The sequence below is a fragment of the Bubalus kerabau genome, chromosome X (genome assembly GCF_029407905.1).
Source record: "Bubalus kerabau isolate K-KA32 ecotype Philippines breed swamp buffalo chromosome X, PCC_UOA_SB_1v2, whole genome shotgun sequence".
In the NCBI taxonomy this organism is placed as follows: domain Eukaryota; kingdom Metazoa; phylum Chordata; class Mammalia; order Artiodactyla; family Bovidae; genus Bubalus; species Bubalus kerabau.
In genome coordinates this window covers 86089393-86161481 of record NC_073647.1, presented here as the reverse complement: position 1 = coordinate 86161481, position 72089 = coordinate 86089393, and positions in this window count along the sequence as shown.

Genomic DNA, 72089 nt, shown 5'->3' with positions numbered 1-72089 from the left:
TTTTTTTAATTGAAGTATAGCTGATTTAAATGCTATGTTAATTTCAGGTGTGAAAGCTCAGAGTCCTAACCACTGGACTGCCAGGGAATTCCTTCCAAAATATATTAATTTATACTCCCACTAATTGTAATATTCCTTTCAGCAGTTCATGAAATTTCCTGTATTACTAAACTTAATTTTCTAATTTGTTAGTTACCGAAATTCTTTGGTTTAGTGAAATTAAACATTTATTATGTATTTATTAGCCTTTTATGTTTCATCCTCTATGGATTGTCTGAACCACCTATATCCTTCATTCATTTATCTACTGGATCTTTGGTATTTTTCTTATTACTTTGTATGAACCACTTGTATATTAAAAATATGACCACCTTTCTGTCATGTTTTTTGCAAGTTTTTTCCCCCAAGTTTTGTTCTTTTTTTGTAATCATTTTCTTTTTTTAAACATATAACCATTTTTTTTCTAACTGGAATTTATTTTGTGTGATGTTTAAGGATTGTTTACAAATAGCTAACCAGTGTTCTATTATTATTTATTGACTAGCTTTACTTTCAAAATTGTATCATATTGCCTTTATCATCTATTAAAACATTATAATAAAGTTTATTTATTTGCTATTTATTCTATTCCATTTATCTGTCTTGTCATTCTTGTGCCAGTATCAAGTTGATTTAATTTTTACATTATACTAAATTTTAGCATCTGACACAACTAGCCTTCACACACTATTTTTTTTTTTCTGTTTTCCATTTTTAAGCTGTCTCTTATTTAATTTCCCAGAGGAACTTCAGGAAAAAAAATTGTCACATTTTCCCTTTTTACTCCCAAATTTTAAGTTGGGATATTGACTGGAATTTTGCTATGTATACCATTTTTATTGATTCAATTATATATACATATTTCTTAAGTAAATTTTCTTTAAGACTCTATATATTGTTTCCTTAATTTCTCTTTCTGTTTTCTCATTATTAGTGTATAGGAATGCAAGTGATTTCTGTGTGTTGATTTTATATCCTGCAACTTTACTATAGTCATTGATTAGTTCTAGTAATTTTCTGGTGGAGTCTTTAGGGTTTTCTATGTAGAGGATAATGTCATCTGCAAACAGTGAGCTTTACTTCTTCTTTTCCAATTTGGATTCCTTTTATTTCTTTTTCTGCTCTGATTGCTGTGGCCAAAACTTCCAAAACTATGTTGAATAGTAATGGTGAAAGTGGGCACCCTTGTCTTGTTCCTGACTTTAGAGGAAATGCTTTCAATTTTTCACCATTGAGGATAATCTTTGCTGTGGGTTTGTCATATATAGCTTTTATTATGTTGAGGTATGTTCCTTCTCTTCCTGCTTTCTGGAGAGTTTTTATCATAAATGGATGTTGAATTTTGTCAAAGGCTTTCTCTGCATCTATTGAGATAATCATATGGTTTTTATTTTTCAATGTGTTAATGTGGTGTATTACATTGATTGATTTGTGGATATTGAAGAATCCTTGCATCCCTGGGATAAAGCCCACTTGGTCATGGTGTATGATCTTTTTAATGTGTTGTTGGATTCTGATTGCTAGAATTTTGTTAAGGATTTTTGCATCTATGTTCATCAGTGATATTGGCTTGTAGTTTTCTTTTTTTGTGGGATCTTTGTCAGGTTTTGGTATTAGGGTGATGGTGGCCTCATAGAATGAGTTTGGAAGTTTACCATCCTCTGCAATTTTCTGGAAGAGTTTGAGCAGGATAGGTGTTAGCTCTTCTCTAAATTTTTGGTAGAATTCAGCTGTGAAACCGTCTGGACCTGGGCTTTTGTTTGCTGGAAGATTTTTGATTACAGTTTCAATTTCCGTGCTTGTGATGGGTCTGTTAAGATTTTCTATTTCTTCCTGGTCGAGTTTTGGAAAGTTGTACTTTTCTAAGAATTTGTCTATTTCTTCCATGTTGTCCATTTTATTGGCATATAATTGTTGATAGTAGTCTCTTATGATCCTTTGTATTTCTGTGTTGTCTGTTGTGATCTCTCCATTTTCATTTCTAATTTTATTGATTTGATTTTTCTCCCTTTGCTTCTTGATGAGTCTGGCTAATGGTTAAGGAAAAAATTCCATTCACCATTGCAACAGAAAGAATAACATACTTAGGAATATATCTACCTAAAGAAACTAAAGACCTATATATAGAAAACTATAAAACACTGGTGAAAGAAATCAAAGAGGACACTAACAGATGGAGAAATATACCATGTTCATGGATTGGAAGAATCAATATAGTGAAAATGAGTATACTACCCAAAGCAATCTATAGATTCAATGCAATCCCTATCAAGCTACCAACAGTATTCTTCACAGAGCTAGAACAAATAATTTCACAATTTGTATGGAAAAACAAAAAACCTCGAATAGCCAAAGCAATCTTGAGAAAGAAGAATGGAACTGGAGGAATCAACCTACCTGACTTCAGGCTCTACTACAAAGCCACAGTTATCAAGACAGTATGGTACTGGCACAAAGACAGAAATATAGATCAATGGAACAAAATAGAAAGCCCAGAGATAAATCCACGCACATATGGACACCTTATCTTTGACAAAGGAGGCAAGAATATACAATGGATTAAAGACAATCTCTTTAACAAGTGGTGCTGGGAAATCTGGTCAACCACTTGTAAAAGAATGAAACTAGAACACTTTCTAACACCATACACAAAAATAAATTCAAAATGGATTAAAGATCTAAACAGAAGACCAGAAACTATAAAACTCCTAGAGGAGAACATAGGCAAAGCACTCTCTGACATACATCACAGCAGGATCCTCTATGACCCACCTCCCAGAATATTGGAAATAAAAGCAAAAATAAACAAATGGGACCTAATTAACCTTAAAACCTTCTGCACATCAAAGGAAACTATTAGCAAGGTGAAAAGACAGCCCTCAGAATGGGAGAAGATAATAGCAAATGAAGCAACTGACAAACAACTAATCTCGAGAATATACAAGCAACTACTACAGCTCCACTCCAGAAAAATAAATGACCCAATCAAAAAATGGGCCAAAGAACTAAATAGACATTTCTCCAAAGAAGACATACAGATGGCTAACAAACACATGAAAAGATGCTCAACATCACTCATTGTCAGAGAAATGCAAATCAAAACCACTATGAGGTACCATTTCACACCAGTCAGAATGGCTGCGATCCAAAAATCTACAAGTCATAAATGCTGGAGAGGGTGTGGAGAAAAGGGAACCCTCTTACACTGTTGGTGGGAATGCAAACTAGTACAGCCACTATGGAGAACATTGTGGAGATTCCTTAAAAAACTGGAAATAGAACTGCCTTATGATCCAGCAATCCCACTGCTGGGCATACACACTGAGGAAACCAGAAGGGAAAGAGACACATGTACCCCAATGTTCATCGCAGCACTGTTTATAATAGCCAGGACATGGAAACAACCTAGATGTCCATCAGCAGATGAATGGATAAGCAAGCTGTGGTACATATACACAATGGAGTATTACTCAGCCATTAAAAAGAATACATTTGAATCAGTTCTAATGAGGTGGATGAAACTTGAGCCTATTATACAGAGTGAAGTAAGCCAGAAAGAAAAACACCAATACAGTACACTAACGCATATATATGGAATTTAGAAAGATGGTAACAATAACCCTGTGTACGAGACAGCAAAAGAGACACTGATGTATAGAACAGTCTTATGGACTCTGAGAGAGAGGGAGAGGGTGGGAAGATTTGGGAGAATGGCATTGAAACATGTAAAATATCATGTATGAAAGGAGTTGCCAGTCCAGGTTCGATGCACGATGCTGGATGCTTGGGGCTGGTGCACTGGGACGACCCAGAAGGATGGAATGGGGAGGGAGGAGGGAGGAGGGTTCGGGATGGGAAACACATGTATACCTGTGGCGGATTCATTTTGATATTTGGCAAAACTAATACAATTATGTAAAGTTTAAAAATAAAATAAAATTAAAAAAAAAAGACTATATAATCCCTGTTAAAATTATTCAGTCTAAAACCTTTTTAAAAAATATATTTATTTTTAATTGGAGGATAACTGCTTTATAATATTGTGCCGGTTTCTGCCATACATAAACGTAAATCGGCTGTAAGTATACATGTGTCCTCTTTCTTTTGAACCTCTCTCCCACCCCATTCCACCTCTCTAGGTTGTCACAGAGCACTGGATTTGAATTCCGTGCATCATACAGCAAACTCCCACTGGCTATCTGTTTTACATATGGTAATGTATATGTTCAGTGTTTCTCTCTCAATTCGTTTCACTTTAGTTCCTCTGGAATCCAGATAAATCCAGGTTAAATTTTTTGTATTGTTCCTATTATGTGCTAATAAGCACTGGGCTAGATCTTCATATGTATTATGGGTAGTCCTCACAAGAACCATGCATAATAGGGATTTATCATCCCCATTTAATTAATTAATCAATTTTAATTTATTTTTGGTTGTGTTGTGTGGCATGAAGGATCCTAGTTCCCCAACTAGGGATCAAACCTGCTCCCCTGCAATGGAAGCATGGAGTCTTAACCACTGGACCACCAGTGAAGTCCCTTATCATCTCCAATTTAGAGATAAGGAAATGAGGACTCTAAGAGACTAAGTGGCTTGCCAAGTACATAAAATTACTAAGTGTCAGGACTCTCTTGATTAAGTATTTAATTTTCTTGTCATTGTGAATGAGGTCTTTCCACACAAGCTTTGTACTGTTTTAATTGGTTATTACTTGAAGTTAGGAATGCTATTTTAAAAATTCTTCATCCAGCCTATCTATCTATCTATCTATATATCTATCCATGTGCATGCTAAGTTATTTCAGTTGTGTCTGACTCTTTACAACCCCATGGACTGTAGCCCACGAGGGTCATTGTCCCATGGGATTCTCCAGGCAAGAACACTGGAATGGGTTACCGTTTCCTTTTCCAGGGGATCTTCCCAACTCAAGGATTCAGCCTGTGTCTCCTGTGGCCCCTGTATTGTAGAAGGATTCTTTACTGCTAAGCCACCTGGGAAGCCCACCTAGCATATGCAAGTACTGACAAATTGTTTTTTATTATTATTGTCATGTATGGATATGAGAGTTGGACTGTGAAGAAAGCTGAGCACCGAAGAATTGATGCTTTTGAACTGTGGTGTTGGAGAAGACTCTTGAGAGTCCCTTGGACTGCAAGGAGATCCAATCAGTCCATCCTGAAGGAGATCAGCCCTGGGATTTCTTTGGAAGGACTGATGCTAAAGCTGAAACTCCAGTGCTTTGGCCACCTCATGCGAAGAGTTGACTCATTGGAAAAGACTCTGATGCTAGGAGGGATTGGGGGCAGGAGAAGAAGGGGACGACAGAGGAAGAGATGGATGGATGGTATCACTGACTCGATGGACATGAGTCTGGGTGAACTCCGGGAGTTGGCGATGGACAGGGAGGCCTGTCGTGCTGTGATTCATGGGGTCACAAAGAGTCAGACATGACCGAGTGACTGAACTGAATAATTTTACAATTGATGGGCTTTCTAGGTAGTTTAGTTATTTATTAATCATGACTTAATCTCCTTTTCTATCTTTATAACTTTATTTTTTTGGCCACACCATGCAGTCTGAGGGATATTAATTCCCAGACCAAGGATTAAACCTGGCCAAGACAGTGAACGTCCCAAATCCTAACCATTGGACCACGAGGGAACTATCCATCAGTCAGTTCACTTCAGTTCAGTCACTCAGTCGTGTCCGACTCTTTATGACCCCATGAATGGCAGCACGACAAGCTTCCCTGTCCATCACCATCTCCCGGAGTTCACTCAAACTCACGTCCATTGAGTCAGTGATGCCATCCAGCCATTTCATCCTCTGTCATCCCCTTTTCCTTCTACCCCCAATCCATCCCAGCATCAGAGTCTTTTCCAATGAGTCAACTCTTCGCATGAGGTGGCCAAAGTACTGCAGTTTCAGTTTTAGCATCATTCCTTCCAAAGAACACCCAGGGCTGATCTCCTTTAGAATGGACTGGTTGGATCTCCTTGCAGTCCAAGGGACTCTCAAGAGTCTTCTCCAACACCACAGTTCAAAAGCATCAATTCTTCGGTGCTCAGCCTTCTTCACAGTCCAACTCTCACATCCATACATGACCACTGAAAAAACCATAGCCTTGACTAGGTGGACCTTTGTTGGCAAAGTAATGTCTCTGCTTTTTAATATGCTATCTAGGTTGGTCATAACGTTTCTTCCAAGGAGGAAGCGTCTTTTAATTTCATGGCTGCAGTCACCATCTGCAGTGATTTTGGAGCCCCCAAAAATAAAGTCTGACACTGTTTCCACTGTTTCCCCATCTATTTCCCATGAAGTGATGGGACCAGATGCCATGATCTTCGTTTTCTGAATGTTGAGCTTTAAGCCAACTTTTTCACTCTGCTCTTTCACTTTCATCAAGAGGCAGGCATAGGAGGGCCTAGAGGAGCTACTCCACATTCAAGGTCACGAGGGGCAGCAGTGAGGAGATACCCCTCATCCAAGGTAAGGAGCAGCGACTGCACTTTGCCAGAGCAGCTGTGAAGAGATACCCCACGTCCAAGGTAAGAGAAACCTAAGTAAGATGGTAGGTGTTGCAAGAGGGCTTCAGAGGGCAGACACACTGAAACCATAATCACAGAAAACTAGTCAATCTAATCACACTAGGACCACAGCTTTGTCTATCTCAATGAAACTAAGCCAAGCCCTGTGGGGCCACCCAAGATGGGCGGGTCATGTTGGAGAGGTCTGACAGAATGTAGTCCATTGGAGAAGGGAATGGCAAACCACTTCAGTATTCTTGCCTTGAGAACCCCATGAATAATATGAAAAGGCAAAATGATAGGATACTGAAAGAGGACCTCCTCAGGTCTGTAGGTCCCCAATATGCTACTAGAGATCAGTGGAGAAATAACTCCAGAAAGAATGAAGGGGTGCTCCTGCTGCTGCTAAAGCAAAAACAACACCCAGTTGCGGATGTGACTAGTGATAGAAGCAAGGTCCGATGCTGTAAGGAGTAATATTGTATAGGAGCCTGGAATGTTAGGTCCCTGAATCAAGGCAAATTGGAAGTGGTCAAACAGGAGATGGCAAGAGTGAACGTCGACATTCTAGGAATCTGCAAACTAAAATGGACTGGAACGGGTGAATTTAACTCAGATGACCATTGTATCTACTACTGCGACAGGAATCCCTCAGAAGAAATGGAGTAGCCATCATGGTCAACAAGAGTCTGAAATGCAATACTTGGATGCAATCTCAGAAAAGACAGAATGATCTTTGTTTGTTTCCAAGGCAAACCATTCATATCCCAGTAATCCAGATCTATGCCCCAACCAGTAACGCTGAAGAAGCTGAAGTTGAACGGTTCTATGAAGACCTACAAGACCTTTTAGAACTAACACCCAAAAAAGATGTCCTTTTCATTAGAGGGGACTGGAATGTAAAAGTAGAAAGTCAAGAAACACCTGGAGTAACAGGCAAATTTGTCCTTGGAATATGGAATGAAGCAGGGCAAAGGCTAATAGAGTTTTGCCAAGAGAACGCACTGGTCATAGCAAACACCCTCTTCCAACAACACAAGAGAAGATTCTACACATGGACATCAATAGATGGTCAATATCAAAATCAGATTGATTATATTCTTTGCAGCCAAAGATGGAGAAGCTCTATACAGTCAGCAAAAACAAGACCGGGAGCTGACTGTAGCTCAGATCATGAACTCCTTATTGACAAATTCAGACTTAAATTGAAGAAAGTAGGGAAAACCTCTAGACCATTCAGGTATGACCTAAATCAAATCCCTTCTGATTATACAGTGGAAGTGAGAAATAGATTTAAGGGCCTAGATCTGATAGATAGAGTGCCTGATGAACTATGGACTGAGGTTCGTGACATTGTACAGGAGACAGGGATCAAGACCATCCTCATGGAAAAGAAATGCAAAAAAGAAATGGCTGTCTGGGGAGGCCTTACAAATAGCTGTGAAAAGAAGAGAAGTGAAAAGCAAAGGAGAAAAGGAAAGATATAAACATCTGAATGCAGAGTTCCAAAGAATAGCAAGAAGAGATAAGGAAGCCTTCCTCAGCTATCAGTGCAAAGAAATAGAGGAAAGCAATAGAATGGGAAAGACTGGAGATCTCTTCAAGAAAATTAGAGATACCAAGGGAACATTTTATGCAAAGATGGGCTCGATAAAGGACAGAAATGGTAAAGGAATTCCCCATACTTACTTCTAATTCATGTCTCCCCCCTCACCCAGCATGGCAGGTGGAATCTTAGTTCCCTGACTAGGATTCAAATCCATGCATCCTGCATTGGAAACACAGAGTCTTAGCCACTGGACCACCAGGGAAATCTTTTAATTCACATCTTTTTAATACAATGATCAAAACTTTCCAAACTATCTTTAATAATAATATGGTTATAACTGTTAAAAATTCAGTTTTATTGGGACTATTTCTAGTGTTCAATATAATATTGACTATTGATTTAAGGTTGCTATTATTTGTCAGATTAAAAAAGCATGCTTATTCTTAATTTTCTAAGAAGGGTTTTTATTTATTTATTTAATTGGAGGATAATTGCTTTAAAATGTTGTGTTGATTTCTGCTGTACTTCAACGCCAATCAGCCCTGAGTATGTGTATATATATATATATATATATATATATATATATATATATATCCCCTCCCTCTTGAGCCTCCTCCCACCATCTCACCCATCTAGGTTGTCACAGAGCATCTGGCTGAGCTCTATGTGTTATATAGAAGCTTCTTATTAGTTACCTATTTTACACATGGTAGCGTATATATGTCAATGCTACTCTCTCAATTTGTCCCACCTGCTCCTTCCCGTACTGTGTCCAGAATGGTTTGTTTTATAAATCAAGATAGATTTTTCTAGTACTTATTAAGGTGATAGTATTGGTGTCCTTTTATATCCCTTGTTTTACTTTTTTTCTACTGATTTTTCATTTATCTTATCAGCTGAACTCTTTTGAGCCCCATAAAAATCTTTCCATGAATAATATAGATATGGTGGTGGTGGTTTGGTTGCTAAGTCGTGTCTGACTCTTGTGACTTCATGGACTGTAGCCTACCGGGCACCTCTGTCCAAGGGATTCTCCAGGGAAGAATACTGGAGTGGGTTGCCATTTCCTTCTCCAGATATGATGTTATATATTAATGGATTTCCTAATGTAAAATGATCCTTCCATTCTTGGGTTAAACCCTATTTGTGAATGGCATATTATTAAATATTAAATTGCATATTATATTAGCATATAGCATAGTGTATAATATACTGTTGAATTAGGATTTTTGTACCTGTATTCTTAAGTAAGGTGGGTCTATTATATAATTGTATAATGCATGGAGGTTGAAACTCTGTAACAGTAGCAAAGAAAGTGATGGGGGCTGTGATAAACAAAATAATTCATACCCTGTCTAAATGGAACAGCCATAACTCAGTGCCAGTTGATTGTTGTAAAGTAGATATGTAGACCCAGTGTTGTCAGATCTGATTTTTTGAGATGTCATAAATCCAGAATTTTATGCTAAATTTCTTAGATTTTAAGTATTGACATTTAATTGTTTTAAAACTCTGTATGGGCAAATCAAAATAAAACGACAACACAAATCCCTGGAGAATCTGAGGGCTGGGTCTGGCTTATAACTGCCAGTTTTCTGTCTCTGGAATAGAGGATTTATTTTTTTTGCCTAGTTTCTTTCTTTACTTGGGGACAAATTATATAGTGTCATCAAAAATTATAATGATGATTTAAAGACTTCTCCCTTAAAAATTGTCCACTTATTTAGCTATTAATTGATGTTGTCTACAAATATGAACAGAACAAGACATACTAAATTTGCATTCATATCCAGCTAATTGAGAACCTTCATTATAAACATGTATTTATATAACTTTTTACCTTTAGCAAAGTAAAGAAGTAATTTTCTTTTGTACTTTAGGGAATGTCTGACGGTCAGGATAATATAGTTCAATCTCTGTATATGCAATGAGTCTGTAGAGTGTTCCGCTAAACACAGTGATAATATAAAAGCCTAGTATAGAATTTTTAGTCTTCAAAGAAATATTGTTAATTTCAGCATTCTTATTTACTACCATAAGACAAAATTTTCACATTAAGTTTTGGATAATTCTGATTAATCAGGTACTATGAACCATAATTCCTCTTTTCTCCAGCTCTCTGATTAAACTGAAAATTCACTTTAATTAATTTTAGATGCATTAAAGTCCATAATGCCCATTCAATTTATTGTTTTACATTTTTAAATGGTATAGCCATAGTTAAATCACCTAATCCCCAAATATCTATTCTTTCTTCTAAGTGCATCACAAACAAAAATTCCTGACAATGTGAATTTCTTATTCTGAGTAAACTTGTTTTCTACCTGAGCTAATGACATCAAAATACACTTTGTCCTTTGAAATTCTTATGAATTTGCTGCTGCTGCTAAGTCGCTTCAGTCGTGTCCGACTCTGTGCAACCCCAGAGACGGTAGCCCACGAGGGCCCCCCCGCCCCCCGTCCCTGGGATTCTCCAGGCAAGAACACTGAATTTGCTAGTAGCTTTATTTCTCTCCAAATACCAATAGATCTTCCCAGTATGATGCAGTTCAAGCAATAATGAATAGTGTTAGTGTCAGAAAAAATTTTGTTCTAATTCTGGCTCTGTCATTAACTGCATGAATTTAGGCAAATCATTTAACTTATTTAGGCTTTAAGAAAACAACTATATAATGAGTGTATTTCTTCTAACTCTGAAATTATATGACTATAATCTTTGCTTCTACTCCATTACTTTATCCATTTCAGTTTTCAATATCCATCCATGAAGATGAAATCTCTTATTTCTATTACCTCCTTTAAGATACAAATACTCATCCAACATATCCCTACCCTACTCCATAGTGTTCTCAATTCTGCCTTTCCCCCCTTTCCTCTCTTCTAGGGTGCTTTATGGAGACCCTGATGGTTGTAGGCAAATTCTACTCCTTTCTAAATCTTTTATCAGTCTAACAAAATCTGGTTATCACAAAAGGATATCAGTTTCTCTCCAGATTTGCCTCACTGGAGATTTCACATGTAGACTCCAGTGCATGTGGCCTCCCTGGTGCCTAGCTTATGCAGCATATGGGCAGTTTCTCCAGTACTTGGCTCCTGTAGCACGTGTAGCTTCCCAAGTATTTAGCTCCTTCAGTGGGGATGCTTCTTCAGTGTTCTGTTCCCACAGCTTGCCTTGACTCCATCTCCCATGGGCACTTTTCTAGCTGATACTTACACATAATCAACTTTCTTAGGTAATTTAGAGGGTGGTTTCTGGTAAACCTTGGAGGGCAGATTTCTAGCAAGTTCTATCAGCATACCACCACAGTGACTTCTTTGTCATGGTAGTGCCCAGTGTAATGAGGTCTGGATCTCAACCCTGGCCAGGGGGTGGGATAGGGATGCTTTACTTTAGGTGCTCTATCTCTGCCCTCAGTAGTTATTCCTTATTTCTGCTATTCTTTAAGAATATTCTTTAAAAAGGCTTTACTTCTTACTAGCCAATCCTTTACGGAGAAGGCAATGGCACCCGACTCCAGTGCTCTTGCCTGGAAAATCCCATGGATGGAGGAGCCTGGTAGGCTGCAGTCCATGGGGTTGCTAGGAGTCAGACACGACTGAGCGACTTCACTTTCACTTTTCACTTTCATGCATTGGAGAAGGAAATGGCAACCCACTCCAGTGTTCTTGCCTGGAGAATCCCAGGGACAGGGGAGCCTGGTGGGCTGCTGTCTCTGGGGTCACACTGAATCAGACACGACTGAAGTGACTTAGCAGCAGCAGCAGCCAATCCCTTCATTATCATTCACTCTTATAGCTAATATTTTTTTACTTTCAACTTTCCCTATTCAAATTACCGTGTGGGCCCAAACTGATGCAGACGATTCTATTTCTTTGTAGCTTAATTCAGTCCTTAATTATTTGCCGTCAGTCTTCTATTCCGACTGCTACTGAAAAAGTGTGAAACCCAACCACCTTTCTCCATCCTCCTTTTTTGCTGCTTGTGGCAGAAACTTCTCAAAACTCCTACCTTGGCTTCCATGATGTTTTGCTGTTCCAATTGTCTTCCCAAGTTTCCAATATTTCCTTCTGTATTTTCTTTATTAACTCCAATTTCTCCTCATATTCTTAGCGGTCACTACTAAAGTCTGACTAGTCTTTGGCTACTTTCCGTTTGTTTTTTTTTCTTTAGGTAACTCATATTCTCATGGCTTCAGCTACCATCTCTGATATAGTTACTTTCAACCTATGTTTTAGTCATTTCACTTCTTCTAACTTTAATTCTATATCATTCATTCTTTTATTCAACAAATATTTACTGAGTTCTGACTATGTGCCAGACATTGGCAGCTACTGCACATACAAAAGTGAACAAGGCACAGTTCCTGCACACAACAGGTTTATTGATTGGTGGTAAATAAAAACAGTAAACAGAATATTACTATCCAGTGTGATAAGTGCTGCAATTGAAGTAGGGAGTACTATGGGAGCATAAAAGAACATCCAATCTAATCTTGGGGGAGGTCAGGGAGGACTTTCCAGAGGAAAGATGTAATTAGAGACCTGAAGATGAGTAGGAGTTATCCAAGGGAGGGGGCTTGAAAGGGAATATGAGATTATAAAGATAGTTTCAAGCAGAATGAACAGTATGTTCAAAAGCCTAAGTATCCTAGAAAGCATAGGTTTTTTTTTTTTTTTTTTTTTTTAGGGGGGGCTTCATTTAGTTCAGATCATAAAATTGTAGATCAATGAGCCAGACTATAAAGTTTAAGGGGAGAGTGACTAAATGAAGCAGAAGTTAGAAATTCAGATTGTCTAATTCTTAGACATTTCTCTTGTGATGTTCTGCAAATGTCAAACTCACTATGTATGGATGATAAAAAACACAGTTCAACATTTTTTCTTAAATGTTCATCCTTTCAACTTCTGACCTCTTATTTTTCTGTTTCTCTATGGAAATCATACCCTTTTATGCCATTTTTCTACTATCAAGATCATTGCTATTCCTTTGCCTTTGACTATATTGCCTCTATTCTGAAATGCCCACTCTCATCTTCTCTAGTAACTCAATTTTAAAAACCTTTTTGTTTTGTATTGGGGTATAGCTGAGTAACAACGTTGTGATAGCTTCAGTTGAACAGCAAAGGGATTCAGCCATACATATATATGCATCCTTTCTTGCCCAAACCCACTCCCATCCAGATTACCACATAACATTGAGCAGAGTTCCATGTGCTATACAGTAGGTTTTTGTTAGTTATCCATTTTAAATATAACAGTGTATACATGTCCTTCCAAAACTCCCTAACCATCCCTTACCCGCCCCCCATCCTTCCCCCTGGCAATCATAAGTTCATTCTCTAAGTCTGTGAGTCTTTTTCTGTTTTGTAAATAAGTTAATTTGCATCATTTCTTTTTAGATTCTACATATAAGGGATGTCATACGATATTTCTCCTTCTCAGACTTCTAGTGACTCAATTTTATCATTTATTTAGTATCTCCCTCTTTAAACCTTTATGACCTATTCAGTATGCAATCATACTTATATTCTATTTTTCCCTTTTCTCAATTCTATATCATTAACTATTTATTTCACATGACCTCTTGTACCTTGTTCACTGATTGTTTTATTCATATATTTCTGGGGGCTGTGCTGAGCACAAGAGACACAGGAGTGAACAAGATAGATAGGATTCTTGCTGTCATGGAGCTGATAATATAATAGAGTTTTCTGAATGCATTTCTTACTTTTTCAGCTATACCGTAAGCTCCTTGAAGTCAGGGGCTATGATCTAAAGTTTGTGATAAATGTGTCTGAGCTCAAAATAATATAAATGAAAAAAGAAATTGAACAGCTGAAAGGCTTAAACCTAGTAACATTCCTAAAAATATCCCTAGGTAATGTGGACACATATTCTAGAAAATGGGACATTTATCTAGGACATAATGTATTCTGATTTCCAAATACTTTACAGATGAACACATTTTTTTTTCAAGTGAAAATCACAGCTAATATCTTAAACATTTATCAATTAAACATATATTCATCTATTAGCTTTAATAAACTCTAACTTCATTTCATTAATTCAGTTCAGTTCAGTCGCTCAGTTGTGTCTGACTCTTTGAGACCCCATGAACTGCAGCACGCCAGGCTGCCCCATCCATCACCAACTCCTGGAGTCCACCCAAATCCATGTCCATTGAGTCAGTGATGCCATCCAACCATCTCATCCTCTGTCATCCCCTTCTCCTCCTGCCCTCAATCTTTCCCAGCATCAGGGTCTTTTCCAGTGATTCAGTTCTTTGCATCAGGTGGCCAAAGTATTGGAGTTTCAGCTTCAACATCAATCCTTCCAATGAACACCCAGGACTGATCTCCTTTAGGATGGACTGGTTGGATCTCCTTGCAGTCCAAGGGACTCTCAAGAGTCTTCTCCAACACCACAGTTCAAAAGCATCAATTCTTTGGCGCTCAGGTTTCTTCACAGTGCAACTCTCACATCCATACATCACCACTGGAAAAACCATAGCCTTGACTAGACAGACCTCTGTTGACAAAGTGATGTCTCTGCTTTTGAATATGCTATCTAGGTTGGTCATAACTTTCCTTCCAAGGAGTAAGCGTCTTTTAATTTCATGCCTGCAATCACCATCTGCAGTGATTTTGGAGCCCAGAAAAATAAAGTGAGCCACTGTTTCCACTGTTTTCCCATCTATCTGAAGTGATGGGACCAGATGCCATGTCTGAAGTGATGGGACCAGATGCCATGATCTTCGTTTTCTGAATGTTGAGCTTTAAGCCAACTTTTTCACTCTCCTCTTTCACTTTCATCAAGAGGCTCTTTAGTTCTTCTTCACTTTCATTAATTCAACCTCATCACTATTGACATTTTGTGCTGTGTGCTTAGTCACTCAGTTGTGTTCTACTCTTTGCAGCCCCATGGATTGCAGACATCCAGGCCCCTCTATCCATGGGGATTCTTCAGGTAAGAATACTGAAGTAGATTGCCATGCCCTCCTCCAGGTGATCTTCCCAACCCAAGGGTCAAACCCAGGTCTCCCACATTGCAGGTGGTATCTTTACCTTATGAGTTACTAAAGAAGCCCACTTTAAATTATCTGGCCCAAAGCTGACATTTTGGGCCAGATAATTCTTTGTGGTGTGTTTGTATGTTGGGTGAGGGCTGCTGGTGCATTGTAGAATGTTTAAGAGCATCTCTGCCCTCTTCCTTCTAGTTGTGTACAACAACCCCCTAACCCAGTTGTGACAACCAAAAATGTCTCCAGATATTAACAAGTGTTCCCTATGGAGCAAAATAATCCTAGTTCAGAAACACTGCAACCTTATTCTGAGATTCATGGTAAAAAGTTATACAGTGACTTTTACTCCAATATTCAAAATAAGACCCCTGTATTTGCATTTTAGAAGAGATGTGAGAATTCCCCACACACAAATTGCAGTTCCTTTTTATACAGAGTATATTATGCACAAGAAACGTTTATATATTTAGAAATGAATATGGAATTTACTCATTCTTCAGCATTACTTATCTTTCAGGTAAAAACTCATGTTTATTAGCTATGCACTGTGACAAGTGTTATACATGTATCATCTCACTTTAATTCCTATAACAACTCTGAGAAGTTGGTATTATATCTTCAGATAAAACTGAAGTTCAGGTAATTCAAATAATTTTTAAAAATTAATCAAGTATGCTTGATTTATGATGTTGTACTAATTTCTGCTATACAACAAAATGGCTCAGTTATACATACATATACATTCTTTTTTATATTCTTCTCCATTATGGTTTATTCCAGAGAAGGCAATGGCACCCCACTCCAGTACTCTTGCTTAGAAAATCCCATGGACGGAGGAGCCTGTTAGGCTGCAATCCATGGGGTTGCTAAGAGTCGGACACGACTGAGCGACTTCACTTTCACTTTTCACTTTCATGCATTGGAGAAGGAAATGGCAACCCACTCCAGTGTTCTTGCCTGGAGAATCCCAGGGACGGGGAAGCCTGGTGGGCTGCCATCTATGGGGTCACACAGAGTTGGACACAACTGAAGTGACTTAGTATAGCATAGCATGGTTTATTCCAGGATAGTGAATATATTTCCCTGTGCTATACAGTAGGACCTTGTTGTTCATACATTCTATATGTAATATATTTGAATCTATTAACCCCAAACTCTCAGTCCATCCCTCCCCTCCTCCTCTCCCCCTGTCTCCCTCCACAGGTCTGTTTTCTATGTCTGTGAGTCTGTTTCATAGATAGGTTAAGTTGTGCCATATTTTAGATTCTACATATTAGTAACATCATATGACATTTGTCTTTCTCTTTCTGACTTACTTCACAAAGTATGAAAATCTCTAGTTGCATTCATGTTGCTGCAAGTAGCATTATTTTGTTCTTTTAGTGGCTGAGTTGTATTCTATTGTATACAAGTACTTAGTTGTTTTTCAGTTGCTAAGTCATGTTCAACTCTTTGCAACCCCATTGGCTGTAGCATGCTAAGCTTCCTTGTCCTTCACAATCTCCCAGACCTGGCTCAAACTCATGTCCATTAAGTCGGTGATGCCATCCAACCATCTCATCCTGTGTCTTCCCCTCCTCCTGCCTTCAATCTTTCCCATAGTTAGGGTCTTTTCCAATGAGTTGGTTCTTCACATCAGCTGGCCAAAATTTGGAGCTTCGGCTTCATCATCAATCCTTCTAATGAGTATTCAGGACTGATTTCCTTTAAGATTGACTGACTGGATCTCCTTACAGTCCAAGGGACTTTCAGGAGACTTCTCCAGCACCACAGTTTGAAAGCATCAATTCTTTGGTCCTTTTTTATGGTCCAACTATCACATACATATATGACTATTGGAAAAACCATAACTTTGACTATATGTACCACATCTTTTTTATCTATTCATCTGTCAATGGGCATTTAGGTTGTTTCCATGTCTTGGCTATCATGAATAGTGTTGCTGTGAACATAGGGGCCAATATATCTTTGTGAATTATAGTTTTCTCCAGATATATGCCCAGGAGTGGGATTGCTGGATCATATGGTAAATATATTTTCAGTTTTTTGAGGAACCCCCATTCTGTTTTTCATAGTGGCTGCATCAACTTACATTCCCACCAACAGTGTAGGAGAGTTCCCTTTTCTCCACATCCTTTCCAGCATTTATTTGTAGAGTTTAAAGATAGCCATTCTGATCGGTATGAAGTAGTTCCTCATTGTAGTTTTGACTTGAATTTCTCGAATAATTAACAATATTGAACATCTTTTCATGTGATTGTATGTTTTTGTTGATGCTGAGTTGTATGAGCTGTTGTATATTTTTGAAATTAAGCCCTTGTCAGATGCATTGTTTGCAAATATTTTCTCCCATTCTGTAGGTTTTTCTTAAAATCTTGTTTATGGTTTCCTTAGCTGTGCAAAAACTCATAAGTTTAAGTCCCATTTATTTATTTTGTTTTTATTTCTATTGCATTCAGAGACTGACATAAGAAAACATTGACACAATTTATGTCAGCGAATGTTTTGCTTACGATCTCTTTTAGGAGTTTCAAGGTGTTATGTTCTATGTTTAAAATGTTAAGTCATTTTGAGTTTATTTTAGTGCACGGTATGAGAATATGTTGTAACTTCATAGATTTACATGCTGTAAAATCAGCAGCACTGTTTGCTGAAGAGACTGCCTTTTCCCCATTTTGTATTCTTGCCTCTTTTGCCAAATTAAATTGACCTTAGGTTTGAAGGTTTATTTCAGAACTTTCTATGATGTTCCATTGATTTTTATTGCTGTTTTTGTGCCAGTACTTCTCTGTTTTTATCACTGTATCTTTTTAGTATTGTTAGAAGTCTGGGACAGTTATGCCCACTGACTTGTCTTTTCAGTTCAGTTCAGTCACTTGGTCCTGTCCAACTCTTTTTGATGCCATGGAAAACAGCACGACAGGCTTCCCTGTCCATTACCAATGCCTGGAGCTTGCTCAAACTCATAAACATTGAGTTGGTGATGCTATCCAAACATCTCATCCTCTGTCGTCCCCTTCTCCTCCTGCCCTCAATCTTTCCCAGCATCAGGGTCTTTTCCAAAGAGTCAGTTCTTCACATCAGGTGGCCAAAGTATTGGAGCTTCACCTTCAGCATCAGTCCTTCCAATGACTATTCAGGACTGATTTCCTTTAGGATTTAATGGTTTGATCTCCTTGCAGTTCAAGGGACTCTCAAGAGTCTTCTCCAACATCACAGTTCAAAAGCATCAGTTCTTTAGTGCTCAGCTTTCTTTATGGTCCAACTCTCACATCCATACATAACTACTGGAAAACCCATAGATTTGACTAGATGGACCTTTGTCAGAAAAGCAATGGCTCTGCTTTTTAATATGCTGTCTAGGTTGGTCATAACTTTTCTTCCAAAGAGTAAGCGTCTTTTAATTTCGTGGCTGCAGTCACCATCTGCAGTGATTCTAGAGCCCAAAGAAATAAAGAGTGTGATTGTTTCCATTGTTTCCCCATCTATTTGCCATAAAGCAATGGGACCAGATGCGATGATCTTAGTTTTCTGAATGTTGAATTTTAAACCAACTTTTCCACTCTTCTCTTTCATTTTCATCAAGAGGCTTTTATATTTCTCTTTGCTTTCTGCCATAAGGGTGGTGTCATCTACATATGAGGTTATTGATACTTCTCCTGGCAAACTTGATTTCAGCTTGTGCTTCATCCAGCTTGGCATTTCATATAATGAACTCTGCATATAAGTTAAGTAAGCAGAGTGACAATATACAGCCTTGATGTACTGCTTTCTCAATTTGGAACCAGTCTGTTGTTCCACGTCCAGTTCTAACTGTTGCTTCTTGACCTGCATGCAGATTTCTCAGGAAGCAGGTAAAGTGGTCTGGTATTCCCATTTCTTGAAGAATTTTCCACAGTTCGTTGTGATCCACAAAGTCAAAGGCTTTGCCATAGTCAATAAAGCAAAAGTGGATATTTTTCTGGACCTCTCTTGCTTTTTCTACGATCAAATGGATGTTGTCAATTTAATTTCTGGTTCCTGTGCCTTTTCTTTCTTTCTTTCTTTTTTTCAGTTTTATTTATTTACTTTTTGCTTTACAATATTGTATTGGTTTTGCCATACATTGACATGAATCTGCCATGGGTGTACATGTGTTCCCCATCCTGAACCCCCCTCCCACCTCCCTTCCCATCCCATCCCTCTGGGTCATCCCAGTGCACCAGCCCTGAACACTCTGTCTCATGTTTCAAACCTGGACTGGCGATTTGTTTCACATGTGGTAATTTACACGTTTCAATGCCATTCTCCCATATCATCCCTCCCTCACCCTCTCCCACAGAGTCCAAAAGACCATTCTATACATCTGTGTCTCTTTTGCTGTCTCGCATACAGGGTTATTGTTACCATCTTTCTAAATTCCATATATATGCGTTAGTATACTGTATTGGTGTTTTCTTTCTTGCTTACTTCACTCTGTATAATAGGCTCCAGTTTCATCCACCTCATTAGAACTGATTCAAATGTATTCTTTTTAATGGTTGAGTAACAGCCTTTGAAATGTGGTTCAAAGGAGAAGACTCTTGAGTGTCCCTTGGACTGCAAGGAGATCCAACCAGTCCATTCTGAAGGAGATCAACCCTGGGATTTCTTTGGAAGGAATGATGCTAAAGCTGAAGCTCCAGTACTTTGGCCACCTCATGCGAAGAGTTGACTCATTGGAAAAGACTCTGATGCTGGGAGGGATTGGGACAGGAGCAGAAGGGGACGACAGAGGATGAGATGGCTGGATGGCATCACTGACTCGATGGACATGAGTCTGAGTGAACTCCGGGAGTTGGTGATGGACAGGGAGGCCTGGCGTACTGCAGTTCATGGAGTCACAAAGAGTCGGACACGACTGAGCGACTGAACTGACTGAACTGAACATTCCATTGTGTGTATGTACCACAGATCTCTTATCCATTCGTCTGCTGATGGACATCTAGGTTGCTTCCATGTCCTGGCTATTATAAACAGTGCTGCAATGAACAATGGGGTACACGTTTCTCTTTCAATTCTGGTTTCCTCTGTGTGTATGCCCAACAGTGGGATTGCTGGGTCATATGGCAGTTCTATTTCCAGTTTTTAAAGGGATCTCCACACTGTTCTCCATAGTGGCTGTACTAGTTTGAATTCCCACCAACAGTGTAAGAGGGTTCCCTTTTCTCCACACCCTCTCCAGCATTTATTGCTTGTAGACTCTTGGATCACAGCCATTCTGACTGGTGTGAAATGGTACCTCATTGTGGTTTTGATTTGCATTTATCTGATAATGGGTGATGTTGAGCATCTTTTCATATGTTTGTTAGCCATCTATATGTCTTCTTTGGAGAAATGTCTGTTTAGTTCTTTGGCCCATTTTTTGATTGGGTCTTTTACTTTTCTGGAATTGTGCTGCATTAGTTGCTTGTATATTTTTGAGATTAATTCTTTGTCAGTTTCTTCATTTGCTATTATTTTCTCCCATTATGAAGGGTGTCTTTTTGCTTTGCTTATAGTATCCTTTGTTATGCAGAAACTTTTAATTTTAATTAAGTCTCATTTATTTATTTTTGCTTTTATTTTCAACATTCTGGGAGGTGGGTCATAGAGGATCCTGCTGTGATTTATGTTGAAGAGTGTTTTCCCTATGTTTTCCTCTAGGAGTTTTATAGTTTCTGATATTATGTTTAGATCTTTAATCCATTTTGAGTTTATTTTTGTGTATGCCTTTTCGAAATCCAGCTTGAACATCCGGAAGGTCAAGGTATACATACTGTTGAAGCCTCGCTTGGAGAATTTTGAACATTACATTGCTAGCATGTGAAATGAGTGCAATTTATTCAGTAGTTTGAATATACCTTGGCATTCCCTTTCTTTGAGATTGTAATGAAAACTGGCCTTTCCCAGTACTGTGGCCTCTGCTGAGTTTTCCAGATTTGCTGGCATAATGAGTGCAGCACTTTTACAGCATCATCTTTTAGGATTTGAAATAGCTCAGCTGAAATTACCTCATCTCCACTAGCTTTGTTCGTATCATTTGACTTCACATTCAGGACATCTGGCTCTGAGTGATCACATCATCATGGTTATCTGCGTCATGAAGATTTTTTTGTATAGTTCTTCCATGTATTCTTGCCACCTATTCTTAAAATCATCTGCTTCTATTAGGTCCATATCGTTTCTGTCCTTTGTTGTGTCCAGCTTTGTTTGAAAAATCCCCTTGGTATCTCTAATTTTCTTGAAGAGATCTCTAGTCCTTCCCATTCTTTTGTTTCTCTCTATTTCTTTGCATTGATTACTGAGAAAAGCTTTCTTATCTCTCCTTGCTCTTCTTTGGAACTGTGCATTCAAATGGGTATATCTTTCCTTTCCTAGATTGCCTTTCACTTCTCTTCTTTTCTCAGCTATTTGTAACGCCTCCTCAGACAAGCATTTTGCCTTTTTGCATTTCTTTTTCTTGGGGATGGTCTTGACCACTGCCTCCTATACAATGTCCATAACCTCCATCCATGGTCCTTCAGGCACTCTGTCTATCAAATCTAATCCCTTGAATCTGTTTCTCACTTCTACTGTATACAGAGTTTTTTCCTACTTTCTTCAATTTAAGCATGAATTCTGCAATATGGAGTTCATGATCTGAGCCACAGTCAGCTCCTTGTCTTGTTTTTGCTGACTGTATAGAGCTTCTCCATCTTTAGCCGCAAAGAATATAATCTGATTTCAGTGTTGGCCATCTGGTGATGGGCATGTTAGAAAAGGGTGTTTGCTATGAACAGTGCATTCTCTTGGCAAAGCTCTGTTAGCCTTCATGCTGCTTCATTTTCTACTCCAAGGCCAAACTTGTCCATTATTCCAGGTATCTCTTGACTTCATACTTTTGCATTCCAGTTCCCTACAATGAAAGGGACATCTTTTTTGGGTGTTAGTTCTAGAAGGTTTTGTAGGTATTCATAGAGCCATTCAACTTCAGCTTCTTCAGCATTACTGGTTGGGGCATAGACTTGGATTACTGTGATATTGAATGGTTTGCCTTGGAAATGAACAGAGATCATTCAGTCATTTTTGAGACTGTATACAAGTACTGCATTTCAGAGTCTTTTGTTGACCATGAGGGCTACTCCATTTCTTCTAAGTGATTCTTGCCCACAGTAGTAGATATAATGGTCACCTGAGTGAAATTCACCCAATCCAGTCAATTTTAGTTCACTGATTCCTAAAATGTTGATGTTTACTCTTGTTATCTTCTGTTTGACCAATTCCAATTTACCTGAAAGCTTCCGTCATAGCTCTATTGATAAAGAATGCACCTGCAACGCATGAGACCCTGATTCAATTCCTGGGTTGGGAAGATCCTCTGGAGAAGGGAAAGGCTACACACTCCAGTATTTTTTCCTGGAGAATTCCATGGACTGTATAATCCATGGGGTTGGAAAGAGTCAAACATGACTGAATCACTTTCACTTTCGTACAATATTTAGGGCTTCCCTCATAGCTCAGTTGGAAAAGAATCTGCCTGCAATGCAGGAGATCGGGGTTTGATTCTTTGGTAAGGAAGATCCCCTGGAGAAGAAAATGGCAACCCACTCCAGTACTGTTGCCTGGAGAATCCCCTGCACAGAGGAATCTGGCAGGCTACAGTCTATGGGGTCACAAGAGTCAGACACGACTTAGTAACTAAAGAGAAAGAGAGAGAGATAAATTTACCTTGATTCATGTACCTAACATTCCAGGTTCCCTATGACATATTGTTATTTACAGCATCAAACTTTACTTTCATCACCAGTCACAAAAACAACAGCTGCGTTTTGTTTTTGCTTTGGCTCCATCTCTTCATTCTTTCTGGAGTTATTTCTCCACTCTTCTCCAGTAGCAAATAGGGCACCTGCTGACCTAGGGAGTTAATCTTTCAGTGTTCTAACTTTTTGCTTTTTTGTACTGTTTATGGGGTTCTCAAGGCAAGAATATTGAAGTAGTTTGCCATTCCCTTCTCCTGGGGACCACATTTTGTCAGAACTCTCCACCATGATCCATCCGTCTTGGGTGTCACTACCCGGCATGACTCCTAGTTTCATTGAGTTAGACAAGGCTGTGGTCCATGTGATCAGGCCTTGTCTTTTAGAAAACTCAAATTATTTATCTAAATTTATGTAGCTCATCATGTAAATGGGTTTCAAATCCGAAACTCTGATACAGAAACCATTTACTTTCACATTTACTGACCTTTCTTTCATCTGAGTAATTCATCATTAGGAATGAGTTACAGAGTAAATTTTAATACCAGCAGACACTGGTGGATCAAAAAATTTCCATTCTTACTTTGAGAGAACAGTTCTTAACATTCCCAATTTATGTCCCACTATCTCAATTTCATGTTGCTTAGTGACATAAACTGCCAAAAACTAACCAGTTTTTGATAACAGTTTTCTCAACTAGAAGGAAAAAGAGATTTCCATTTCATGCAAGTAAATCAAGGGTTTACTTGCAGTATCTTCTCCTGTGAGAACTCCAAAATTGCAGCTCATTGCTGAACAACCATCAACAGGAGAATGCTGGATCTAACAACAAAAAAAAAAGATACCCATTGTTCAAGGGCAAAGGAGAAGCCCCAACAAGATGCTAGAAGGGGCAAAATAGCATTTAGAATCAAACCCCACACCCACCATTTATGTGCGGAGGGCTCAACCAAAACTTTGTGCACACCAGGACCCATGCTGCGTGTGGCATCAGCCCTCTTGGAGAATGTCGCCATTAGCCCCACCATAGAGCTGCTGAGCAGATGACCTACAAACTGCAGAACACTTTATACCAAATTTCTTTATACCAAAGAAATTCTTGCACTGTTAAGAAAGTTCTAGGACCCACAACAGATTTCCCAACCTGGGGATCTGGCAAAGGGACTGAGAACCCCCAGGGAATTTGACTTTGGAGGCCACTGGGGTTTATTACAGAACATCTACAGGACTTGGGAAACAGACTCTTGGAGGGCACAAACAAAACCTTGTGCACACCAGGAGCCAGGAGAAAGGAGCAGTTTCTCCATAAGCGACTGAACCAGACTTACCTGTGAGTGTCCAGGAGTCTCTGGCAGAGGCATGGTCAATATTTTGGCTTCAGGCCAAACAAGGAGAGAATGAAGCCCCATCCATCAACAGAAAATTGGATTAAAACTTTACTGAGCATGGCCCCAGCCATCAGAACAAGACCCATTTCCCACAGTTAGTCTCTCCCATCAGGAAACTTCCATAAGCCTCTTATCCTTATTCATTAGAGGGCAGACAGAATGAAAACCACAATCACAGAAAACTAACCAAACTGATCACATGGACCACAGCCTTGTCTAAGTCAATGAAACTATGAGCCATGCTGTGTAGGACCCCCCAAGAGAGATGGGTCATGGTGGAGAGTTCTGACAAAACGTGGTCCCCAGGAGGAGGGAAAGGCAAGCCACTTCAGTATTCTTTCCTTGAGAATCCCATGAAAAGTATGAAAAGGCGAAAAGCTAGGACACTGAAAGATGAATTCCCCAGGTTGGTAGGTATCCTACTGGAGAACAGTGGAGAAATAACTCCAGAAAGAATGAAGAGATGGAGCCAAAGAAAAACAACACCCAGTTGTGGATATAACTGGTGATGGAAGTAAGTTCAGTTCAGTTCAGTTGCTCAATCGTGTCCAACTCTTTGTGACCCCATGCATCGCAGCACTCCAGGCCTCCCTGTCCATCACCAACTCCCGGAGTTCACTCAAACTCATGTCCATCAAGTCAGTGATGCCATCCAGCCATCTCATTCTCTGTCGTCCCCTTCTCCTCCTGCCCCCAATCCCTCCCAGCATCAGAGTCTTTTCCAATGAGTCAACTCTTCACATGAGGTGGCCAAAGTATTGGAGTTTCAGCTCTAGCATCAGTCCTTCCAAAGAACACCCAGGACTGATCTCCCTTAGAATGGACTGGTTGGATCTCCTTGCAGTCCAAGGGACCCTCAAGAGTCTTCTCCAACACCACAGTTCAAAAGCATCAACTCTTTGCTGTTCAGCTTTCTTCACAGTCCAACTCTCGCATCCATACATGACTACTGGAAAAACCATAGCCTTGACTAGACGATTCAGGAATGACCTAAATCAAATCCCTTACAATTATGCAGTGGACGTGACAAACAGATTCAAGGGAGTAGATTTGATAGACAGAGTGCCTGAAGAACTACGGATGGAAAAAAAAAAAAAAAAAAAAAGAACTACAGATGGAGGTTCGGGACATTGTATAGGAGGCAGTGATCAAGACCTTCCCCAAGAAAAAGAAATGCAAAAAGGCAAAATGCTTGTCTGAGGAGGTGTTACAAATAGCTGAGAAAAGAAGAGAAGTGAAAGGCAAAGGAGGAAAGGAAAGATATACCCATTTGAATGCAGAGCTCCAAAGAATAGCAAGGAGAGTTAAGAAAGACTTCCTCAGTGATCAATGCAAAGAAATAGAGGAAAACAACAGAATGGGAAACACTAGAGATCTCTTCAAGAAAATTCGAGATACCAAGGGAACTTTTCATGCAAAGATGGGCACAATATAGGACAGAAATGGTATGGACCTGATAGAAGGAGAAGATATTAAGAAGAGGTGGCAAGAATACACAGAAGAACTATACAAAAAAAGATCTTCATGACCCAGATAACCACGATGGTGTGATCACTCACCTAGAGCCAGACATCCTGGAATCTGAAGTCTGGTGGCCCTTAGGAAGCATCATTACAAACAAAGCTAGTGGAGGTGATGGAATTTCAGCTGAACCATTTCAAGTTCTAAAAGATGATGCTGTGAAAGTGCTGCATTCATTTTGCCAGCAAATCTGGAAAACTCTGCCGTGGCCACAGGACTGGGAAAAGGTCAGTTTTCATCTAATTCCAAAGAAAGGCAATGCCAAAAAGTGTTCAAACTACCACACAATTGCTCTCATCTCACACGCTAGCAGAATAATGCTAAAAATTCTCCAAGCAAGGCTTCAACAATAGGTGAACCAAGAACTTCAAACTCAACATTTAAAAAACTAAGATCTTGGCATCTGGTCCCATCACTTCATGGCAAATAGATGGGGAAACAGTGGAAACAGTGACAGACTTTATTTTCTTGGGCTCCAAAATCACTAAAGATGGTGACTGAACCCAGGAATTTATAAGACATGTGCTCCTTGGAAGAAAATCTATGGCCAACCTAGACAGCAAAGTAAAAAGCAGAGACATTATTTTGCCAACAAAGGTCCATCCAGTCAAATCTACGATTTTTCCAGTAGTCAGCTATGGATGTGAGAGCTGGACCATAAACAGAGCTGGGTGCTGGAGAACTGATGCTTTTAAACTGTGGTGTTGGAGAGGATTCTTGAGAGTCCCTTGGACTGCAAGGAGATTAAACCCTTCAGTTCTAAAGGAAATCAGTCCTGAATACTCTTTGGAAGGACTGATGTTGAAGCGCCAGCATTTTGGCCACCTGATGTGAAGAACTGACTCTTTGGGAAAGACCCTGATGCTCCAAAAGATTGAAGGCAGGAGTTGAAGGGAATGACAGAGGATAAGATGGTTGGATGGCATCACTAACTCAATGGACATGAGTTTCAGCAAGCTTCGGGACTTGTTGATAGACAGGGATTCCTGGCGTACTGCTGTCTATGGGGTCACAAAGAGTCAGAAATGACTGAGCAACTGAACTGAACTGAACTGAACTGAACTGAACTGAACTGAAATCAAGGTTGTTGGAAGAATAAAGATCTAATCACTCTGTGGAAGACACTTTAGTACCAATGGAGAGTTTTTTTCCCTAGTCAACAGTAGTATATGTTTGCTTATGATATAGTTTAATGGGTAGTGTAGTGGAATGAGAAAGTGCTATTCTAGGAATCAGGAGACTTCAGAGATTTAGTCTTGGTTTTTAATGTAATTAAGATCCTGAATAAGTTATTTCTCTACTCTGGACCTCAAGTTCCTAACTTGCCCACATGATTTCTAGGCTCTTTTTTGGCTCTGGCATTCTAAAAAGATCTGTGTTAAAAAATAAAATAAAATTAAAAAAAAAAAAAAAGATCTGTGTTGTAGAAAATTTTTCTTAAAAAAAAATGGAAATCATAAATATCATATATGATGCTTTTAAGGAGTCACTGTTTAAGTAAAAATAATCCGAATTTGATGGAGGTAGAAATTCAAAATTATATATTCACAATCCTAAAGTTGTTCATTTCTTAGGTTTTTTAATTGTTTTAGATATGATTGTTATTTTAACTCCATTCTTGCATAAGGACTTTTTTCACATATTTCCTCTAGATGGTGCTCCATAACCCCAAATCACTCCTTTTAGGTTGCTGCTCCTGCTGCTAAGTCGCTTCAGTGTGTCCGACTCTGTGTGACCCCGTAGACACCAGCCCACCGGGCTCCCCCCCGTCCCTGGGATTCTCCAGGCAAGAACGCCAGACTGGGTTGCCATTTCCTTCTCCAATGCATGAAAGTGCATAGTGAAAGTGAAGTCGCTCAGTTGTGTCCGACTCCTAGCGACCCCATGGACTGCAGCCTACCAGGCTTCTCTGTCCATGGGATTTTTCAGGCAAGAGTACTGCAGTGGGGTGCCATTGCCTTCTCCCCTTTTAGGCTAGAAGCTATTAACAAATATCCTTATTCAAGAACACACTCTCCTTTGGCTCCAAATTCTCTACTATATTTTATCAGTGTCACAATGTATAGGATACCAGTACTACAAATATATTTTTCTAAGATGTATAAATACATTTGACAAATGTATTTAATAAAGCACGAGCAACCATCTGTATGGAATAATACCATCTGTTTTGCTGTGCACTGATCTCATTTCTTATATCCATTATGGAAACCAGACATTAATCGATGTTCAATGTTTAGTATTCTCTTGATCTGCTAAACAGTAAGTACATTATTTAAAAAATGAAGCTTTTGGGAATTTCCTGGTGGTACAGTGGTTAGAACTCTGTGCTTCCACACAGGGCATGTGAATTCAATCCCTGGTCATGGAACTAAGATCCCAGAAGCCCTGCAGCATGACCTAAATAAATAAATAAATGAAACTTTTAAAAACATAAGACACCTTGAGTTAAATTTTCTTTACACATATCCAATAGATACATAATGAATATTTTAAAGGAAATATTTTGTTATTTATTTGCATTATAATATTCATTATTTCACAAAACTATTACAACTGTATACATAAGAAAAATCTTAGATCAGACATTTTTGACTTACATTTTACAAAAGGTCATAAATGTCATTTAATTAAGAAAAATTGCAGTTGCACTTACTGTCTTTATTCTTAAGTATTCTGTCATTCTTTAGTTCTCTAGTCTCTTTAAGAAACTAATTATCTCTGTAACTCTAATCTTTTACCATCACTCTGCTTCTCACTTTAACCCTGAAAGCCGATGATGTCAATTCCTTGATATCTCAACATACTGAGAGTACCAAATTGGAAAATAACATGAGTTGTCTTGGAGTATTTAAAAAAAAATTTTTGTTTAAACTTTTTTGAGACTTTTGTGTGTGTGTGTGAGTTTTATCACATACAATTTTGTATTTAGCTGCCATTTTAAATAAATTACTAATTCAGGACATGTTTAAATGTAACCAGTGTTGGACATTATAATTTTGTGTTTATTGATTGTTGGAGAATTTTAAAAATAGTTTTTTCTTCTTAAAATTTTTATTGGAGTATGGTTGATTTACAATGTTCGTTAGTTTCAATTGTACAGCAAAGTGAATCAGTTATACACATACATATATCTATTATTATTATTATTTTTTTTTTAGATTCTCTTCCTATATAGGCCATTACAGAGTACTTAGTAGAGTTCCCTATGCCTTACAGCAGGTTCTATTAGTTATCTATTTTATATAGAGTAGTGTGCTTATGTTAACCCCAATCTCCCTATTTATCCCCCCTCCAAACTCCTGATAATCATATTTGTTTTCTGTATCCATGATTCTACTTCTGTTTTTTTTTTTTTTAATTTTATTTTATTTTTAGACTTTACATAACTGTATTAGTTTTGCCAAATATCAAAATGAATCCGCCACAGGTATACATGTGTTCCCCATCCTGAACCCTCCTCCCTCCTCCCTCCCCATTCCATCCCTCTGGGTCGTCCCAGTGCACCAGCCCCACGCATCCAGTATCGTGCATCGAACCTGGACTGGCACTCGTTTCATACATGATATTTTACATGTTTCAATGCCATTCTCCCAAATCTTCCCACCCTCTCCCTCTCTCACAGAGCCCATAAGACTGTTCTATACATCAGTGTCTCTTTTGGTGTCTCGTACACAGGGTTATTGTTACCATCTTTCTAAATTCCATATATATGCATTAGTATACTGTATTGGTGTTTTTCTTTCTGGCTTACTTCATTCTGTATAATAGGCTCCAGTTTCATCCACCTCATTAGAACTGATTCAAATGTATTCTTTTTAATGGCTGAATAATACTCCATTGTGTAATGAATTCATTTGTACCCCCTTTTTCAGATTCCACATATAAGTAATATCATATGATATTTGTCTTTCTGTATTTGACTTACTTCATTCAGTATGACAATCACTACGTCCATCCATGTTGCTGCATATGGCATTATTTTGTTCTTTTTAGTGGCTGAGTAATATTCCATTGCACATATGTACTTCATTTTCTTTATCCATTCTTCTGTTGATGGACATTTAAGTTGTTTCCAGGTTATGCTTATTGTAAATAGTGCTTCAGTGAACACTGGGGTGCATATGTCTTTTTGAATTATGGTTTTCTCTAGGTATATGCCCAGGAGTGGGATTGCTGGATTATATCGTAGTTTTATTTTATTTTTTTGAGGAACCTCCATACTGTTCTCCATATTAGTTGTAACAGTTTACATTCTCACCAAAAGGGTAGGAAGGTTCCCTTTTCTCCATACCCTCTCCAGTACTTATTGTTTGTGGATTTTTTAAATGATGGCCCTTCTGATTGGTGTCAGGTGATACCTATTATAGTTTCAATTTGCATTTCTCTAATAATTAGTGATGTTGAGCATTTTTTCATGTACTTTTTAGCCATCTGTATGTCTTCTTTGGAGAAATTTCTATTTAGATCTTCTGTCAAATTTTTTTAGAGTTGTTTATTTGATATTGAGTTGCACGAGCTGTTTGTATATTTTGGAAATTAATCCTTTGTCGGCCTCTTTGTTTACAAATATTTTCTACTGTTCTGAGGGTTGTCATTTCGTTTTGTTAATGGTTTTCTTTGTTCAGGAAAAGCTTTTAAATTTAAATAAATCTCATTTGTTTATTTTTGTTTTTATTTTCATTACTCTAGAAAGTGGATGAAATTTAAAAAAAAAAGATCTTGCTACAATTTATGCTATAGAGTGTTTTGCCTATGTTTTCCTCTGAGTTTTATAGTATCAGGCCTTACATTTAGGTCTTTAAATCCATTTTGAGTTTTTGTGTATGGTGTTAATAGATTGTTCTAATTTCATTCTATAGCTGCTCTGTTTTCCCAGCACCACTTGGTGAAGATACTATCTTTTTTCAATTGTCTAAGATTAGGTGACCATGGGTACATGGGTTTATCTCCTGGGATTTTTTAAAGCTTTTATCTATTTATTATTTTTTAAAATTATTTTTTAATTGAAAGAAAATTACAGTGTTGTGCTGGTTTATGCCATACAACAATGCAAATCAGCCATACTTATACATATATCCCCTCCCCAAATCACACACTTCGAAGTCATCACAAAGTTCCAGGTTGGGCTCCTTGTGTTTTATAGCAATTTCTCATCAGCTGTCTATTTTATACATGGTAGTGTATATATGGGGTTCCCGAGTAGCTCAGTGGTAAAGAGTTGGCCTGCAATGCAAGAGATATGGATTTGATCCTTGAGTCAAGAAGATCCCCTGGAGGAGGAAATGGGAACCTGCTCCACTATTTTTGCCTGGGAAATCTCATAGATAGAGGAACCTGGCAGGCAACAGTCCATGGGATTGCAAAAAGCTGGACACAGCTTAGTGACTAAACAACAACAGTATACACACACACACACACACACACACACACACACACAGTATATATATACACACAGTATATATACACACACACACATACACACACACACACACACACACACACATATATATATCTCAATGATATTTTCTCCATTCGTACCACTCTGTCCTTCCCCAACTCTACGACAAGTCCATTATCTATATTTGCATCTCCATTTCTTCCCTGTAAATAGGTTTATTAATATTAATACCACTTTTCTGGTCTCCATATATACATGTTAATATATAATATTTGTTTTTCTCTTTCTGACTCACTTTACTCTATGTAATAGGCTCTAGGTTAATCCACCTGACCTGAACTGTTTCAAATTTGTTTCTTTTTATGGCTGAGTAGTAGTCCATTGTATATATGTATGACATCTTCTTTATCCACTCATCTGTTTATGGATGTGCTTGTTTCTGCAAGGAATATTGGGGCACGTGTATCTTTTAGAATTGTGGTTTTCTCAGAGTCTATGCCCATTGTGGGACTGCTGAGTCATATGGTGGATTTAATTCTAGTCTTTTAAGAAATCTCCATGCTGATTTTCATAATGGCTCTATCAGTTTACTTTCCCACTAGCAATGCAAGAGGGTTCCCTTTTCTGCACATCCTCTCCAGCATTTATTGTTTGCAGATTTCTTGAAGATAGCCATTCTGAGTGATGTGAGATGATGCCACATTGTAGTTTTGATTTGTATTTCAAAGAGATGGGGATACCAGACCATCTGACCTGCCTCTTGAGAAATTTGTATGCAGGTCAGGAAGCAACAGTTAGAACTGAACATGGAACAACAGACTGGTTCCAAATAGGAAAAGGAGTACATCAAGGCTGTATATTGTCACCCTGTTTATTTAACTTATATGCAGAGTACATCATGAGAAATGCTGGGCTGGAAGAAGCACAAGCTGGAATCAAGATTGCTGGGAGAAATATCAATAACCTCAGATATGCAGATGACACCACCCTTACGGCAGAAGGTGAAGAGGAACTAAAAAGCCTCTTGATGAAGGTGAAAGAGGAAAGTGAAAAAGTTGGCTTAAAGCTCAACATTCAGAAAACGAAGATCATGGCATCTGGTCCCATCACTTCATTGGAAATAGATGGGGAAACAGTGGAAACAGTGTCAGACTTTATTTTTCTGGGCTCCAAAATCACTGCAGATGGTGACTGCAGCCATGCAATTAAAAGACGCTTACTCCTTGGAAGGAAAGTTATGACCAACCTAGATAGCATATTGAAAAGCAGAGACATTACTTTGCCAACAAAGGTCCGTCTAGTCAAGGCTATGGTTTTTCCAGTGGTCATGTATGGATGTGAGAGTTGGACTGTGAAGAAAGCTGAGCACCAAAGAATTGATGCTTTTGAACTGTGGTGTTGGAGAAGATTCTTGCGAGTCCCTTGGACTGCAAGGAGATCCAACCAGTCCATTCTGAAGGAGATCAGCCCTGGGATTTCTTTGGAAGGAATGATGCTAAAGCTGAAACTCCAGTACTTTGGCCACGTCATGCGAAGAGTTGACTCATTGGAAAAGACTCTGATGCTTGGAGGGATTGGGGGCAGGAGGAGACGGGGATGACAGAGGATGAGATGGCTGGATGGCATCACTGACTCGATGGACGTGAGTCTGAGTGAACTCTGGGAGTTGGTGATGGACAGGGAGGCCTGGCGTGCTGCAATTCATGGAGTCGCAAAGAGTCAGACAAGACTGAGTGACTGAACGGAACTGAACTGAATAATGAGTGATGTTGAGCATTTTCCCATGTGTTTACTGGGAATCTGTATGTTTTCTTTGGAGAAGTGTCTGTTTACATATTCTGCCCATTTTTTGATTAGGTTGTTTCTCTTATATTGAGTTGTATGAGCTAGTTATACATTTTGGAGATAAATCCTTGGTAAGTTGCTTCATTTGCAGTTATTTTCTTTTCTTCTGAAGATAGTCTTTTCATCTTGTTTATAGTTTCCTTTGCTGTGTTTTTTATTTCCATTAATCTAGGAGATGGTCTAGTGGTTTTCCCTACGTTCATCAATTTGGCCTGAATTTTGCAAAAAAAAGTTGTGATCTAAGCCATAGTCAGCTCCAGGTCTTGTTTTTGCTGACTGTATAGAGCTTCTCCATCTTCGGCTTTAAAGAATATAATCAATCTGATTTTGGTATTGACCATCTGGTAAGGTCATGTTTAGAGTCATCTCTTGTGTTGTTAGAAGAGGGTGTTTGCTATGACCTGTGTATTCTCTTGGCAAAACTCTGTTAGCCTTTGCCCTGCTTCATTTTGTGCTCCAAGGCCAAACGTCCATTACTTCAGGTATCTCTTGACTTCCTACTTTAACATTTCAACCCCCTATGATGAAAAGGGCATCTTTTTTGGGTGTTAGTTCTAGACGGCCTTGTAGGTCTTCATAGAACCACTCAACTTCCTCTTCTTCTTCATTAGTTGTTGGGCATAGACTTGGATTACTGTGATGTTGAATGGTTTGCCTTGGAAATGGACCAAGATCATTCTGTTGTTTTTGAGGTTGCATACAAGTACATCATTCTGTTGTCTCTGAGATTTCACCCAGGTACTACATATTGGACTGTTTTGTTGACTATGGGGGCTACTCCATTTCTCCTAAGGGATTCTTGCCCATAGTAGTAGATATAATGGTCATCTGAGTTAAATTCACCCATTCCTGTCCATTTTAGTTCACTTATTCCTAAAATGTCAATGTTCACTCTTGCCAATTTCTGCTTGACCACATCCAATTTACCTTGATTCATGGACCTAACATTTCAGGTTGCTGTGAAATATTGTTCTTTATAGCATCAGACTTTACTTCCACAAGACATGCCCACAATTGAGCACATTTTCACTTTGGCCCAGCCTCTTCACTTGTTCTGGAGCTATTTCTCCACTCCTTTTCTACTTACTGAAAAATTCAGGCTTAAATTGAAGAAAGTAGGGAAAACTACTAGACCATTCAGATATGACCTAAACCAAATCCCTATGATTTTAGAGTGGAGATGAAAAATAAATTCAAGGGATTAGATCCAGTAGACAGAGTGCATGAAGAATTATGGACTAAGTTTTGTAACATTGTACAGAAAGTGGTGACCAAAACCATCCCTAAGAAAAAGAAATGCAAGAATGCAAAGTGGTTATCTGAAGAGGCCTTACAAATAGCTGAAAAAAGTAGGGAAGTGAAAGGCAAAAGAGAAAGGGAAAGATATACCCGAATGAATGTAGAGTTCTAAAGAATAGCAAGGAGAGTTAAAAAAGCCTTCCTATGTGAACAACGCAAAGAAATAAAGAGAAACATAGAATGGGAAAGATATGAGATTTCTTCAAGAAAATTGGAGATACCAAGGGAATATTTAATGCAAAGATGCATACAATAAAGAAAAGGCAGGGACCTAACAGAAGCAGAAGAGATTAAGAAGAGGTGGCAAGAATACACAGAAGAACTATACAAGAAAAGTCTTAATTTTCCAGATAGCACAATGGTCTGGTCATTCTCCTAGAGCTAGACATTCTGGAGTGTGAAGTCAAGTTGTCTTAGAAAGCATTGTGAGTGCTAAGTCACTTCAGTCGTGTCTGACTCTTTGTGACTCTAAGGACTGTAGCCCACCAAGCTCCTCTGTCATTGGGATTCTCCAGGCAAGAATACTGGAGTGAGTAGCCATTCCCTTCTCCAAGAGATCTTCCCAACCCAGGGATTGAACCTGATTTCTGTTGCATCTCTGGCATTGGCAAGTAGGGTTCTTTACCCCTACTGCCACCCGGGAAGCCCTAGAAAGCATTACTACGAACAAAGCAGTGGAAGTGATGGAATCCCAACTGAGCTATTTCAAATCCTAAAAGATGATTCTGTTAATGTGCTGCACTCAATATACAGAAAATTTTGAAAACTCATTAGTGGCCACAGGGCTGGAAAATTCAGTTTTCATTCTTATTCCAAATAAAGGCAATGCCAAAGAATGTTCAAACTACCATATAATTGCACTCATTTCACATTCTAACAAGGTAATGCTCAAGATCCTTCAAGCTAGGCTTCAAAAATTCATGAACTGAGAACTTTCAGATGTACAAGTTGGCTTTAGGAAAGGCAGGGGAACCAGAGATCAAATTGCCAACATCCTTTGGATCATAGAAAAAGAAAGAGAATTTCAAAACATCTACTTCTGCTTCATTGAGTATGCTAAAGCCTTTGACTGTGTGGATCACAACAAACTGTGGAAAATTCTGAAAGAGATGGGAATACCAGACCACCTGACATGCCTCCTGTGAAACCTGTATGCAGGTCAAGAAACAGCAGTTAGAATAGAACATTACTTTGGGACTGAACAACAATCTAGTAGGTGGGTCAGAGAGAATCTTGCTGCAATTTATGTCGAACAGTGCACTACCTATGTCTTCCTCTAAGAGCTTTATATTTCCAGGCCTTACATTTAAGTCTTTAATTCATTCTGAACTTATTTTCTATATAGGGTTAAGTCATTCCTTTACACATAGCTGTCCAGTTTGTCCAGCACCACTTATAGAAGAGACTATCTTTTCTCCATGGTTTAGTCTTGCCTCCTTTATCAAAGATAAGATTCCCATACATGTGTGGGTTTTTTTCTGGAGCTTTCAACCTTGTTCCATTGGTCTATATTGCTGTTTTTGTGCCAGTACCATACTGTCTTGATGACTATAGTTTTGCATTATAGTTGAGGTCAGGGAAAGCTTCTCTGGTAGCTCAGCTGGTAAAGAATCCACCTGGAATTCCGGAGACACCGGTTCGATTCCTGGGTCAGGAAGATCTGCTGGAGAAGGGATAGACCTCCCACTACAGTATTCTTTTCTTCCCTGGTTGCTCAGCTGGTAAGGAATCCAACTGCAATCCCAGAGACCTGGGCTTGATCCCTGAGTTGGGAAGATCCCCTGAAGAAGGAAAGGCTACCCACTCCAGTATTCTGACCTGGAGAAATCAATGGACTGTATAGTCCATGGAGTCACAAACAGTCAACACGACTGAGTGCCTTTCATTTTTATTGAGGTCAGGGAGTTCAGTTCACCTAGCTGCATTTTTCTTTCTCAAGATTACTTTGGCTATTCAAGGTGTTTTATATTTCCATGCTAATTGTGAATTTTTTTGTTCACTTCCTGTGAAAAATGTTATTCATAATCTGATAGGGATTGCATTGAATCTGTAGATTGGCTGGTATAATATAACCATTTTGGAAATATTGATTTTTCAAATCCAAGAACATGGTATATGTCTCTGTTTATGTTGTCTTTGATTTCTTTCATCACTGTCTTATAGATTTTCAAATACAAGTCATTTGTATCTTTGGGTAGGTTTATTCCTAGGTATTTTATTCTTTTTGTTGCAGTGGTGAATCAGTTTCCTTAATGTTTCTTTCTGGTTTTTCATTGTTAGTAAACAGGAATGAAAGGGATTCCTCTGTATTTTACATTTTACATTCTGTGAATTTTACATTCTGTGAATTTTTTGTTGTTGTCCAGTCACTCAGTCATGTCCACCTCTTTGTGACCCCGTGGACTGCAGCATGCTAGGCTTCCCTCTCCTTCACCATCTCCTGGAGCTTGCTCCAGCTTATGTCCATTGAGTTGGTGATATCATCCAACCATCTCATCCTCTGTCATCCCCTTCTCCTTGTGCCTTTAATATTTCCCAGCATCAGCGTCTTTATCAATGAGTCATCTCTACACATCAGGTATTGGTAGCTTCAGTTTCAGCATCAGTACTTTCAATGAATATTCAAGACTGATTTCCTGTAGAATTGAATGGTTTGATCTTCTTGCAGTCCAAGGGACTCTCAAGAGTCTTCTCTAACACCACAGTTCAAAAGCATCAATTCTTCAGCACTCAGCTATCTTTATGGTCCAACTCTTACATCCATACATGACTACTGGAAAAACCTTAGCTTTGACTAGATGGACTTTTGCTGGCAAAGTACTGTCTCTGCTTTTTACTATACTGTCTAGGTTGGTCATAGCTTTTCTTCCAAGGAGCAAGTGTCTTTTAGTTTCATGGCTGCAGTCACCATCTACAGTGATTTTGGAGCCCAGGAAAATAAAGTCTGACACTGTTTCCATTGTTTTCCAATCTATTTGCCATGAAATGATGGGACCCAATGCCATAATCTTAGTTTTTTTAAATGCTGAATTTTAATCCAGGTTTTTCACTCTCCTCTTTCACCTTCATCAAGAGGCTCTTTCGTTCCTCTTCAATTTCTGCAATAAGGGCGACGTCATCTGAATATCTGAGATTATTGATATTTTTCCTGGCAATCTTGATTCCAGCTTGTGCTTCATCCAGCCTGGAATTTAATATGATGTACTCTTCATATAAGTTAAATAAGCAGGGTGACATTATACAGCCTTGACATACTCCTTTGCCAATTTTGAACCAGTCCCTTGTTCCATGTCTGGTTCTAACTGTTGCTTCTTTATATGCATACAGATTTCTCAGGAGGCAGGTAAGGTGGTTTGGTATTCCAATTTCTCTAAGAGTTTTCCACAGTTTGTTGTGATTCACTCAGTCAAAGGCTCTAGCACAGTCAACAAAGCAGAAGTAGATGTTTTTCTGGAATGCCTTTGCTTCTCTATGATTCATTGGATGCTGGCAATTTGATCTCTGGTTCCTCTGACTTTTCTAAATCCAGCTTGAATATCTAGAAGTTCTTGGTTCACATACTGTTGAAGCCTAGCTTGGAGTATTTTGAACATAAACTTGCTAGCATGTGAAATGAGTGCTATTGTGTGGTAGTTTGAATATTCTTTGGTATTGCCCTTCTTCAGGACTGGAATGAAAATTGACCTTTTCCAGTCCTGTGGCCATTGCTGAGTTTTCCAAATTAGTGGCATATTGAGTGAAGCACTTTTACAGCATCATCTTTTAGAACTTGAAATAGCTCCTCTGGAATTCCATACCCTCCACTAGCTTTGTTTGTAGTGATGCTTCTTAAGGTCCACCTGACTTCACACTCCAAGATATCTGGAGTTGAATGATCACATATCATGGTTACCTGGGTCATGAAGATCTTTTTTGTGTAGCTCTTCTGTATCTTCTTGCCACTTCTTAATATCTTCTGTTTGTTAGGTTTATACTGTTTCTGTCCTTTATTGTGCCCATCTTTGCATGAAATGTTCCCTTGGTATCTCTAATTTTCTTGAATCAATCGCTTGTCTTTCCCATTCTATTGATTTCCTCTGTTTCTTTGCATTGTTTATGTAAGAGGGCTTTCTTATCTCGCCTTGCTATTCTTTGTCACTCTGCATTCAGATGGGTGTATCTTCCCTTTTCTCCTTTACCTTTTGCTTCTCTTCTTTTCTTTGCTATTTGTAAGGCCTCCTTGGAAAACCATTTTGTCTTTCTCATGTGGCACTAGTGGTAAAATACTTGCCTGCCAATGCAGAAGACAGAAGAGTTGCAGGTTCAGTCCCTGGGTCAGGAAGATCCTCTGGAGAACTAAATGGCAAAACAGTCTAGTAATCTTGCCTATAGAAACCCATGGACAGAGGAGCCTGGAGTGCTGCTGTCCACGGGGTGCTGTCCTGGAGTGCTGCTGTCCAAAGAGTCAGACATGACTGAAGCGACTTAGCACAATCTGACCTCACATCTAGCTTTTTTCAAAATGTAAACTGATGTGAATTTGCTAAATTCATTGATTGATTCTAGTAGGTTTTTGGTGACAATTTTAGGGCTCTCTCTCTATATATATAAAGTTTGCCATGTTATCTGCAGACAGAGTTTTCCTTTTTCTTTTCCAATTTGGTTTATTTCTATTTTTTTCTTCTCTGGTTGCCATGGCTAGTACTTCCAAAACTATATTGATTAATAGTGGTGAGAGTGGACACCCTTGTCTCATTCTTGATCTTAGAGGAAATGGTTTCAGTTTTTCATTGTTAAGAGTAATGTTTGCTGTGAGTTTGTCGCATATGGCATTTATTACATTTAGGTAGGTTCCTTCTATGCCAATTGCCTGTTTTTTTTTTGTCACAAATGTGTGTTGAATTTTTTAGAAAACTTTTTTTGCATCTATTGATGTGATCATGTGCTTTCTATCTTTCAATTTGTTAACATGGTGTATCACATTGATGATTTACATATATTGAAGAATTCTTACATCCCTGGGATAAATTCCACTGGATCATGGTATATGATTCTTTTAGTATGCTGTTAGATTTAGTTTGCTAGAACTTTTTGACAATTTTTGCATCTATGCTTCAGTGATATTGTTCTGTAAGTTTCTTTTTTTGTGATATCTTTTTCTGGTTTCAGTATCAGTGTGATGGTGGCATCCTACAATTATTTTGGGAGTTTTCCTCCCTTTGTAATTTTTTGGAGCATTGGATAGAATTGGCCTGTGAATCCATCTGGCCCTGGGATTTTCTTTGTTGGAAAATTTTTGATCACAGTTTCAATTTCAGTGCTTGTTATTGGTCTGTTCATATTTTTAAATTTGTTTTGGTCAGTCTTTGAAGGTTGTACTTCTCTGAGAATTGGTCCATTTCTTCCAAGTTGTCCATTTTATTGGTGTATCATTGCTCATAGTAATCTCTTATAATCTTTGTATTTCTATGGTGCCTGTTGCAACTTATTTTTCATTTCAAATTTTATTGAGTCTTCTCCTTTTTTCTCTTGATGAGTCTGGCTAATGGCTTGTCATTTCTGTTTATCTTTGCTATTGTTTCCTTCATTTCTCTTTCATTTATCTCTGCTCTAATCTTTATGATTTTCTTTTTCTTCTACTAACTTTATTTTTTTTATTGTACTTTTTCTAGTTGCTTTATGTGTTGACTTAAGTTGTTTATTTGTTGTTTTTCTATTTTTTCTAGAGGTAGGCCTATATTGTTATAAACTTCCTTCTTAGCAATTCTTTTACTGTATCCCATAGATTTAGAGTTATTCTGATTTTGTTGTCATTTGTATCTAAGTATTTTTTGATTTGCTCTTTCATTTCTTCATTGGCTTCTTGGCTCTTAAAAATCATATTGTTTAGCCCCCAATGTTTGACATTTTTATAGTTTTTTTTTTTTTTTCTCCTGTAATTGATATCTAATCTTATAGCATTGTGGTCAGGAAAAAAATGCTTGATGCAATTTCAATTTTCTTATAATTACCAAAACTTGATTTATGACCCAAGATGTGACCTATCCTTGAGAATATTCCACATGCACTTGAAACAAAGAAGCGTATTGTGTTTTTGGACGGAGTGTTCTACTGATATCAATTAAGTCTATCTCATTTATTCTTTTCTATGACTAAACAGTATTCCATTGCCTTTTTGTACAACAACTTCTTTATCCAGTTATCTGATGATGAATGCTTAGGATGCTTCCATATCTTGGCTGTTGTAAGTAATCACAGCTGTTGCTGCTGTGAACATTGAGGGCCATGTATCTTTTTGAAATACTTGGTTTTTTTATTTTATTTTATTTTATTTGTTTGGATATATAACTAGGAGTGGAATTGCTGGGTTATATGATAGTTCTATTTTATTATTTATTTATGTTTTAAATAAAAAATTTTTGAAGTATACTTGATGTAAAATATTATATAAGTTACAGATATACAATATAGTGTTTCACAATATTTAAATGTTATACTTCATTACCAGTTCAGTTCAGTCACTCAGTCATGTCCGACTCTTTGTGACCCCATGGATTGCAGCATGTCAGGCCTCCCTGTCCATCACCAACTCCCAGAGTTTACTCAAAGTCATGTCCATTGAGTCGGTGACCCCATGCAACCATCTCATCCTCCGTCGTCCTCTTCTCCTCCTGCCCTCAATCTTTCCCAGTTTCACAGTCTTTTCCAGTGAGTCAGCTCTTCACATCAGGTGGCCAAAGTATTGGATCTTCAGCTCCATCATGTATTGTGCTGTACTGTGCTTAGTCACTCAGTTGTGTCTCATGGACTGTAGCCTGCCAAGCTCCTCTGTCCATGGGGATTCTCCAGGCAAGAATACTGGAGTGGGTTACCATGTCCTCCTCTAGGGAATCTTCCCAACCCAGGGACTGAACCCAGGTCTCCTGCTTTTCAGGGAGATTCTTTATCAGCTGAGCTACCCGGGAAGCCCTTCCAGTATATTCAGTTCAGTTCAGTCACTTAGTCATGTCCGACTCTTTGTGACCCCAAGGACTGCAGCATTCCAGGCCTCCCTGTCCATCTCCAGCTCCTGAAGTTTACTCAAACTCATGTCCATTGTCTAGTGTATTACTCAGCTATTAAAATTAATGAAAGAATGCCATTTGAAGCAACATGAGTGGACCTGGAGATTATCATACTAGGTGAAATAAGTCAGTCAGAGACAGAGAAATATCATATGATGTCACATATGCAGGATGTTTAAAAAATAGTACAAATTAACTCAATTACAAAATAGAAATAGACTCATAGACTTAATGAATGGACTTTTAGTCACTAGAAGGGAAGTGTGTTTGGGACAGATAAGTTGGGAGTTTAGGACTGACATGTTCACATTGTTCTACTTAAAATAGATAACCAACAAGGATCTGCTGTATAGCACAGGGAACTCTGCTCAATGCACTCTAATAACCTAAATGGAAAAAAAAAAAAAAAACTTGTTAAAGAATAGATACATGCATATGTATAATTAAATCACTTTTCCTCACACCTGAAACTAACACAACATAGTTAATCAACTATACTCTAGTATAAAGCAAAAATTAAAAAAAAATAGCCTGCTGTACCTTCCTTATAGCATATTTTCATTTCAGTTATTGGATTCTTCAGTTCTGACTGGTTATTTTTTATATTTCCTATTTTTTTGTAAAAAGAATTTCACTATATTCATTTATTCTTTCCCCTAATTCTCTTAACATTCTTATCACTAATGCTTTGGATTTTTCACCTGGTAAGTTGTCTATTTATATGTTATTATTTAATTGCAGTGATTTTCTTTTGCTCTTTCAATTGAGACTGGTTCCTCTGTCTTTTTATTTTGCTTAACTGTCTTTGCCTCTATGAATTTAGGTAAAAGATTTAATATTTGAATTCTTAACAGTGTGTCCTTACATGGGAGCACTCCTATACAGTCTTTGTGTGCCTAGTGTCTTTGGTGGGAGTGCTGAATTTGACATGAAAAAAAGTAATGTGTTTATTCAAGGTGTACTGGCAGCTATTACCCTGGTAGGATATTGGAGTGGAGATGGAGGGGCTAAGGCTGGAGTCAAATATGAGTCACTGGCTGTCCAAGCTCTGTCAGAGTCAGGGTTGGATCCTGAGTTGATGGAGCAGAAGTCCTGAGGGTTGTTTCCTACCTGGCTTTGTTTCCTTTAACTGTGTGATCTCCCCTCTCCTAGTACTGGTACCCCTGATCCAGAGGGAAGCACTGCTGGAGCAAGAGTGGCCTGTGTGGACTCTCAGCTTTTAATGGGGTTCAGCCTGTGGGGAGCTACCCATAAACAGAGGTCTAGAGTGCCTCCAACATACTCTCTTTACAACTGCCAGCAATAGCAGTCCCCACTGATTCTGAGTCTCCTTTGTTCTTCACAGCTGATCACTACTCCCTGTTGTGGAGCCATGCCATAGGGCAGGTGCTGCCTGCATGGCTTTCAGCATATATAGGGTGTGGATTCCAGTGATCTTACTGCCATTGGAGACTGATTGCCCCTGAATTTATGCCTATACAAGTGTCAGCAATAGCCACCCCTGCCACACTCATATGCCACCCTGTGTTTGAGTCCTCCATGCCCCATAGCTGAGTTCTCCCCCTGGTTATGGTGCTTTGGCTTCAATGTGGAGTTGTGAGTTGAAATAAGTGGGGCTGGAACATTCACCTGGCTCATGGTACAGTGTGTGCTGGGGCTATTGTGGGAAACCAGGTAGCCTTTGGTGCAGTCCTCAGTCTGTACTCTCTGTCCTGCCTCTGGAGAAAGCCAGTGCTTGTGCACTACTCACAAGGAGAGTCCAGGCATCCAACTAGCCCTCCTGTTAGTCCCAGTGGCCTTCCAACCAGTAAAGGGGGCTCATCTTCCCTGTGTTGGACCCCAGTACTGGGACACCTAATATATTGTTTAAACTGATCACTCCCCAGAGCATATCTGAACCTGTGTATTCTCTCTTTTCCTCTAAATCTCCTACCAAGGGCCCTGGTCCTGATATGATTATTTATCTTCCCTTCATACCTGATTATATATGAATCTTTCTTACAGCCTGGGTTGTACACGAGTCTTTCTGCCAGTTTTTAGTTAGTTTTCAGTAAGAATTGTTCCACAGGTAGATGTATTTTTTATGTGTTTATGGAAGGAGGTGTGTTCCATGTCTTACAACTCCATCATCTTAATCTGTCCCCCAACTTATCATTTTGATTCTTTCTTCAACTTTCCACACACAATAATACATTCCTAATTTAAACCCCTGTCATTTCATATCTGATATTATGTAATATCTCCATAATAGAACTCCCTATCTATAATTTCTTCCTTCTTTATTCCATCCTACACAAGACCGCCAGGAATTTCTAAACTGCAATCCGATTCTATCACTTTTTTTTTACTCACAAGGTAATTTTAAGCTTATGTATATAGCCATAAGGGCTTCCGTGTTGGCTCAGTAGTAAAGAATCCATTTGCCAAGCAGGAGACATGGGTTCGATCCATGAGTTGAGAAGATTCCCTGGAGAAGGAGATGGCTACCCATTCCAGTATTCTTGTCTGGAAAATCCCATGGACAGAGGACTCTGGTGGGCTACCGTCCACGGGGTCACAAAGAATCAGACATGACTTAGCGACTGAATAACATCAACAACAAATATAGCCATATAGCTTGCTGCTGCTGCTGCTGCTGCTAAGTCACTTCAGTCGTGTCCGACTCTGTGTGACCCCATGGACTGCAGCCCACCAGGCTCCCCCGTCCCTGGGATTCTCCAGGCAAGAACATTGGAGTGGGTTGCCATTTCCTTCTCCAATGCATGAAAGTGAAAAGTGAAAGTGAAGTTGCTCAGTCGTGTCCGACTTAGCGACCCCATGGACTGCAGCTTACCAGGCTTCTCCATCCATGGGGTTTTCCAGGCAAGAGTACTGGAGTGGGGTGCCATTGCCTTCTCCAAGTCATATAGCTTACAAAGATCTTAGAACTATGGCTCCAACTCACCGTTCTAGCTTCATTACCTTCCAGTTTTTCCCTCCATATGTTCGCTTTCTCTCTCTTACATCAATATCTGACTATTTGCCATTTCCTGAACATTAACAAAACAATTTTAGCTCTATCTTTGCTCATACCATTCCCCTTCGTGGCCTGAGAGACATCCTTAAAGGTGCAGCCCAAAGTTCTCCCCCTCTGTCAGAAAGACTTCTCTAAATCTAGAATTCTAGTGCACTTGTCATTTTTGTGACCTTGGACAAGTTACTTAACTTCTTTAGGTTTTAGTTCCTTCGATCTGTAAAAAGGAGATAATCAAAAGTAATTTAACATTTTTTCTATCTACAGTTTTGTGTGAGAACAAATAAAAGCAAAAGTGAGAGGAAAATAGAAACATTATTGCTGAACAGTGAGGTTTTGAAGCAGAAAATTTATTTTTCCACTAGCAAATTTTAAAAATGAAAATTTTAAATACTCATAAATTTTATGAGCTTTATATGCCATATGAGCTTATATGTAGCTTATGTGTAGACATGTATATGAAAGTATATGTAGACTTATATGTAGACGTGTATATGAGCTTGTAGGTACACATATATGAGCTTATATGTAGACATGTAGGCCATGTCAACATGAGAGTTGTTTAGGAAGAAGCACCCAAAAAGTTGACATTTCAGCTTGAATAAAACATCATACAGTTCACAATATATTTTATATGTAGTTGTTCCTTTGAACTAAGTGTTAGAAATGTTAGATTAAGTGCATTTTATGAATGTAATTTTTATGATTGTTGTGGAGACTGAAAGAAATAACCACTGAGCACAGTGCTTTGAAAAATCATAGGCCCTCCAAAATGTTAATTCCTCCTAACAGTTACCACACGTCATTCAGATATAAACTCAGTCTTCAGTGCTCTTAATATTCATTGGGTTTATATCTATTGTAGCACTTAACATCTTATAATTTTCTGTATTTCCAGCTAATTATGAACTTCCTAATAGAAGGGACTTTGTTTTATTATTTTTCAACTGTGTATTGTGAAATTGATGCTACTGTAATCATTCATACTTGTTATTTATTCTTTAGTCCTCTGAACCTCCTAGTTCATGCTATTAAAATAGCTCATGTTCAATTATAATTTTATGAAACTGGTGATGGCTTTAACAGTAATATATGTTAGTTTTAATTTGAAAGTCTTGAGCAGTCAAGAGGAGTTTTAACTAATTCATACCATTCTCTCTCCTATCTCTCTTTTGACTGATGGAGTAAGTTTCAGTTCAGTTCAGTCACTTAGCTGTATCCAACCCTTTGCGGCCCCATGAATCACAGCACGCCAGGCCTCCCTGTCCATCATTAACTCCTGGAGATTACCCAAACTCATGTCCATCAAGTCAGTGATGCCATCCAGCCATCTCATCCTCTGTTGTCCCCTTCTCCTCCTGGCCCCAATCCTTCCCAGCACCAGGGTCTTTTCCAATGAGTCAACTCTTCACATGAGGTGGCCAAAGTACTGGAGTTTCAGCTTTAGCATCATTCCTTCCAAAGAACATCCAGGACTGATCTCCTTTAGGATGGACTGGTTGGATCTTCTTGCAGTCCAAGGGACTTTCAAGAGTCTTCTCCAGCACTACAGTTCAAAAGCATCAATTCTTCGGTGCTCAGCTTTCTTCACAGTCCAACTCTCACATCCATACATGACCACTGGAAAAACCATAGCCTTGACTAGATGGACCTTTGTTGGCAAAGTAATGTCTCTGCTTTTTAATATGCTATCTAGGTTGGTCATAACTTTCCTTCCAAAGAGTAAGCGTCTTTTAATTGCATGGCTGCAGTCACCATCTGCAGTGATTTTGGAGCCCAAAAAAATAAAGTCTGACACTGTTTCCACTGTTTCCCCATCTATTTCCCATGAAGTGATGGGACCAGATGCCATGATCTTCATTTTCTGAATGTTGAGCTTTAAGCCAACTTTTCACTCTCCTCTTTCACTTTCATCAAGAGGCTCTTCATATCTGAGGTTATTGATATTTCTCCCGGCAATCTTGATTCTAGCTTGTGCTTCTTCCAACCCTGCGTTTCTCATGATGTATTCTGCAGATAAGTTAAATAAGCAGGGTGACAATATACAGCCTTGATGTACTCCTTTTCCTATTTGGAACCAGTCTGTTGTTCCATGTCCAGTTCTAACTGTTGCTTCCTGACCTGCATATAGGTTTCTCAAGAGGCAGGTCAGGTGGTCTGGTATTCCCATCTCTTCCAGAATTTTCCACAGTTTCTTGTGATCCACACAGTCAAAGGCTTTGGCATAGTCAATAAAGCAGAAATAGATGTTTTTCTGGAACTCTCTTGCTTTTTCGATGATCCAGTGGATGTTGGCAATTTGATCTCTTCTTCCTCAGCCTTTTCTAAAACCAGCTTGAACATCTGGAAGTTCACAGATCACTTATTGCTGAAGCCTGGCTTGGAGAATTTTGAGCATTATTTTACTAACATGTGAGATGAGTGCAATTTTGTGGTAGTTTGAGCATTCTTTGGTGTTGCCTTTCTTTGGGATTGGAATGAAAACTGACCTTTTCCAGTCCTGTGGCCACTGCTGAGTTTTGCAAATTTGCTTGGCATATTAAGTGCAGCACTTTCACAGCATCATCTTTCAGGGTTTGAAATAGCTCAACTCGAATTCCATCCCCTCCACTAGCTTTGTTCGTAGTGATGCTTTCTAAGGCCCACTTGACTTCACATTCCAGGATGTCTGGCTCTAGGTCAGTGATCACACCATCGTGATTATCTGGGTAGTGAAGATCTTTTTTTTTTTAAATAGAGCTTTTCATATTTTTCTTTTTTATTGAACTATAATTAACATATAATATTAATTTCAGGCATGCAACAAAAACATTTGCTATTTGTATGTGTTGTGGAATGATCACCACAATAAGTTTAGTTTCCATCCACCACCATATTTAAAGATTTTTTTATTGTAATGGGAATTTTTGAGATTTGGGTAGTATAATCATTTTCACTACAGTGATTCTTCCAATCCAAGAACACGGTATATCTCTCCACCTATTTGTGTCATTTTTGATTTCTTTCATCAGTGTTTTATAGTTTTCTGTATACAGGTCTGTTGTTTCTTTATGTAGATTTATTCCTAGTTATTCTATTCTTTTTGTTGCAATCAGTTCAGTTCAGTCGCTCAGTCATGTCTGACTCTTTGCGACCCTACGGACGGCAGCACACAAAGCTTCCCTGTACATCATCAACTCCCTGAGCTTGCTCAAATTCATGTCCATTGAGTCAATGATGCCATCCAACTATCTCATCCTCTGTCATTCCCTTCTCCTCCTGCTTTCAATCTTTCCCAGCATCAGGGTCTTTTCCAATGAGTCAGCTCTCTGTATCAGATGGCCAAAGTATTGGAGCTTTAGCATCAGTCCTTCCAATAAATACTCAGTATTGATTTCCTTTAGGATTGGCTGGTTTGATCTCCTTGCGGTCCAAGGGACTCTCAAGAGTCTTCTCCAATACCACAGTTCAAAAGTATTATTTCTTCAGGGCTCAGCTTTCTTTATGGTCCAACTCTCATATTCATACATGACTACTGGAAAAGTCAAAGCTATGGCTTTGTTGCAATGGTGAATTGTATTATTTCTTTAATTTCTCTTTCTTATTTTTCATTGCTAGTGTATAGGACTGCAAAGGATTTCTTTGTATTAATTTTATATCCTGAAACTTTACTATATTCATTGATTAACTCTAGTTATTTTCTCACAGCATGTTTAGGGTTTTCAATGTAGAGAATCATTTCATCTGCAAGCAGTCAGAGTTTTACTTCTTTTCCAATATGGATTCCTTTTATTTCTTTTCCTTCTCTGATTGCTGTGGTTAGGACTGCCAAAACTATGCTGAATAGTAGTGGTGAGAATGGGCACCCTTGTGTTGTTCCTGATTTTAGAGGGAATGCTTTCAGTTTTTCACAATTGAAGGTAATTTTTGCTGTGGGTTTGTCATATAAAATATGCAAATCAATCACTGTGATACACCATAGTAACAAATTGAAAGATAAAAATCATAGTTATTTCAATAGATGCAGAGAAAGTCTTTGACAAAATTCAAAACTCATTTATTATAAAAACTAAATTTATTATAAAAACTCTCCAGAAAATAGGCCTGATTTTTTTTTATACTTAAATATCTGATCTTTATATAATTTGTTCTTTTGTATAGTTTGAGGTATGCACTTTTTTCCTAATCCTGATATAGCTTTCCAGTTACCCTTACACCAGAAGTCCATCTTTTTCCTACTGACTTAAGCTCTGGCTAAGGTAGAAGCTATCAGTGCCGTGTCTATATTGCCTTACTCTTATCACTTTAATGCATGCCAAACAAGATTTCCTGTTACCACAAACTGCCTTTCTTTACCTTGGGAAAAGAAAGATACTGGCCACCAGTACTTTTTTGCTCATTGAGGCTGGAAATACCTGGGAATTAACATCCCTCAGAAGCAGTTTACAAACAATGACTAGCAAAATTTGCAGGGAAAATAAACATCAGGAAGGGTAACCCTGAAGTACGTGGTTTCCCCAGAACTACTTAACCCAAGTGAGTTTTAAATAGTCACAGAGGTAATTGCTTGATAACCAACCCTTTATTGGCTGCCTTTCCTTTCCTGATTTATTATCTCACCCCTATGGTCTTTCTTAGGAACACTTCACAAATAAACATTTGCACTTGAATCTTTGTCTCAGGATCTCCTTCTGCAGGAATCCAAGCTACGACATTTCCTTTATCAAATACTAAATGTGCCTGTTTTATTGAATTTTCTACTATCTTTCATTGATGTTTATTCATACTCAAATTGTATGGTTTCAATTATAGAGGCTTTACAGTTAGTGTTAAAATATGGTATGGACAGCTCCTCCTGTTCTTTTATCTGAAGATTTCAATAGTTCTGCTTGATTGTTTAGTCTTCTATCTGAACTTAGTAATACCTTGGTTACCCTCATGTAAGGGAAAAAAAAAAAAAACTATGACATTTTTATTGAGATTGCATTAAGCTACTGATTTAAATGTAATTGAAATTATTATTTCTATTTTTCCTGACCAAGAACATGTCTTTCTATTTATTCAAGCTTACTTTTTTTGTATTTTAGGAATATTTTACAGTTTCTTCCTACAGGTTTTGGACATTTCCTGATTAGATTATGCCTATGTATTTAATTTTTTATCATATCATAAATAGAGTCTTCTCTTCCATTATATCTTCCTTCTGACTTTATATATATGCAAGCTACTGACTTTTTGTATATGAATTTTATAACTTGCTAATTAAGTTCTCTCATGTTTTGTAGTAGGTTAAAAAAAAAAGTTCTCTTGGATTTTGCAGGTATACAATAAACCTTATACAAATGTAGTTTCACTTCTTTTCAATTCTTTTTTTTTTTCTTTTTTTTCTTTCCAATTCTTATGCACTTAAAGAATTTTTGTTGTTATTGTTGCTGCTGTATCATAATAAGGAAATATCCACAGATTCCTTTAATACTTTTTACTGTTTTTAGCATAATTGCTAGTTTTGTGAAAAGGCTTTACTGCACATGTGCACATTATTGTATGATTGTTTTCTTTATCTTTATTAATAAAATGAATGATAGTCATGGACTTCCTAATATTGAACCACTCCTTTTTTCATGAAATAAACCCTACTCAGTTGTGATATATATATATATATATATATATATATCTTTAAGTGGATTGTAGGATTTCATTTGCCAATATTTTATCAAATATCACTGCATCAAAATTCAGGCATAATATTGGTTTATGATTTTCATCTTTGGTATAATCATTTTCAGGTTTGAGGATCAGTGTTATACTCTGTAAAATTAATTTGACAATTTTCTTTGTTTTTTATGCTCTGAATTATTTAATTTACATTGAAATTAACATCTTTTAAAGTTTACTAGAATTCTTAGAATTCCCCCCGTGATACATATAGGCTATTTTGCCTTTTGTTGTTTTCAGAGGGTCTTTTCAAGCCATTTGTTCTATAGTAGTTTAGACTTTCTCCACTATGGTCAATTTTGGTAAGTAGCATTAAAAAGGTAATTTTATCTCAATTGTCAAAATTATTTGCACATATACACAATGGAATATAACTTAGCCATAAAAAGGAATGTATTTGAGTCAGTTCTGATGAGGTGGAGGAACCTAGAACCTATTATACAGAGTGAAGTGAGTTACAAAGAGAAAGATAAATATCGTATTCTAACACATATATACAGAATCTAGAAAAATGGTTCTGAAGAATTTATTTACAGCAGCAATGGAGAAACAGACATAGAAAATAGATTTATGGACATGGGGAGAGGGGAGGAGAGAGTGAGATATATGGAAAGGGTAACATGGAAACTTCCATTATCATATGTAAAATAGATAGACAATGGGAATCTGCTGTATGGCTCAGGAAACTCAAATAGGGGTTCTGTATCAACCTAGAGGGGTGGGATGGGGAGGGAAATGGGAGGGAGGTTCAAAAGGGAGGTGATATATCTATACCTATGGCTGATTCATGTTGAGGTTTGACAGAAAACAACAAAATTCTGAAAAGCAATTATGCACTTCCCTGGTGGCTCAGACAGTAAAGCGGCTGTCTACAATGCGTGAGACCTGGGTTCGATCCTTGGATCGGAAAGATCCCTTGGAGAAGGAAATGGCAATCCACTCCAGTACTCTTGCCTGGAAAATCCCACGGACAGAGGAGCCTCGTAGGCTACAGTTCATGGGGTCGCAAAGAGTCGGACACGACTGAGCGACTTCACTTTCACTTTTCAATAAAAAATATTAAAAAATGTTATTTGGACAGAACACATAGATTCATGATTTAAAAGCAATTCTTCTGTTTTGATGATTATTTTCTCGTTGTCATTTCTAATTGTGTGTATTTGAATTTCTCCCTTTCTTTCTTTGATTAGTTTAGCATTGTAGGTTAACAAAGTATGTTAACATACTTCACTGAGTTTTTTCAAGATATTATTTTTTGGACTTTATTCCTTTTTATTCTAAATAATTGATTTCTATTTTTACCATTTCTATATATATAGTTGTTTTGTGTCTTAGTTTCAGCACACAAAATTGTCATTGTGGTGAGCTAGCTCTGTAGTTGCAGCATGCTGGCTTAGTTGCTCCAAAGTATGTGAAATCTTAGTTGCCTGATCAGGGATTGAACGGGCATCACCTGCATTGAAAGGCAGATTATTAACCACTGGACCACCAGGGAAGTCCCCACTTTTAATTTTTGTTAATTCTTTTCTTCTATTTCCTTTTATTTTACTTTGTTGTTCTTTTTTAGTTTTCTGAAATATGTGTTTAATTATTTTTATTTTTATCTTTACTGATGTAGGTGTTTGTTGATATAGTTATTGGTACTATATTTCATCTAGCTGATTTAGCTGTATACCATAGATTCTGATATTTTGGATTTAATTTATAATTAAATTTAATAAATTATATCTCAGAGTGATTGGACTAAGTGGAATCTACTAGTAGTGTAAATAAAAGCCCTTTCTTCAAAAAATAAAGTACATCATTTTATTTTCTGTTTCCCTTTGACTCATGAGTTGTATAATACTTTTTTTTAACTTGGAGTATAGTTAATTTACAGTGTTGTGTTAGTTTCAAGTGCATAGCCTAGCAAATATATGTATGTGTATATATATATATATATACACTTTTTCAGATTCTTTTCATTATAGGTTATTACAAAATACTGAACATATTGAATATAGTTCCCTGTACTATATGATATGCCCTTCTTGTTTACCCATTTTTTATATAGTAGCAGGCATATGTTAATCCCAAATTCTAGATTTATCTCCTGCCACCTCTGCCATCTCCTATGGTAACCGTAAGTTTGTTTTCTATGTCTGTAGGTCTATTTCTGCTTTGTATAGTTCATTTGTATCATAATTTAAGATTCTTCATATTAATTATATCATATGATATTTGTCTTTGACTTATTTCACTTACTATGACAATCTCTAGGTCCTTCCATGTTGCTTCAAAAGGTATTGTCATTCTTCTTTTATGGCTGAGTAATATCCTATTATGTGTATATATATATGTATATGTATACACACATATACACATATATATGTATATGTACATATATTCTGTATATATATATGTATGTATATGTACACATATTATTCTTTTATGGCTGAGTAATATCCTATTATATATATATATACACATACACACATATATTATATATGTATGTGTATGTATATATATAGTATATATTATATGTATATATATTGCATATATATACATTGTATGTGTTTATATATATATATGTATATATACATATATATATGTATATATTTACATCTTCTTTATACAATTTAGTTGCTTCCATATCTTGGCAATTGTAAATAGTGCTGTTTTGAACTTTGGGGTGCATGTATCTTTTTGCATTAGTATTTTTTCCAGATATGTGCCCAAGAGTGGAATTTTAGGATCATACGGTAACTCTAGTTTTTGTTTTCTAATGAACCTCCACACTGTTCTCTATAGTGGCTGCGCCTATTTACAATCCCACCAACAGTGTGGGAGGATTCATTTTCCTCTCCACACCCTATTTGGCATTTACTAATTATAAAGTACCATGTTTGTTTGTTTGTTTAAGTTTTCAGGCAGAAGAATCTGAGAAGCTGTTAATTTCTAGTTTATTGCATTATATGCAGTTTGTATTATTTCTTTTTGTCATGTTTTATTGAAATACTATTGACATACATCTATTATTTCTGTTTGTTGAAATTTATTGAGATTTCTTTAGACTAAGATATAAGTGAATGTTTCATGGCAACTTTTAAAGAAAATGTGTTCTATATGAATGAGATTCAGAGTTCAATATCTATTATATATATATATATATATATATATATAGATTATGCTTTTTGGTTCTTCTACATTGTTGCCATTTTTTCATCTATTTGATCTGTGTTTAATAGAATGGGATATGTTAAAGATTCCTATTATAAATGTGTTTATATCTACTTCTTGCATCATATACACTTTGTTTTATTCAAATTGTTGCTGTAACTGGGTACACAAATAATAGTAATAAATGTTATAACATTATTGTGACTTTTAGATATATTGTTGAATTCTGCTTGCTAATAATTTGTTGAGAATTTTTGCATCTTTCTTCATTGTGTTATTGACCTGTAATTTTCTTTTCTGGTGCTATCTTTGCCTGGTTTTGGTATCAGGGTGATGGTGTCCTCACAGAATAAGCTCAGGAGTGTTCCCTCTTCTGCAATTTTTTGTAAGAGTTTTATAAGTATAGATGTTAACTCTTCTCTAAGTGTATCAATATGATAGAATTCACCTTTGAAGCCATCTGATTCTGGACTTTTGTTTATTGGGAGATTTTTAATCACATTTTTAATTTCAGTACCTGTGATTGATCTTTTCATATTTTCTATTTCTTCCCGGTTCTATTTCTCTGCTCCAGGACTCTTCAGTGACTCTGAGGAAATACCCCATGTCCAAGGGCAAAGGAGAAGCCAATCAAGATGGTAGGAGGAGTAAAATCACTTTTAGAATTAAACCCCATACCCGCCAGAGACGCTCAGAGGGCTCAAACATATCTTGTGCACACTAGGACCCAGAGGCCCCTCAGAAACTGAGGTAGAACTGTGTTCAAGTGTCTCCTGAAGAAGTACAGGCCAGCAGTGGACTGTCACAGGGTCGGGGCTCTGGGTGCAGTAGACCTGGTTATGGAATAAACCCTCTTGGAGAAGGTAGCCATTAACCCCACCATAGACCCACCAGAACTTACACAGGACTAGGGAAACAGACTCTTGGAGGGCACAAACATAAACTTATGCACACCAGCACCCAGAAGAAAGGATCAGTGACCCCACAAGAGACTGACCCAGACTTGCCTGTGAGTGTCCAGGAGTCTCCAGCTGAGGTGTGGGTTGGTGGTGGCCTGCTTCAGGGTTGGGAGGACTGAGTGTATAAGTGTGTGCATGGGACCTTTTTAAAGTGCTGCTGTTGCTGTTGCTAAGTCACTTCAGTTGTGTCCGACTCTGTGCGACCCCACAGACAGCAGCCCACCAGGCTCCCCCATCCCTGGGATTCTCCAGTCAAGAACACTGGAGTGGGTTGCCATTTCCTTCTCCAATGCAGGAAAGTGAAATGTGAAAATGAAGTCACTCAGTCGTGTCCAACTCTTCACGACCCCATGGACTGACTGCAGCCTACCAGGCTCCTCCATCCGTGGGATTTTCCAAGCAAGAGTACTGGAGTGGGGTGCCATTGCCCTCTCCGCTTTTGAAAGTGGTTGCCATTATTTTCATTATCTCCACCATAGTTTGGCTTCAAGTTAGATAACAGGGAGGAAACACAGCCTTGCCCATCAACAGAAAATTGGACTAAAGATCTACTGAGCATGGCCTCGCCCATCAGAACAAGACCCAGTTTCCCCCTCAGTCAGTCTCTCCCATCAGGAAGCTTCCATAAGCTTCTTATCCTTCTCCATCAGAGAGCAGACAGACTGAACACCACAATAACCGAAAACTAACAAATCTGATCATGTGGAACGTAGTCTTGTCTAACTCAATGAAAATATGAGCCACGCTGGGTAGGGCCACCCAAGACGAATGGGTAACAGTGGGGGGTTCTGACAAAACGTGGTCCACTAGAGAAGAGAATGGCAAACCACTTCAGTATCCTTGCCTTTGGAACCCAATAAACAGTATGAAAAGGCAAAAAGATAGGACACTGAAAGATGAACTCCCCAGGTCGGTAGGTGCCCAATATGCTACTGGAGAAGAGTGGATAAATAACTCCAGAAAGAATAAAGAGATGGAGCCAAAGCAAAAACAACACCCAGTTGTGGATGTGACTCTTGATGGAAGTAAAGCCCGAGGCTATAAAGAGCAATATTGTATAAGAACCTGGAATGTTAGGTCCATGAATCAAGGCAAATTGGAAGTGGTCAAACAGGAGATGGCAAGAGTAAAGATTGACATTTTAGGAATCAGTGAACTAAAATGGACTGGAATGGGTGAATTTAACTCAGATGACAATTATGTGGAAAAGAGTCCCTTAGAAGAAGTGGAGTAGCCATCATAGTCAACAAAAGAGTCTGAAATGCAGTACTTGGATGCAATCTCAAAAATGACAAAATGATCTCTGTTCATTTCCAAGGCAAATCATTCAATATCATGGTAATGCAAGTCTATGCTCCAACAAGGAATGCTGAAGAAGCTGAAGTTGAATGGTTCTATAAAGACCTACAAGACCTTCTAGAACTAACACCCCCAAAAGACGTCCTTTTCATTATATGGGACTGGAATGCAAAAGTAGGAAGTCAGGAAAGACCTGGAGTAACAGGCAAATTTGGCCTTGGAGTACAGAATGATGCAGGGAAAATGTTAATAGAGCTTTGCCAAGAGAATGCACTGGTCATAGCAAACACCCTCTTCCAACAACACAAGAGAAGACTCTACACATGGACATCACCAGATGGTCAACACCAAAATCAGATTGATTATATTCTTTGCAGCCAAAGATGGAGAAGCTCTATACAGTCAACAAAAACAAGACCAGGAGCTGACTGTGGCTCAGACCATGAACTCCTTATTGCCAGATTCAGACTTAAATTGAAGAAAGTAGGGAAAACCACTAGACCATTCAGGTATGACCTAAATCAAACCCCTTACGATTATACAATGGAAGTGACAAATAGATTCAAGGGATTAGATCTGATAGACAGAGTGCCTGAAGAACTATGGATGGAAGTTCATGACACTGTACAGGAGGCAGTGATCAAGACCATCCCCAAGAAAAAGAAATGCAAAAAGGCAAAATGGTTGTCTGAGGAGGCCTTACAAATAGCTATGAAAAGAAGAGAAGTGAAAGGCAAAGGAGAAAAGGAAAAATATACCCATTTGAATGCAGAGTTACAAAGAATATCAAGGAGAGATAGGAAAGCATTCCTCAGTTATCAATGCAAAGAAATAGAGGCAAGCAATAGAATGGGAAAGACTAGAGATCTCTTCAAGAAAATTAGGAATACCAAGGGAATTTTTCATGCAAAGATGGGCACAATAAAGGACAGAAATGGCATGGACCTAACAGAAGCAGAAGATATTAAGAAGAGGTGGCAAGAATACACAGAACTACACAAAAATGATCTTCACAACCCAGATAATCATGATGGTGTGATCACTCACCTAGAGCCAGACATCCCTGAATGTGAAGTCAAGTGGGCCTAAGAAAGCATCACTACGAAAAAAGTTACTGGAGGTGATGGAATTCCAATTGAGCTATTTCAAACCCTGAAAGATGACACTGTGAAAGTGCTGCACTCAATATGCCCAGCAAATTTTCAAAACTCAGCAGTGGCCACAGGACTGGAAAAGGTCAGTTTTCATTCCACTTCCAAAGAAAGGCAATGCCAAGGAATATTCAAACTATTACACAATTGCACTCACCTCACATGCTAGCAAAGTAATGGTCAAAATTCCCCAAGCCAGGCTTCAACAGTATGTGAACTGTGATATTCCAGATATTCAAGCTGGTTTTAGAAAGGCAGCAGAACCAGAGACCAAATGGCCAACATCCGCTGGATCATCGAACAAGCAAGAGAGTTCCAGAAAAACATCTATTTCTGCTTTATTGACTATGCCAAATCCTTTGTATGGATCACAATAAACTGTGGAAAATTGTTCAAGAGATGGGAATACCAGACCACCTGACCTGCCTCTTGAGAAATCTGTATGCAGGTCAGGAAGCAACAGTTAGAACTGGACATGGAACAATAGACTGTTTCCAAAAAGGAAAACAAGTACATGAAGGCTGTATATTGTCACTCTGCTTATTTTATGCAGAGTACCTCATGATAAACGCTGGGCTGGATGAAGCAGAAGATGGAATCAAGATTGCTGGGAGAAATATCAATAACCTCACATATGCAGGTGACACCACCCTTATGGCAGAAAGTGAAGAAGAACTAGAGAGCCTCTTGATGAAAGTGAAAGAGTGGAAAAAGTTGGCTTAAAGCTGAGCTTTCAGAAAACGAAAATCATGGCATCTGGTCCCATCACTTCTTGGCAAATAGGTGAGGAAACCATGGACACAGTGAAAGACTTAATTTTTGGGGGGGCTCCAAAATCACTGCAGATGATGATTGCAGCTATGAAATTAAAAGACACTTACTCCTTGGAAGGAAAGTTATGACCAACCTAGACAGTGTGTTAAAAAGCAGAGGCATTACTTTGCCAACAAAGTTCCATCTAGTCAAGGCTATGGTTTTTCCAGTAGTCATGTATGTATGTGAGAGTTGGACTATAAAGAAAGTTGAGCACCGAGGAATTGATGATTTTATTTATTTATTTTAATTTAAATTTATTTATTTTAATTAGAGGATAATTACTTTACAACGTTTTATTGGTTTTGCCATACATCAACACGAATCCGCCACGGATGTACACATGTTCCCAATCCTGAACCCCTCTCCCACCTCCCTCCCCATACCATCCCTCTGGGTCATCCCAGTGCACCAGCCCCAAACTTCCTGTATCCTGCATCGAACCTGGACTGGCGATTCGTTTCTTATATGATATTATACATGTTTCAATGCCATTCTCTCAAATCATCCCCCACCCGTCTCCCACAATGCATATATATGGAATTTAGGAAGATGGTAATGATAACCCTGTATGTGAGACAGCAAAAAAGACACAGATGTATAGAACAGTCTTTTGGAATTCATGCTTTTAAACTGTGGTGTTGGAGAAGTCTCTTGAGAGTCCCTTGGACTACAAGGAGATGCAACCAGTCAATCCTAAAGGAAATCAGTCCTGAATATTCATTGGAAGGACTGATGTTGAAGCTGAAACTCCAAGACTTTGGCCACCTGATGTGAAGAGCTGACTCATTGGAAAGGACCCTGATGCTGGGAAAGATTGAAGGCAGGAGAAGGGGACGACAGAGGATGAGATGGTTCGATGGCATCACCAACTCAATGGACATAAGTTCGAGTGGACTCTGCGAGTTGGTGATGGATCAGGAGGCCTGGCCTGCTCCAATCCCAGGGTTGAAAGTGTTGGACACGACTGACTGAACTGAGCTGAACTGAATAGTAGAGTATACAAATATAAATAATAGGAGTAATAAAGGTCTATATATATATTTTTTTTAACTAAAATGTGATAATAGTTAAAATATATCTTGAAATTATTCTGGTACTGTTGTGGGCAGTGTGGGGTCAGTTCAATGTCACATTGTCACATGTTCAGCTCAGTCCCTTGTTCTGGCTTATACTTGTTCACAAGGTCTATAGATGTCCCTCAAACGCTCAGTCAGTATTAACTGCAGGGCTTTAACCTTTTGCACTTGTCCCTTCTTGAGTGGTTCCCTCTTCTTTGTTTATTCTGACTTCCTGTATTTGCAAGTCTCTTCAGTGTCTAATTTCCACCCTGATGCAAGGGGATGAAGGTGGTCACTTATTTAGGCTCACTTTTTCAGTTGTGTTGAGAGAAGGGAGGGACACTGCAAAGAAATACCACTGGCGCATGTGGGGAGTGCTCCCCATGTATAGACTAATCTGGGTTTGCCACAGCCCAAGGCAGTGTGTACTTCCTGGGTCTACACTGCTCAGGCTCCAGGGTGCTCTACAAGGGCACTGTCCCATGTGATTCCTATATTTCATGCCCTTCCCAGGTCTAAGCTGCTTAGGTTCTTGGGTGCTCTGCAAGGGCACAGACCCAGCTGGGCTGTGCATTTTGTGCCATTCCCAGTTCGAGTAGCTCAGGCGACCAGGTGCTTGGCAAGTGCACAGTCCCAGATGAGCCATGCATCGTATTAACCTCCTGGGCCATGGGCTCCAGCCACTCAGTTTCCCAGGTGTGCTATGTGTCTCCTCTGGGGAGCTGATCTCAGGCTTTGACCCTCCTGGTAGATATCAACCATCCAGGATCCCAGGAAGACGTGATTATCAACTAACAGCCTACTCACAGTTTGGTGGAAGATGCTATCTCTGGGGCTGAGATTGCAGCAGCCCCTTGCCTTCAGGCTCTGGCTGTTTCATGCCTGCCTCTCTGACTCTGGCGAGGGAGGGCCTTACAGGGCAGCAGGCTTGGTCTCCTTTGGTATTCACTCAATCCTTTGTTCTGTGAGCACACCAGGGGTCACCACGAGGCATTAGAGCCTTTGACAAGAAAGGTCTCTCTCTTTTATTTTGTCTCTCTGGGAATCCTATGGTTTGGGTTGCTGTCTCACATTAGCTCCCTCAGATTGTCCTCAGGCATTCAGGCCCAGTCCTTACCCTAAGGACTGATGATGCAATCCGCACCTGTCTGCCTAGCCTCCACTTTCTGGTGGCAGACATGAGCCTCTGGGCCACTTCTCCATCTCCGCTTGTAGTTGTGGCTAGGCATGTAGTCTGTGTTTTTTTTTCCCCCCTCCCAGTTATGTTGCTCTCTAAGATTCCAAAGCTCCCCACAGACATGCCTGTCAGAGGGTTTCCTACTGTGTGGAAATTTCTCCTCCTTCATGACTCCCACTCCAGGACAGTTCTCCATCCCTAAATCTTTTGTCTGTTTTTGTCTTTTATGTTTTGTCCTACCTCCTTTCAAAGAGATTGGGCTGCCTTTCTGGTGTCCTCCACCAGCGTTTAGAAGTTGTTTTGTGGGAGTTGCTCAACATTCAAATGATCTTTTGATGAATTTGTGGGGAAGAAGTGGTCTCCTTGTCCTATTCCTCTGCCATCTTGGGACCTCCCCCCTGCAAAGAACATATTAAACCTGATTTTAGTATTGACCATCTGGTGATGTCAATGTGTAGAGTTGTCTCTTGAGTTGTTGGAAAAAGTGTTTGGTATGATCAAAGTGTTCTCTTGGCAAAACTGTTAGTTTTTGCCCTGCTTCATTTAGTACTCCAAGGCCTAACTTGCCTGTTATTTCAGGTATCTCTTGACTTCCTACTTTGCATTCCAGTCCTCTATGATGACAAACAAACAAAAAAAGGAAGCATTTTTATTTTTTTGTTGTTAGTTCTAGAAATTCTTGTAGGTCTTCAAAGAACAAGTCAGCTTCAACTTCTTCAGCATCAGTGGTTGGGGCATAGACTTGGATTACTGTGATGTTGAAGTGTTTGTCTTGGAAACGAACAGAGATCATTCTGTCGTTTTTGAGGTTTCTCCCAAGTTCTGAGTCTCAGACTGTTTTTTTTTTTTTTACTTTTTTGACCACTCAGTTTCTTCTAAAAGATTCTTGCCCATAATAGTAGATATAATCATCATCTGAATTATATTCTCCCATTCCTGTCCACTGATTCCTAAGATGTTGATGTGCAACCTTGCCATCTCCTTCTTGACTATGTACAATTTACCTTGATTCAGGTTACCTAGCATTCCAGTTTCCTATGCGGTATTGCTCTTGACAGCATTGGACTTTACTTTCACCATCAGACATATCTGGAGATGAGTGTCTTTCCTTCTTTGGCCCAGTCACTTCATTCTTTCTAGAACTATTAGTAATTGCCCTCTGCTCTCCCCAGTAGCATTTTAAATACTTTCTGACCCTGAGTGCTCATCTTCTGGTGTCATATCTTTTTGCCTTTTCATACTACTTATGGGATTCTCCAGGGAAGAATGCTGGAGTGGATTGCCATTTCCTTTTACAGTGGACCACATTTTGTTTGAACTCTTCACTATGAACTCTGTCTTGGGTGGCCCTGTGTGACATGACCATAGCTTCATTGAGTGTTGCAAGCCCCTCCTTCTGACAAGGCCGTGATCCATGAAGGGGAGGCACATAATACAAACATGTAAATCTGGCCAAGTGTGGATGCTAGATCAAAGAGACCTGCGAAGAACTGGAAATTGAATGTCTCAGTTAGGATATTTAAATTAAAAAAGAATTAAAACAATGTTTGCCAAACCCCAAAAATATGTCTGTTGGCCAAATTCAGCTTCAGGCCACCAGTTCATGAATCTTTGGTAAATTATTGCTGTCAGTGGTGTTCCTTAAGGAAGACTTTGATAAGAATTAGATGAGAACATAGATATGAAAACTAAATCATCAAAAGGGCAGAAAAAGAAGCTGAATCCACCTAAAACAAGTTTCATCAACTTCACAAAATTTTACCTCTGGCCAACCTTAGTCTTAAGGAGCTTATCTACGTAAGGAAAAGAAATATACACAGAGGAAATGATTGAATGGTTTAAAAAGCAGCATATCAGGAAGTGCAAATTAATTAGTGTTAAGGGTATGCTTAGTTTATTTGTGATCAGAGTCAGATGAGATTAGTCTGGAAAACTATACTTTAAATGGTAAAATTTGAGTCCAGTTTTGACAAGAACAATAAGACTGAAAAAATTTTGAGGAACCATTGGTAATAAGAAAATAATATGTTCAAAGACACAGAAAAAGAAACACATATAGCGGAAAGAGACTTGAATTTGGAGTAAAAAAGACCTGGGGTCTATTTTTTGTTTTGCTACCTGCACTCTGTGTGGTCTAAGGTAAGTCAGTGTCCTTTTCTAAGTCTCTATTCCCCGTCTGGATTTTGGCTAGACCATGGGTTATAAGTGTAGGTTCCTACAAGGACCAAGTAACTATATGTGTGAAAGACAGGTGGAGACTTTTCTAACTAAAACATGTATGTCTTTTTTAAACAGAAAGAAATAACTAAACTTCACCAGTTTGGGACTAAGTGGCAATGCAGATTCAATATTCTTAGTTTTCTAGAGAAACTGATAATTCTGATTTTTATGTAAAATCTTTTGATTTTTAATGGTTGATAAAGAATTTGCACTAAAACAATATGAAGACTGAATTTTAAAATATTTATATTGGAGATATTCTGCCTGTGGTATACTTGTTTCCAATCTCTGGACTTGATGGAATCCAAGATTCCTTCCAGCTGCTTTTGTTTATGGCTTATGACACTAAAAGTCAGATTCAGTAAAATGGAGGGAGAAGCCATACTTTCTTGGACTCTGCCATATAGTAGAATGTCTAAAAGTTTAGAAGTTGGACAAAAATAACCTTGTTTTGCCTAAGGACTGTGTAACCTTGAGCAAATTACATAATCTCTACACTTCAGTTTCATCTTCTGTAAAATAGGAATAATATCAGTAATTACATCATAGTGTTGTGAGGATTAACTGAGATGTTACAAATAAATTACCTAAAGCAGTGCCTGGCTCATAGTAAGTTCTTAGTAGATATAGCTATTACTAGCATGAAGATAGCATTTGTGACAAACTATTTTGCCAATTGAATATAAGATGAATTAAAGTTAAGGATATGAGCTAGGAAGCTTACTAATGAAATACATAAAAATGGGTGGCTATAAAAATGGAAGGAAAATGCTAGCTCTGAGAGATATTATGAAAAGAGAATTGTTAGGACTTGATGATAGATTGAATGTAAGGGTGCTACAATAATTTGCATTTAGCTTAAAAATTCGAAGCAAGAACAGACTTATGGACAAGGTCATGGGGAGGAAGGAGAGGGTGAGATGAATGGAAAGAGTAGCATAAAAGCATACACAATACCCTATGTAAAATAGATAGCCAATGGAAATTTGCTTATGACTCAGGGAACTCCAATTGAGGCTCTATAACAACCTAGAGGGGTGGGAAAGGGTGTGAGAGAGGTTCAGGAGGGAGAGGATATTTGTACATCTATGGCTGATTCATGGTAATGTATGGCAAAAATCAAACCAATATTGCCAAACAATTATCCTTCAATTTAAAACGAATAAATTAAAAAAAAATTCTAAGCAGTTTCACTTTTCATAGCTGATGCCTTTCTTGTTATTTGATAGAATTAAGTTGACTTGGATTTATAGTCTTCTTTGTGTCTGACACATCTTTTTCTAATAAAAATTATCCTGATATTAATATTTAATCTGTTTTCTTAAGAAGACCACTTTTGAATGCAAGACAAAAATAAAATAAAAACTTCACCAGGATTAGGTCTGGTTACCATGTTCTTATTATAAGTGAAGTTCTGTTTGTGGTTGTTAAATTTCAGGCTCTTTTTAATGAATCAAGATTATTTTATTTAGAATACTAAACTTAAAATGCATGATAAAACTGTTAAATATCATGGCTGATATAATAGATGTTATACTACCAACTGGAGGTTTTTATGTGTTTTCAATATTTAATAGGTCATCACCACCCCCAACTTTAATGAGTCTTCTTGTTGATCTAGATATTCTTTTTGCCCTTGGATCTTTTCTCCATGGGGAAAAGATCCTTCTTCTGTCTACTCAGAGGCATATCTCTGACATTTTCTTCTTTGCCCATCACTCTGTGGATCAGTTCTCTTGATTTCTGTCAATGTTCTTTCCTTCATTGGCTCAGTTTATGCACCTAGTCCCTAGACCACTGCATGCATATAAACTTGAACCTGTAATTTATTGAGTAAATTTTTTTTGTAGTGCAATGTATTTTTTATTTATTTATTTTTAATATAAATTTATTTTAATTGGAGGCTAATTACTTTACAATATTGTATTGGTTTTGCCATACATCAGCAAGAATCCGCCACGGGCTCACATGTGTTCCCCACCCTGAAACCCCCTCCCACCTCCCTACTCATACCATCCCTATGGGTCATCCCAGTGCACCAAGCCCTGAGCATCCTGTATCATGCATTGAACCTGGACTGGTGATTCGTTTCACATATGATATACATGTTTCAATGCCATTCTCCCAACTCATCCCACCCTCTCCCTCTCCCACAGAGTCCAAAAGACTGTTCTATACATCTGCGTCTCTTTTGCTGTCTCGCATACAGGGTTATCGTTACCATCTTTCTAAATTCCATATATATGCGTTAGTATACTGTATTGGTGTTTTTCTTTCTGGCTTACTTCACTCTGTATAATAGGCTCCAGTTTCATCCACCTCATTAGAACTGATTCAAATGTATTCTTTTTAATGGCTGAGTAATACTCCATTGTGTATCTGTACCACAGCTTTCTTATCCATTCATCTGCTGATGGATATCTAGGTTGCTTCCATGTCCTGGCTATTATAAACAGTGCTGCGATGAACACTGGGGTACATATGTCTCTTTCAATTCTGGTTTCCTCAGTGTGTAGGCCCAGCAGTGGGATTGCTGGGTCATAAGGCAGTTCTATTTCCAGTTTTTTAAGGAATCTCCACAATGTTCTCCATAGTGGCTGTACTAGTTTGCATTCCCACCAACAGTGCAAGAGGGTTCCCTTTTCTCCACACCCTCTCCAGCATTTATTGCTTGTAGACTTTTGGATTGCAGCCATTCTGACTGGCATGAAATAGTACCTCATTGTGGTTTTGATTTGCATTTCTCTGAGAATGAGCAATGCTGAGCATCTTTTCATGTGTTTGTTAGCCAACTGTATGTCTTCTTTGGAGAAATGTCTGTTTAGTTCTTTGGCCCATTTTTTGATTGGGTCATTTATTTTTCTGGAATTGAGCTGCAGGAGTTGCTTGTATATTTTTGAGATTAATCCTTTGTCAGTTGCTTCATTTGCTCTTATTTTCTCCCATTCTGAAGGCTGTCTTTTCACCTTGTTTATAGTTTCCTTTGTTGTGCAGAAGCTTTTAATTTTAATTAGATCCCATTTGTTTATTTTTGCTTTTATTTCCAGTATTCTGGGAGGTGGGTCATAGAGGATCCTGCTGTGATTTATGTAGGAGAGTGTTTTGCCTATGTTCTCCTCCAGGAGTTTTATAGTTTCTGGTCTTACATTTAGATCTTCAATCCATTTTGAGTTTATTTTTGTGTATGGTGTTAGAAAGTGTTCTAGTTTCATTCTTTTACAAGTAGTTGACCAGTTTTCTCAGCACCACTTGCTAAAGAGATTGTCCATTGTATATTCTTGCCTCCTTTGTCAAAGATAAGGTGTCCATATGTGCATGGGTTTATCTCTGGGCTTTCTATTTTGTTCGATTGATTTATATTTCTGTCTTCGTGCAAGTACCATACTATCTTGATGACTGTGGCTTTGTAGCAGAGCCTGAAGTCAGGCAGGTTGATTCCTCCAGTTCCATTCTTCTTTCTCAAGATTGCTTTGGCTAGTCGAGGTTTTTTATATTTCCATACAAATTGTGAAATTATTTGTTCTAGCTCTGTGAAAAATACTGTTGGTAGCTTGATAGGGATTGCATTGAATCTATAGATTGCTTTGGGTAGTATACTCATTTTCACTCTATTGATTCTTCCAATCCATGAACACGGTATATTTCTCCAACTATTAGTGTCCTCTTTGATTTCTTTCATCAGTGTTTTATAGTTTTCTATATATAGGTCTTTTGTTTCTTTAGGTAGATATATTCCTAAGTATTTTATTCTTTTCGTTGCAATGGTGAATGGAATTGTTTCCTTAATTTCTCTTTCTATTTTATCATTATTAATGTATAGGAATGCAAGAGATTTCTGTGTGTTGATTTTGTATCCTGGAACTTTACTATATTAATTGATTAACCCTACTAATTTTCAGGTGGGGTCTTTAGGGTTTTCTATGTAGAGGATCATGCCATCTGCAAACAGTGAGAGTTTTACTTATTTTTGTGTATGGATTTTTCCAATCTGGATTCCTTTTATTTATTTTCCTGCTCTGATTGCTGTGGCCAAAACTTCCAAAAAAATGTTGAATAGTCGTGGTGAAAGTGGGCACCCTTGTCTTGTTCCTGACTTTAGGGGAAATGCTTTCAATTTTTCACCATTGAGGATAATACTTGCTGTGGGTTTACTGTATATAGCTTTTATTATGTTGAGGTATGTTTCTTCTATTCCTGATTTCTGGAGAGTTTTTTTTTTTTTATATCATAAATAAATGTTGCGTTTTGTCAAAGGCTTTCTCTGCATCTATTGAGATAATCATATGGCTTTTATTTTTCAATTTGTTAATGTGGTGTATTACATTGATTGTTTTGTGGATATTTAAGAATCCTTGCATCCCTGGGATAAACCCCACTTGGTCATGATGTATGATCTTTTTAATGTGTTGTTGGATTCTGATTGCTAGAATTTTGCTAAGGATTTTTGCATCTATGTTCATCAGTGATATTGGCCTGTAGTTTTCTTTTATTGTGGCATCTTTGTCAGGTTTTGGTATTATGATGATGGTGGCCTCATAGAATGAGTTTGGAAGTTCACCTTCCTCTGCAATTTTCTGGAAGAGTTTGAGCAGGATAGTTGTTAGCTCTTCTCTAAATTTTTGGTAGAATTCAGCTGTGAAGCCATCTGGCCCTGGGCTTTTGTTTTCTGGAAGATTTCTGATGACAGTTTCAATTTACATGCTTGTGATGGGTCTGTTAAAATTTTCTATTTCTTCCTGATTAAGTTTTTGCAACTTGTACTTTTCTAAGAAGTTGTCCATTTCTTCCAAGTTGTTCATTTTATTGGCATATAATTGTTGATAGTACTCTCTTATGATCCTTTGTATTTCTGTGTTGTCTGTTGTGATCTCTCCATTTTCACTTCTAATTTTATTGATTTGATTTTTCTCCCTTTGTTTCTTGATGAGTCTGGCTAATGGTTTGTCAATTTTACTTATCCTCTCAGAGAAGCAGCTTTTGGCTTTGTTGATTTTTGCTATGGTCTCTTTTGTTTCTTTTGCATTTATTTCTGCCCTAATTTTTAAGATTTATTGCCTTCTACTAACCCTGGGGTTCTTCATTTCTTCCTTTTCTAGTTGATTTAGGTGTAGAGTTAGGTTATTTATTTGACTTTTTTCTTGTTTCTTGAGGAATGCCTGTATTGCTATGAACCTTCCCCTTAGCAATGCTTTTACAGTGTCTCACAGGTTGTTGTGTTTTCATTTTCAATCATTTCTATGCATATTTTGATTTATTCTTTGATTTCTCCTGTGATTTGTTGGTTATTCAGCAGCGTGTTGTTCAGCCTCCATATGTTGGAATTTTTAATAGTTTTACTCCTGTAATTTAGATCTAATCTTACTGCATTGTGGTCAGAAAAGATGCTTGGAATGATTTCAATGTTTTTCAATTTACCAAGGCTAGCTTTAAGGCCCAGGATGTGATCTATCCTGGAGAAGGTTTCATGTGCACTTGAGAAAAGGTGAAATTCATTGTTTTGGGGTGAAATGTCCTATAGATATCAATTAGGTCTAACTAGTCTATTGTATCATTTAAAGTTTGTGTTTCCTTGTTAATTTTTCTGTTTAGTTGAACTATCCATATGTGTGAGTAGGGCATTAAAATCTCCCACTATTACTGTGTTATTGTTAATTTCCCCTTGCATACTTATTAGCATTTGTCTTACATATTCCGGTGCTCCTATGTTGGGTGCATATATATTTATAATTGTTATCTTCTTCTTGAATTGATCCTTTGATCATTATGTAGTGTCCTTCTTTGTCTCTTTTCACAGCCTTTGTTTTAAAGTCTATTTTATCTGATATGAGTATTGCTACTCCTGCTTTCTTTTGGTCTCTAATTGCGTGGAATATCTTTTTCCAGCCCTTCACTTTCAGTCTGTATGTGTCCCCTGTTTTGAGGTGGGTCTACTGTAGACAACATATACAGGGGTCTTGTTTTTGTATCCATTCAGCCAGTCTTTGTCTTTTGGTTGGGGCATTCAACCCATTTACTTTTAAGGTAATTATTGATAAGTGTGATCCCGTTGCCATTTACTTTATTGTTTTGGGTTCAAGTTTATACAGCCTTTTTTTGTTTCCTTTCTATAGAAGATCTTTTAACATTTGTTGGAGAGCTGGTTTGGTGGTGCTGAATTCTCTCAGCTTTTGCTTGCCTGTAAAGCTTTTGATTTTTCCTTCATATTTGAATGAGATCCTTGCTGGGTACAGTAATCTGAGTTGTAGGTTATTTTCTTTCATCACTTTAAGTATGTCCTGCCATTCCCTTCTGGCCTGAAGCGTTTTGATTGAAAGATCAGCTGTTATCCTCATGGGAATCCCCTTGTGTGTTATTTGTTTTTTTTTTCCTTGCTGCTTTTAATTTTTTTTTTTTTTCATCTTTGTTAATTTGATTAATATGTGTCTTGGGGTGTTTCACCTTGGGTTTATCCTGTTAGGGACTCTCTGGGTTTCATGAATAGAGTGACTATTTCCTTCCCCATTTTATGGAAGTTTTCAATGATTATCTACTCAGGTATTTTCTCATGGTCTTTCTTTTTGTCTTCTTCTTCTGGGACTCCTATGATTCGAATGTTGGGGCGTTTAACATTGTCCCAGAGGTCTCTGAGATTGTCCTCATTTCCTTTAATTCGTTTTTCTTTTTCCCTCTCTGATTCATTTATTTCTACCATTCTATCTTCTACCTCACTAATCCTATCTTCTGCCTCCATTATTCTACTGTTGGTACCCTCCAGAGTGTTTTTGATCTAATTTTTTGCATTATTTATTATATACTGACTTTTGAAAATTTCTTCTGGGTCCTTGTTAAACCTTTCTTGCATCTTCTCAATCCTTGTCTCCAGGCTGTGTATCTGTGATTCCATTTTGTTTCCAGATTTTGGGTCATTTTCACTATCATTATTCAGAATTCTTTATCAGGTAGATTCCCTATCTCTTCCTCTTTTGTTTGGTTTGGTGGGCATTTATTCTGTTCCTTTACCTGCTACGTATTCTTCTGTCTTTTCATCTTGTTTATATTGTTGTCTTTGGGGTGGCCTTTCTGCATTCTGGCAGTTTGTGGAGTTCTCTTTATTATGGTGTTTCCTCACTGTGGGTGGGGTCGTATGGGTGGCTTGTCAAGGTTTCCTGGTTAGGGAAGCTTGTGTTGGTGTTCTGGTGGGTGGAGCTGGATTTTTTCTCTCTGGAGTGCAATGAAGTGTCCAGTAATGAGTTATGAGATGTCAGTGGGTTTGGAGTGACTTTGGGAAGCTTTTATATTGAAGCTCAGGGCTGTGTTCCTGTTTTGTTGGAGAATTTGCATGGTATATCTTGCTCTGGAACTTGTTGGCCCTTGGGTGGTGCTTGGTTTCAGTGTAGGCATGGAGGCGTTTGATGACCTCCTGTTGATTAATGTTCCCTGGAGTCAGGAGTTCTCTGGTGTTCTCAGGATTTGGACTTAAGCCTCCTGCTTCTGGTTTTTGGTCTTATTTTTACAGTAGGCTCAAGACTTCTCCATCTATACAGCACTGATGATAAAACATCTAGATTAATGATGAAAAGTTTCTCCACAGTGAGTGACACCTGGAGAGGTGCACAGAGTTATATGGATAAGAGAAGAGGGAGGAGGGTGATAGAGGTGACCAGGACTAGATGAGGTGGAATCAAAAGAGGAGAGAGCAAGCTAGCCAGTAATCACTTCCCTATGTGCTCTCCACAGTCTGTATCCCACAGAGATGTTCACGGAGTTACACAGAGAAGAGGGAGGAAGGAGACAGAGGTGGCCAGGAGGATAAAGGGGAATCAAAAGGAGAGAGACAGATCCAGTCAGTAATCAGTTCCCTAAGTGTTTTCCACATTCTGGAACACACAGAGAGATTCACAGAGTTGGGTAGAGAAGAGAAGGGGGAGGGAAGATATAGAGGTGACCTGGTGGAGAAAAGGGAGTGTTAAAAAAGGGAGAGAGCAATCAGGCCAGTGATCTCACTCCCAGATTGGGTTCTTAAAGTACAAAATTGATAACAAATACCGAAAAGAAAAGATTAAAAATCTAGATTAGTGGTTGGATTTTCAAAAATACAGTACCAAAGGGGAAAAAAAAAAAGAAGACAAAGTCACAAGAATTATAAAATATATTATATATATATATATAATATATATATATATATATATATATATATATATATATATATATGAAGTTTGCTTTAAAAAATAGGGTCTCCCTTTTTTTTTGCAATTTAATAGTAGGTTATAAAAATGAAAATTAAAGGAGTAATAGAGAACTTAAAAATAAAAAAAAATTAAAGAATGATAGTAAAAATATATCTAGGACTTTCTCTGGTGTTGTTGTGGGCAGTGTGGAGTCAGTTCATTTTCGAATATTGATCCGGCTTATATTTCTCAAGATCTATAGGCCCCTTCCTATGTAGTCGTTAATAACTACAGGGTTTTTAATCTATTGCACCTGTCAATTCCAAGGTGGTTCCCTCTGTTTTAGCTTCTTCTGTCTCTTCAGTGCCTAATTTCCGCCCTGACACAAGGGGGCAGTGGTGGACACTTTTTTAGGCTCACTTGTTCAGTTGTGCTGTGGGGAGGGAGGGACACTGCAAACGAATAACACTGGGGCATGCTCGCAGTGTCTTGGCCACACTGGCTTTGTCCCCGCTCATGGTGTGTGTGCTTTTCCTGTCTACACTGCTTAGGCTCTAGGTTGCTCTGCCAGGAACTGTCTGAGACTGGCCCTGGGTTGTATGCACTTCCCAGGTCTAAGCTGCTCAGGTTCAGGTACTTGGGTAGTCCTCAGAGGTGCAGACTTGGTTGGGCCTGCAATTTGTGCCCTTCCCAGGTCCGAGCAGCTCAGGTGACCAGGTGTTTGGCAAGCGAGGTTGCTGCGACTTATCGCCTCCCCCGTCCCTGCAGCTTGGTTTTCTGGGTGTGCAACCGTCGCACCTTCTCAGACGGATGTTGACCATCCAGAATCCCAAGAAGTCTTGGTTAGCAATGAAGCCTGCTTGCAGTTTGGTGGATAATGCCTCTCTGGGGCTGCGATTGCCCCCTTCCGGCTCTGGCTGCCCTCGCCTGTCTGTCACCAGGCAGGGGGATGAGCTAGCTAGCTCTTCTCAGTCCTTTGTTCTGTGGGCGGGCCTGATGGTGTCTTAGGTTAGGGCTTTTCATGTGGTAGCTATTCCACAGTCTGGTTTGCTAGCCCAAGTTAGTTCCCTCAGATTGCCCTTGGGGTATTCATGCCCGTCCTTACTCTAAGCAATGCAGCCCGTGCCTCCCTGCCCAACCCCTGCTTGCTAGTGGTGGATGCAGGCGTCTGCACTGCTTCTCCACTGGGGGAGTTACCACTGGGCACGTAATCTGTAGGTTTTAATTATTTATTTTTCCTCCCGGTTATGTTGCCCTCTGTGGTTCCAAGGCTCGCCACAGTGAAAGTATTTCCTGGTGTTTGGAAACTTCTCTCTTTTTTAAGACTCTCTTCCAGGGATGGAGCTCCATCCCTACCTCTTTCGTCTCTTTTTATTTTTTATATTTTTTCCTACCTCCTTTAGAAGACAATGGGCTGCTTTTCTGGGTGCCTGATGTCCTCTGCTGGCATTCAGAAGTTGTTTTGTGGAATTTATTCAGCGTTCAAATATTCTTTTGATGAATTTGTGGGGCAGAAAGTGGTCCCCCCATCCTATTCCTCTGCCATCTTAGGACTGCCTCCTGAATACAATTTTTATTAAACTTAGGTAGAATGAGTTATAGAAGAATAACTGAGAACATACGACTTTGGAAAGAGTGCTAATATAAGAGGCAAGGAAGGAGGGAGGGAATAGGACAGTATGGAGTCTATGTTTAGGAAGAAAGGATATTGAAGACAGAGGCACAGAGAGATTGAGACTTGTGAACAATGAATAGAGTAAAAGGGAGAGAGGTATTATTGCTGACAAGAGAGCAATAGTGATTTCTTCCTCTCTTACATACCTTGCAATACTATTTGTAAAAACATTAAACTAAATGCTCCCCAAGAGGGAGGCCTCTGTCTTGGTCATCTTTGTGTCTTTTGGAGTTATTAGCACTTTGTAATGCAAAAAAAAAAAAACAAAAAAAAAAACAAAAAACAAAACAAAAAAAAACAACAACAAAAAAACCAAAAAACTGCTCAGTGAATATTTGGCAAATAAACAAGC